This window comes from Somniosus microcephalus, chromosome 10 (assembly GCF_052327205.1).
Source record: "Somniosus microcephalus isolate GS21.2 chromosome 10, FLI_Smic_1.0, whole genome shotgun sequence".
Lineage (NCBI taxonomy): Eukaryota > Metazoa > Chordata > Chondrichthyes > Squaliformes > Somniosidae > Somniosus > Somniosus microcephalus.
In genome coordinates this window covers 162,110,450-162,182,538 of record NC_140996.1, presented here as the reverse complement: position 1 = coordinate 162,182,538, position 72,089 = coordinate 162,110,450, and the positions used below count along the sequence as shown (strand labels likewise).

The 72,089-nt window shown below is 46.4% G+C and overlaps 1 pseudogene; it reads right to left on the bottom strand.

The window, feature by feature from the left end:
* Window positions 1-29,802: 29,802 nt before the first annotated feature.
* On the bottom strand, window positions 29,803-62,793 carry LOC147111804 (SAFB-like transcription modulator; annotated as a pseudogene).
* Window positions 62,794-72,089: the final 9,296 nt, after the last annotated feature.

Genomic DNA, 72,089 nt, shown 5'->3' with positions numbered 1-72,089 from the left:
CACGGACAAAAATTTACCTTGTTGACTGACCATCAACCCCTCATCTCCATATTCAACCCTAAAAAAGGTGTTCCCATTATGACAGCACAAAGGCTACAGAGGTGGTCCCTTTTTCTAGGGGCACACCAATACAACATAGAATACAAAGGGTCAAAACAGCATAGGAATGCTGACGGTTTATCGCGCCTACCGTTGCCAACGATAGAAGAGGCACCTACAGTAGACCCAGTAGAGATATTCCACTCTACCATAGTGGAATGTCTACCAGTGACAAATTCTGCCATTGAAAGGGAGACAAGAAATGACCCGACTCTCTCACGGGTCTACGATTTAACAGTGAAGGGATGGCCAGCACATGGCGAACCACTGTTGCCAGCATTCTCGCAAAGAAGAGAACAGCTGTCAGTGTGTCGAGGAACCTTGATGTGTGGATCCAGAGTGGTGATTCCACCCAAACTCCAGGATAAAGTGCTAAAGGAGCTTCACGAGGGGCATCTGGGTGGAGTGAAAATGAAGAACCTAGCTAGGGCGTTTGTATGGTGGCCAGGTATCGATGGAGACATCGAAGACATGACCAAGAGCTGCCTAGGATGCCAGAAGGTCCAAAACGCTCCACCACAGGCCCCTCTACATCCATGGGAGTGGCCCTCATCTCCCTGGCAAAGGGTGCACATCGACTTTGCTGGTCCATTTATGGACTCAATGTTCTTAATCGCGGTTGATGCACACTCCAAGTGGCCGGAGGTAATAAAGATGTCCTCCACCACCACGGAAAAAACCATCACAGTATTAAGGACCATATTTGCCAGGAATGGGCTGCCGGAACAGATATGCTCTGATAATGGACCGCAATTTGTGTCCGAAGAATTCAGAAAGTTCTTAAAAAACAATGGGGTAAAGCACTACACGTCCGCCCCATACCATCCCGCCACCAATGGATTGGCTGAAAGGTTTGTCCAGACCTTCAAGAAGGCCATAAAGGCCATGGGTAATGAAGACATAAAACTTCAGCACAAGGTGGATAACTTCTTATTCGCATACAGGAATGCAACACATATGGTTACCAACCAAACTCCCGCCATGATGTTCTTCAATAGAAACCTAAGATGCCGGCTGGATTTGGTCAAGCCCAACATCAGAAGGGACGTGGAGAACTGGCAGTTTCAAGGCAAGAATGAAAGGCCAACTAGGGCCTTCCAGATAGGCCAACAGGTTTTGGCCCGGGACTACCGTTCCGAGAAATGGCAGCCTGGAACTATCTGCACACGACTAGGACCACTGATGTATACCGTGGACATCGGAGAAAGCATAATAAGGCGCCATGCTGACCAAATCATAAAGTCATCCGAAAAGGGATAACCTACACCACCACTCTATACATCTAACGATGAAGTAGAGATACCCATATCTACCTCCGATCCGGTGATACTGGAACCCGATGAACCCGACACTGGCCTTCAAGCCGAATCAGCCTTGCCAGAAGAACCTACTACACCACCAGAAACTATTACACCCCCGAGGCGTTATCCGGACCGAGTCAGGAAGCCTCCTGAGAGACTAACTTATAATTAATTAATTACAGCAATGTATATTATTTTGCATATAACATGTAATTAATAATTACTTAAAATATGATGTACTGGTTAGCTAAAAGGGGAGGAATTGTGGTGTATGTGCCTTTAAGAGCCCCAGGTGTGCGTAATGCCGGTAATTGCCACTTGGGCTATATAAGCCTGTGTATTGTGTATATCCTTTAGAACCTCCCCCAGACTTTGCTTAGTAAATACCTATGAACCAACTCCTGTCTTCAGTATCTTTATCTACACACGGACACTACAGCCTGAAACTAGCATTAGGCCATTGCATATAAAAACCTAACGCCTGTTTCATGCCCCTTAGTGAAATTCAATTGTGACAGACTAGCGCACAGCAACCAACCCAGCGGTCCTCAAAGGGACCACTGGAGGCTGACACCCAAATGCTAAGTTTGATGTTTTTTGCTTACCTTATTATGGAGTTCGGAGGAGCAGGCATGCTCCTCCCAGCTACACATTGAAACCGCGGGCCATTGATGGCCACCGCTCACCCCCTCTCCCAATTGTCTCCCCCCACCCCCACCCCCCGGACTCTCCTGCGGCCCTCACCGCCAACTGACATGGTATATCTTGCTGCTTCCCCATGGCTGGTGAGCTGCCTCTGGGGCCACAAATTGCGACTGCTGCTTGCCGGTACTATCCTAATGAGGCCGGCGCATAAATTTGCCGTGGTTCTGCCGCCATCCTCATTAGGCACGTGCATCAGAATCATGCGTTAATTCAGATTTCTAGGTCTATGTATGTTCTCTCCACAGATTCTGCCTCATCCGCTGAGTATTTTTAGCATTTTCAGCTTTTGTTTCTGATTTCCAGCATAAGCAGCATTATGCTTTTGTTCACATTGTTGGAAGGATGGCTTGGATGGGGCTGTTGTGGTGTTATCTTTTGGTTAGTCCCAGAATAACTTTTCCTTATTCCATGGTGTGACAAGCCACATAAATGTTGTGAGAACATCTTATTCTGGCAATTAAGAGAAAGTTGGTAAAAGAAGAAATGGGAGAACAGAGCACTACTTGAATTAGCACAAAGGAACTCCACCTGTATCATACGGGAGTTTGTACTTAGAACTCTTGTGGAATTTCAGTGGTAATGCCTCAACGGTCTCTTGCCATAATGTCAGATGAGAAACCAGGGGAACCCGCACCCCGCCACCCCCACCCAGCCAAGGAAATGAGGTATACCTGGTTACATCAAATCACTACTGCGTGTCAGTTGGGACCCGATGTTTCAGTGATGGCTGGTACACCGACACAGTGTAAGCATACTGGCCTTCAAAAGGGCACATATGGACCTCACTGGTGGGGTCCAAAGTCTGTCAAGGGGCCTGGATTACTACCTGGATCAGCCCAATCGCTCAGCGGTTGATCAGAGCCGTGGCCAGGGCTGGGGTCGGGGTCGGGGGTTGCATGGATAAATCCAATTTGTCCCCCACCATGGGTGGATGGCAACCAGTTTCATAAGAACATAAGAAATAGGAGCTGGAGTAGATTATTTGGCCCTTTGAGCCTGCTCCGCCATTCATAGCACATGGGGCATGCAGGTGCCAAAAAAGTGCCCCAAATGGCACTTCACCCATTGGTTCTATGCAAATAAGGTGCCCTCTCACTGGCCCTACAAACTCCAGTGGGATTGATGTCTATGGAATTTTGGGGCCATTAACTTCTTAAATAATCACTTTGCCAAGTATCCATTGCTGTCACTACTCTAGGGACAATGAAGGGATGGGACAAGCTGCAAAAAGAGCAGTTTAAAGTAAGGGAGGAAGTAGTGCCTATCAACTGGGACAGGGTACTGTAGCAACAATAGCATAAGCAAGAGGTAGAAATTAGTCTAATTTCAGGAGGATATCACAATAAACACAGAAAAAGTAACCAATGATTTGGTGGCACCAGGCTGTTGAGTAAGAGTGCATATAACTTTTTACAAAACTCTTGCTAAAATTGTGAGTTAGGGCCAAATTAGTCCTGGATTTTTCTGTGTCTACTTTCCTGGTTTCAAAAAAACCAAAGCACACAATCACAAGGTAGATAGAGGAGGGAGGTCATTCAGCTCATCTAAGCTCATCTATCCAGACAAAAGACCAAGGTCAGAATTTTCCGGGGTGGTTGTGGGCGCAATCGGAGATGGGTCAGGTGGGAAAGTTGTTACTTTTGGGAGCGGGTCGGGAACCCACTGTCATCCTGCTCCCATGTGCCTTTCCCCCAGACGCGTTTGTCATCGTGGACCCAACCTGACCGACAGAGGTGGGCAACCCAATTTAAATTATTAGTAGCTAGTTGTCAGACCCTTAAGAGTGGTTTTAACCTTACCTTTTAAATTTAACTGGATGGCCACGGGAAACACGCTGCTCGGGAACAATGTCTGTCAACCTGAGGCAGGAGTTCAGTGGCCATTGCTCCAGCTGATTACTTAAGGGAAAGTCATTTTCAGCAGCGGGATGGCGCCAGCAGTGGGGTCGTGACATGGCCACCGCCCGCACCGGACCCACCCAGGTAGGCTAAATTTCAGCCCTACAGTCCCCCCAAAATATCATCTAACTGACCTGTAAATGAGTCTAAGGTTTTTACCTCTACTCTAACAGGGAGACCATTCCAGGTATTAATCATGCTTTGGGTGAAGAAGTTTTTACTGGTGTGTGCCCTAAGCTTTTCTTTCAATAATTTGAACCTATGTTCCCTTGTTCTAGTATTCTAACATATCTTGAGATAGTACTCCAGATTAACATCATCTACGTCATCTAATATCATATACTTTTATAAGGTTCCATCTTAATTACTTAAAGTTAAAGAGCCCAGATTCTCCAGTTTTTTCTAATGTCAATTATTTGACACCAAGGATCAGCCTCATGGCTCTTCTCTGCATTGCCTTTGAGGCTTGAATATTTCCCTATGTCTTGGTGCCCAAACCTAACACAGTACTCAAGATGTGGTCTATGTGAGGGCACCATACAGTTTTAAAATGCAGGTACAGCAAGCAATTAGGAAAGTAAATGGTATGTTAGCTTTTATTGCAAGGGGGTTGGAATATAAGAGTAAGGAAGTCTTGCTGAAATTATATGGGACTTTGGTGAGACCACACCTGGAGTACTGTGCACAGTTTGAGTCTCCTTATCTGAGGAAGGATATACTTGCCTTAGAGGGGTTGCAATGAAGGTTCACTTGATTGGCTCCTGAGATGAGAGGGTTGTCTTATGAAAAAAAGATAGATTTTCATTCACACTATAGCCCTTTCATGACCTTAGGACGTCCCAAAGCGCTTTGCAGCCAATTAAGTAATTTTGAAGTGGAGTCACTGTTGTAATGTAGGAAATGTGGCAGCCAATTTGCGGACAGCAAGGTCTCACAAACAGCAATGTGATATGACCAGATAATCTGTTTTAGTGGTGTTGGTTGAGGGGTAAATACCTAGTGAAGGATTCTGCAATTGGTCTCCGCATCCTTGGCTATTGAAGGAAAAATGTCAGTCATAAGGGCTAAATCAGAAATTCTGGATTTGGGAAGCCATACTTGCAGAGAATACCAATTGGAGAATGGGGGCTACAGTGCATATGTGAAGGTGTGAAAACATCAGGAGTAGGTTCAGCTATGATGCCCCCATTCACTGTCTAGGCTCACAAATGTAGAGCAGCCACTTAAGTGAGGTACTGAGGTGCACCTGAGTTTAAATCAGCTCCTTTGGGAGAACAGGGCTGAAAAGAAAATTAGAAAGCAAAATTTCATATTGACAATACAGGTGTTTGCATCTTTATAGAACAGTGGAAGGCAACAAGTAAGTTAAAACCTTGGTCTCCTGAGCTAGAGATGTCAAAATATCCACCATCAGAAATATTGTTGACTCCAGATGAATCACAGGGGAATTTGTTGCTTAGGTTTTTCTGCAAAGTTAATTTGTGTCATAAAGGACACAGTTTGTCAGTTGAGAAGATTATACAGTTAGAGAAAAAATTGGTTTCTGATTAGTTCCTTTTTGAAATTTCCCCTACCCTTGTGTTTCTGAATGGACAATAATATCTCCTAGGGTTTCCATTTCTAAAAGGGTGCTGTGCATCAGTTGGATAATTACTAAACTCTGCCTGTGTGTGCAAAAAGGAAAAGTCTCTGAAAGATAAAAGCAAAAAGTCCAACAGATTGTGACATTTGCCTCAAGATGCGACACGCAACTTGAATATTAATATTAATGCAGCGACATTAAATAAACTGCTAGTGACATATCAGGATGAGGCGGAGCTTTGAAAATTTCACTACTATGAAATATGCATTGATGCTCAGTTGTTGAAGTCAGGCATTCAGTATATTTAGCATTATGTTATATGCAAAAAAGCTTCTGTGCATAATTTATAGTGGCAACTAGAAGGAACATGTAGCTAATGGATAGTCCATAAGGACAAAGATCTATCACTGTGTTTTAAAAATAGATTATTGGATATCTTCAGAAGCATTATTAATTTATTGATTTTTTTTCCCATTTGTACTTTTGAGTCCTTGTTTTACCTGCCCTTAAGTTGCTGAGTGTTCTAGAGGACTGAATATATTGAAACATTGTACAGTCCTCTCTTTATTCTCCATCTTATTTGACCTTTAGTCCAAGATCCCATCTGTACACATTACTAACACTGTCTATAAGATACATGAGATGTGAAATAAGCCATTTCTCCATTGTAAGGTGACAGCACTATGCAAAATAAAAGAGCAAACATCTTAACACCAATCAACGTATTTTAAACTAGTGAAAGGAAAAATTAGGATTGATGTCAGGAGGTTCATCTTCACATAAAGAGTGATTAACACCTGGAAGGTGTCCAGACAGGATGTTGGGAAGAAAAAGTTGGAATGATATGTTAGGGAAACTGGAGGAACTTGCTGGATGGACAAGCAAAAGTGGGCTGAATAGGTTTCCTCATCCGTACCTATCTTGTGATCTTATGATGTTTGTTTATTTTCAGCATTGATATTAATTTATTTTTGAACATAAAAAGTCCCTCAAATTAGTTAGTCAAAAAAGCTGGCCCAGATTTTTTATCTGTTGTATTAAATAATGCCCGAGATCTGAACTACATTATTTATGTTGGCGTTCAACTCTTTTCCATCTGTGTAGTCATGAATGACCATTTATAGTAACTGCACTTCATTGTGGAGCATGTGCCAACTCCATAGGTATATTCAGCAGAGCTCCTAGTGGCAGCTGTCTGAAGCCTAGTGGTAATATCTCCAATACATGCTCAGACTGCTGCTATAGACACAGAGCCAAATTCAGAAGTCTTGGGACCTGGGCACCAAGAACATTCAGGGCCCCTCTGCACCCTGTACACAACCTGCCCCTTCCCTGATCCATTGGAACCAACCCAAACGGAAAAGGTTGGGAGGTTGCTGGTCAGTGGACTCGCAGACACTGACATGCAGCCTCTTGTTCCAATGGGATCGGGGAGCAGGGAGGCTAAGCTCCTTGGGCTGCCTATTGGGCATGGCTCATCGCCCCTGGTGGGGACCATGAGCACAGGTCCGCAGGCCTATGCATCAATGCACACTTAGTTAGAGGCTTTTTTTTCAGTTTAAACACCCTGAGCGATCAGATTGAGATAACTTTGAGGCAGGGATTACTGATCTCATTTCTGCCCACAGGTCTGCTCCCACACTGATTAGTGTAGTGTATGTACCTTTTAAGGGGAGAACTACTTTTTACAGCTCCTGTATACTGTTGTACCGGCAGTGACCACACCTGTATATAACCCTGAGTAGGGATCTGTACTGTTAGTTTTTAGAGTAACCCTCATACAGTAAACACCTGTTGATTGTTCTCTGCAGTCTCTGTCTATTTATTGAAGGACACCATACATCAAGATTCATGGATTTAACATTGGCGACGAGTCGATTCGAACCTACCTGCAACTCTGCAGAAGAAGGCCGATTCCAGGGGCACGGGCGTCGACCATCCGGCGGAGACTCCAGCGAGACGGGCTGGCAGCAGGTACGGCGTAGACCTTTCCCGGACGGCGGCGGCTGGAGCCGACCGACGGCACAGGGGAAGGCCGAGCAGCATCGGCGGGGTAAGAGAGAGGGTAAATCGCACAGGGTGCAGCCGGGGTTGAAGGCGAGCGGCGTCGATGGAAAAAAAAAAGAGAGAGGGTAGAGCGCACGGGGCGCAGCCGGGGTTCAGGACCGAGCGGCGTCAACGAGAGAGGCGCGCAGGAAAACGCACAGAGCGCGGCCGGTGTTCAAGGGCTGAGCAGCGTCCGCGGGGGAAGAAAGGAAAGCGCGGGAGACGCCATTTGAGCCGCAGTGGAGAAGAAGGGAGAGCGCGGGAGACGCCATTTTTGGAGCTGCAGCGGAGAAGAAGGGAGAGCGCGGGAGATGCCATTTTTAGCCAGTCTAACCACACCCAGGGATGCCGAAGAGTGGCAGTGTCACAGCTTTCGACAATGAAGTCGAAGATTGAGCGACATATGTACAACGCATAGAAGTGTACTGCAAGGCGAATGAAGTGCCAGATGCCAGGAAAGCACTGGTATTGTTGAATTCCATGGGTGCAAAAACGTATGGATTACTGCGAAACCTAGTAACCCCAGAGAAGCCAGTGGAAAAGGATTTTGAAAGCATAGTGGCAATCCTACAGGACCACTTAAAACCCACACCGCTGCTGATAGCAGAAAGATTTAAGTTTCACAAAAGGAAACAGCATAAAGACGAAAGTAATGCTGAGTATTTAACGGAACTGCACAAGCTATCGCAACACTGCCAGTTTGGAACAGGACTAACAGATACTTTAAGGGACAAGTTTGTGTGTGGGCTTCAAAGTGAAGGAACCCAGAAACGGCTTCTATCAGAAAAGGATCTTACGCTGGACAAGGCTTTCAGCATGGCAGTATCACACAAAGCAGCCGCACGGGGCGCTGCAGAGATACAACGGAGACTGCAAGAATATGGCACAAATGAAATGTCATATGGAGCAGTGAAGTGTTATCGCTGCGGCAGAACAACACACGACCATAAGGTTTGTTGGTTTAAGGACCAAGTGTGCAGACAGTGTGGAAAAGTAGGACACATAGCAAGAGTCTGCAGGTCGGGAAAGAAAACCAGCAGCAAGAAATCTCCACAGGAGAAGTACAAAAAGGTACATAAGGTGACGGAGAGTAGTTCAGACGAACAGAAAAGTGATACAGACTCCGGAAGCAAGGAGCTGGGTTGTCTGAAACTACATAATGTAATCAAAATGGAGGATCACCAAACTATCTGGGTCACGCTCAAGATAGATGGAGTCCAAGTGAAAATGGAATTGGACACAGGATCAGCCCTAACAGTCATAAACTGAAGGGACTACAAGCGGCTATACTCACATATACCCTTGAGAGATACAGAGATTGTCTTGAAGACATACACGGGGCAAAAAGTCTAACCCAAAGGAAAAATAAGGGTGATCGTTATATATAACGGCAAGGAAACACCAAAAATGGACCTATATGTATTGCCCGATGGAGGACCACCACTACTAGGACGTGAATGGATCCGGAAGATACAGCTAGATTGGCATTCCATACAAGCACTGACTGTAGATGCCAAAAAGGATGACGACGTCACACCTGGACGACTGTCAAAAATGCTAACTGACGCACAAGAAGTGTTCCAGGAGGGACTCGGAACACTAAAAGGCATAACAGCGACGATCAAAATAGAGGAAAATGCAAGCCCAAAGTTTTTTAAGGCCAGACCGGTGCCTTATGCGATCCGCCCAGCCGTCGAAGCAGAGCTGGAAGGTTTGGAACATTCTGGAGTACTGTCCAAAGTGGACTGGAGCGAGTGGGCTACACCCATCGTTCCTGTAATGAAGAGGTCGTTGAGTAATACGCCTGGGGAACCAAAGAAGCTTCGCATCTGTGGGGACTTTAAGGTGACAGTGAACCCAGTCCTTCACACGGTACAATATCCGCTTCCGCGGATTGAAGATATTTTCGCCTCGCTATCTGGAGGAAAATGCTTCACTAAGATTGATCTGGCCCAGGCATACCTGCAAATGGAGGTAGAAGAAGCCTCGAAACAGTACCTCACGATCAACACTCATAAAGGTCTCTACCAATACAACCGGCTGGTGTTCGGGGTAGCATCAGCTCCGGCTATTTGGCAAAGGGCAATGGATCAAGTCCTGCAAGGGATTCCAGGGACCCAGTGTTATTTGGACGACATCCTGGTCACGGGCAAAAATGACGGTGATCACCTCGCCAACCTGGAGCAGGTGCTCACTAGATTGAAGGAATATGGGCTCTGAGCTAATCGCCACAAATGCGAGTTTTTCCAGAAGCAGATCTCGTATTGTGGCCACGTTATTGATGAAGAGGGGTTACATAAGTCCCCTGAAAAGATTGAGGCAGTAGTCAAGGCTCCAGCACCGGAAAATGTGTCACAACTGAGGTCATTCCTCGGGTTGGTGAACTACTACCATAAGTTCTTGCCGAATTTGTCTACAGTACTACACCCACTGAACACCCTACTGCAAACGGGGGTACCATGGAAGTGGAATGACGAATGTAAATGAGCTTTCCAGAAGTGCAAAGAATTGATTACATCAAAAGAGGTGTTGGCTCATTTCAACCCAGCACTACCAATTTGGTTGGCGTGTGCTTCATCACCCTATGGTATTGGAGCGGTGCTGTCGCACAAATTCCCGGACGGCTCGGAGAGGCCAGTAGCCTTTGCGTCTCGGTCACTAACCTCAGCCGAGCGTAACTACGCCCAGATTGATAGGGAGGCCCTCAGCCTAGTGTGGGGAGTGAAAAAGTTCAACCACTATCTGCACGGGCAGAAGTTCACCTTGCTGACTGACCACCAACCACTTGTCTCCATCTTTAATCCAAAGAAGGGCGTTCTGGTGATGACTGCGCAACAGCTACAAAGATGGTCCTTTTTGCTAGGGGCGAACCAATATGAAATAGAGTATAAGGGTACGAAACAGCATGAAAACGCTGATGGGTTATCACGCCTGCCATTGCCTACTGCGGAGGAAGCACCAGCAGTGGACCCTGTCGAAATATTTTATTCGACTATAATTGAACGCTTGCCAGTAACTAACGCGGATATAGAGAAGGAGACCCGAAATGACCCGACACTGTCTCGGGTATATGATTTGATGGTGAAGGGATGGCCAGCACATGGCGACTCACTGTTGCCAGCATTCTCATCCAGAAGAGAACAGCTGTCAGTATGCCAGGGGACCTTGATGTGTGGATCCCGAGTGGTAATTCCACCCAAGTTAAGGGAGAGAGTGCTCAATGAGCTTCACGAAGGCCATCTGGGAGGGGTGAAAATGAAAAGCCTTGTTGGGCTTATGTGTGGTGGCCGGGGATCGATCAGCAAATCGAGGACCTGACAAAGAGCTGCTCAGGATGCCAGAAGGTCCAAAATGCACCACCACATGCCCCTCTACACCCATGGGAGTGGCCCTCCTCTCCATGGCAACGGGTGCATATTGATTTTGCTGGTCCATTCATGGACTCAATGTTTTTAATAGCCGTGGATGCGCACTCGAAATGGCCTGAGGTGATCAAAATGTCCTCCACCACCACGGAGAAAATGATTGCAGTCCTACGGACCATATTTGCCAGGAACGGCTTGCCAGAGCAGATTTGCTCTGATAACGGACCACAGTTTGTGTCCGAAGTGTTTCGGAAATTTATGAAAAGGAATGGGGTAAGGCATTACACATCCGCCCCGTATCATCCAGCCACAAATGGATTGGCTGAGAGGTTCGTACAAACCTTTAAACAGGCAGTAAAGGCCATGTGCGATGACAACATTCCACTGCAGCATAAGGTGGACAATTTCCTGTTAGCCTACAGAAATGCGACACATGCAGTCACCAACCAGACCCCGGACGTGATGTTCTTTAACCGAAGGTTGAGATCTCGTCTGGATTTGCTCTGACCAAATGTACGAAGAGATGTTGAGAATAAACAATTCCAGCATATCAATGAGAAGCCGACAAGGAGCTTCAATGTAGGGCAACCAGTCTTGGTCTGCGACTACCGAACAGAGAAATGGCAACCAGGAACTATATGCACACGGCAGGGGCCACTAATGTACACAGTGGATGTTGGGGAGAACATTGTGAGACGCCATGTCGACCAGATCCTAGAGTCACAGGAACGAGTCAACCCCATGTCTCGCGTACCTGGTAATGAACCCGACATACAGGTAGCATCTACCCCAGAAACAGCAGCATCGGAAGCTGATGAACCAACTGACGACAGGGGGCCAGAATCGCCTCCGCACCAAGAGCAAGACACTCAGGAAAGGCGCTATCCAGAAAGGATCAGGAAGCCGCCCCAAAGACTGAATTTATAAATGGACTATTTTCAGTTGATGTTGCATGTTAAAAGTGTTAATTGTTAAATGAATGTTATGGTACTGTTAATCTAAAAGGGGAGGAATTGTAGTGTATGTACCTATAAGGGGAGAACTACTTTTTATAGCTCCTGTATACTGTAGTACCGGCAGTGACCACACCTGTGTACGGATCTGTACTGTTAGTTTTTAGAGTAACCCTCATACAGTAAACACCTGTTGATTGTTCTCTGCAGTCTCTGTCTATTTATTGAAGGACACCATACATCAAGATTCACGGATTTAACAATTATAGAACATGGTGAGTGTCCAACAGCAGGGACATACCTGCAGGGACTAGGCTTAAATGAGCTACTCTTACTCAGGCCAATGCCACATCTGGTCCCACCAGCTATCCTGGTCAACTGATAGAGATATACCAGAAAATCAGCAGAACTAGGCAGCCACTACAGGAATGGAAATGCCGGAGCCAGCTGCAAGGACATTTCATGACACAATGGCCCGGATTTTGCAGTCAGCGGCGAAGTGATGGCACTCGCCACTGACCTCGAAGAAAGCTGCCCACAATGACTTAGTGATCTCTGTGGCATGGATTTCACCTTTCCTGACATTAATTTGATTCTGGTGCCAAATCTAGGGGATTTCCAGCGTCCAGCAATAGCGATGTCATCAAGCTGGCTAAGCAGCCAATTACATTGAAGAATTCTCACAGGCAGCAAACCAGGAAGTAAAGTGTACTGATTTTCCTTCATCTTTTAATCATTTTACAGAGAGCAAAATAAAGATTGGGACATACACATAGGATTAAGGTAGAAGCTGAAATATCATAAACAAGCTTAAAAAAATTATTATATTAAAAACCATGGAATTTTTTATCATAATGGAAAAATTTCACATTCCACAAATATAAAATTAGTTTTTCAGGGCCAGAACGGTTGTTATGACTCAGTATGCATTAAAAACCCAGTTAATCCTCATTCAACAAGGCTTAACGTTTCGGGGTTTTTTAACTGCGATATTCCAGCATAAAAGGGGAAGTTTTTGTCAGTTCAGTGATTTCAATTGATTGCCAGCTCCAGGGAGTTCAACAGTGCAGCCTGTGGAGGAGCCTGGAATGATTAACAGCAACTTCTGGATTTCCAGGTTTAACTGCGCATGAGCGGTCGCCAGAAGTTGCTGTCAGCTTCACAGTTGTAATGATGGCGAACGCTGACAGTTTTGCCGTCATTACAACCACAAATTCCAGAGCAATATAAAAAGGAAGAGAACCACCTCAGTCGCAAGAGGCATGCATTGAAACTCAGCCATGGGGGAGTACCTACAAGGACCATTAGTTTAGGTTCTAAGGCACACAACACATACACTGTCACAAAGTGGGAGCAGTGGGTCAAAAAACATGACCCACATGCAATAATCACTTAGAGTTGTACTTTATTATGTCAAGCAAGTTTTCTTGGGATGGCAGATGAAAGAGCATAGTGCATTCTTGGTAAGAATAATGGGAAATTCCACATGTGCTAATGTGCACCCAATTGAAATATATTTTCATATTAAAAGGAAGGTCTCACTTCTTTTGGTAAAAACTTCTGAGGCTTGCCTTAAGATTGCATAGAATGGACAGAGGTCTTCTGATTCTCAGTGCTCATTCCAATCCACATTACCACCAATGGTGATTGGAGAATTTACCCTCCGAGAGGTATTGGCAATTGTGAATAGTTTTGTATGCTGGGACCTGTATTGATGCTGGCCAAATGTATTTCATATAGGACCCTTAACAGGCCACAGCAGACAGAGCCCTTTAATCCACATAATCCTTACATGGATTCAAATCCCAGCCCACATAGGCAATGGAGCTAACCCACTGTGTCATCTGGTCTTGTATAATCACGATTATCGGCTGGGGACGGCTGTGGCTTTGAAGCAGTGCTTTCCTCTTGTAATGATCCTTAGAAATAATGCTGCTTTTTATGTTTGCATTACAACCAATTTAGTTCTGTTATTTGATTTCCATACTTTAGATAGACCGTTGTGTTTGTCCCAGAATTCTATTGCAAACATCAAAAGACCATAACTTGATTATGATTAGTGGTTAGCGCCATTGACTGGTCATTATTTCTAGATATGAAAAATGACCCTGAGTTATGCCATAGAGACTGAAAAAACTGTAAATGCTGTAGATGTGAAATAAAAATAGCAACTGCTGGGAAAATGCAGCAGGTCCATCATTGTCTGAAATGAGAAAAGACAGGTTAATGTTTCAGGTGTAGCCCTCAAGCAAAAACCAGAGACTGGGAGGTAAGTGAGATGTTTATGCTTCTGAATAAGGGGAAACAAGAGGAGAATAATAGGTAAAAGTCAAGAGTCAGCTATGCTAACTGCTATCACAAAGAAGCAATTCATGAGTTTAATGTCTGTGAATAGGTTTTTTTTAAACTAGAAAGAAATAGAAGTGCTGGATGGTATACAAAGATCTCCAGCAAGCAGTCAAAAGGCATTAGGAAGTCAAAAAGAGAGTACAACTTGCTCCACAGTGGAAGGGAATGAAGTGAAAGGTAAATGAGAGAAACAAGCAGGAAAACGAAGGATACAAGTAAGTTGTGAAGTCGTTAAAGCCAATATTTAGAATACAGGGCTGCAGAGTGCTTAGGAGAAAGCTGAGATACCACAACAACTCGCATTTATATAGCACCTTTAACATAGTAAAATGTCCCAACACGCTTCACAGGAGTGATATCAGACAAAATTTGGGCCGATAAAATACAAAATACTGGGCCAATCAATGACCCGGGCAGAAATTGGTTGTAACACAAACCTGCAAAATCTTTATGGACCAGGAGGAGCTGAAGTGCTCCCCCAGGGCCTACAAGGCATCCCTGGGCTGCCCCAGCCCTGGCCTTGCCTCTCCCTCTCTGTGTTGGCCACGGCTGCCAAAGCCCTCACCCAGTGATAACTTTATGCCGAGGACTGTTCCCTTGGGTCCCTGATGTCCTAAGGTTCCCGAACCGATTTCCAAGCCAGAGATTGTTGGAGCAATTGGACTGTCTGCCTTGGAGCTTTCATCACATGTCAACTAGTCTGATGGATCCTACTACCTGCATGTGTGGGGTCCTAAAGTGTGGCATCAAAATTCTGCAGTTCACCATGGAGCAGGTGGTCACTTCAGAGTCCCTTGTAGCTGAGGACTCACCCTCACCCTGCATGACTGACCCTGTGACACCAATACTGGCATCTCTCAGGGATGCTCATACAGTAGTTGTGCAGGCCCTGGGCTTGATTATCTCCTCTGCTTTTTACAGGCTAGGAGATCGTATTGGCGGGGGCTTCAGCCAGCTCAATAATCTCCTTAAATCTGCTCTCCTGCAGATCAGAGGGCATATTGATACATAGATACATAGAAGATAGGAGCAGGAGTAGGCCATTCGGCCCTTCGTGCCTGCTCCGCCATTCGATGAGATCATGGCTGATCCTTTAATTCAGTATCCCGTCCCCGCCTTCTCTCCGCAAAGCCCAGTGGCACGGACAGGCATAGAATGGACATTGATGATGTGGCTGTCTCTCTGGATTGCAACACCGCTGCATCCTTATGCTCCCCTCCAAATATTGTCTGCACTGATACCAGAAAGTGTATTAGGCCACACTGCCATAGCAACTGCCGAGGTAGAGGAGCCTATAGCCGAGACCTCCCAGGCCTGTGTTTATGGAGGTCTATGGCCACCCCATTTCAGGAGCCAGATGAATGAGACATAGCAGCCTGCCATCACTCATGCATCAGACACTGGGGGAAGGGGCACCTTGAAGATGCACCAGGGTAAGTGCTCAAAAACTGCAGTCGGGCACTGGGGCAAACTACGAGGTGGAAAAATGAGAAAGGTAGCTCTTTAGGGTAATAAAATAAGTTGCCACTTCATTTACATTGTGTGCAGAAGATGTTCCTGTAATGGTTTTGTGTTTTGTAAATTGAGAGAGGAATGATTTTTTTGGTAATTGTGCAGTGGGTGTTACTTGTGAGGTAGAGGGTGCATATCTGCAGGGTCTTGGGGGGTTGTTTGACAGGATCATTAATGCAGGAATCATGGGATTCATCAATTGAAGGATCCATTAAGCAATTACCGTCAATTACCGTCCCATCAGTCTACTCTCAATCATCAGGAAAGTGATGGAAGGTGTCGGCGACAGTGCTATTAAGCGGCACTTACTCAGCAATAACCTGCTAACCTACGCCCAGTTTGGGTTCCGCCAGGACCACTCAGCTCCTGAACTCATTACAGCCTTGGTCCAAACATGGACAAAAGAGCTGAACTCAAGAGGTGAGGTGAGAGTGACTGCCCTTGACATCAAGGCAGCATTTGATCGAGTGTGGCATCAAGGAGCCCTAGCAAAACTGAAGTCAATGGGAATCAAGGGGAAAACTCTCCATTGGTTGGAATCATACCTAGCACAAAGGAAGTTGGCTGTGGTTGTTGGAGGTCATTCATCTCAATCACATGACATCACTGCAGGAGTTCCTCAGGGCAGTGTCCTAGGCCCAACCGTCTTCAGCTGTTTCATCAATGACCTTCCCTCCATCATAAGGTCAGAAGTGGGGATGTTCGCTGATGATTGCACACTGTTCAGCACCATTTGAGACTCGTCAGATAGTGACGCAGTCCGTGTCCATATGCAGCAAGACCTGGACAACATTCAGACTTGGGCTGACAAGTGGCAAGTAACATTCGCACCACACAAGTGCCAGGCAATGACCATCTCCAACAAGCGAGACTCTAACCATCTCCCCTTGACATTCAATGGCATTACCATCGCTGAATCCCCCACTATCAACATCCTGGGGGTTACCATTGATCAGAAACTGAACTGGACCAGCCATATAAATACTGTGGCTACAAGAGCAGGTCAGAGGCTGGGAATTCTGCGGCGAGTGTCTCACCTCCTGACTCCCCAAAGCCTTTCCACCATCTACAAGGCACAAGTCAGGAGTGTGATGGAATACTCTCCACTTGCCTGGATGAGTGCAGCTCCAACAACACTCATGAAACTCGACACCATTCAGGATAAAGCAGCCCGCTTGATTGGCACTCCATCCACCACCTTCAACATTCACTCCCTCCACCACCGGCGCACTGTGGCTGCAGTGTGTACCATCTACAAGATGCACTGCAGCAACTCGCCAAAGCTCCTTCAACAGCACCTTCCAAACCCGCGACCTCTACCACTTAGAAGGACAAGGGCAGCAGACGCATGGGAACATCACCACCTACAAGTTCCCCTCCAAGCCACACACCATCCTGACTTGGACCTGTATCGCCGTTCCTTCACTGTCGCTGGGCCAAAATCCTGGAGCTCCCTTCCTAACAGCATTGTGGGTGTACCTACACCATATGGACTGCAGCGGTTCAAGAAGGCGGCTCACCACCATCTTCTCAAGGGCAATTAGGGATGGGCACTAAATGCAGGCCTAGCCAGCGACGCCCACATCCCATCAATGAATAAAAAAATTTTTTTTTTAAACTGTTGACATAGTGCTCTGGCACTGGAAAATGTTGACACCCTTACAGCATCCTCCATGTTGAGGTGGCAATCCTCCTCATTGACAACTCAGTGGGTATTCCCTGATGCATTGAAAAATTGTGAAGCATTCAAACCACGATAATGCATGAGACTTTGTTTGGGCTTTATTGTCCAAGCATCCGAATTATTGTTTCAAGATTCTAATCTCTTGTGGAAGCATGAATCTGATTGTACCTGTGTTTGTGGATTTTGCACAGGTGTCAGAAGCCAGGTCTGCAGTAGGTACTGTTTTACTGTCTGAAGTGAGATAAAGGCATCAAGGCAGCTGTTGGGAAAGTGGGCCATGACCTGCAGGGCCAGTTGCAGATGGTCACAGACTAGTTGCATACTAATAGACGTGAAGGCTACAGCATTGTGGGCAGGAGCATGCAGGGTTACATGTGCGCAATCTATGGTGCCTTCATTTGGGTATTCTGCAATCTCTATGAACTCTAGGGTCCTATCCTGCTGCTTCTGGATGTCTCCGTGGAGAAAGTGAAGAAGGCAAACAATCTATCAGTCACCTGTTTGTTACTTGCACAGACTGCAGATTGGCTCTCATTACCAGTGTCTTTTGTGGCAGCTGGGAAGGAACTAGAGACAAAAATGCTTAGGGCTCCAGTGGCCTTTACTGCAACAGGCAGCACCATGCTTGCCTTGGCTGTTGGCTGCAGCTGTTTTTCAAGCAAGTGACACAAGTCTGTCATTGCCGTGGCCTTCTCATGCTTGTTCTTCAGTTATGTGCAGGAATGTTCTGCTTCACCTGCACACTTGGTATGGAGAGTAATATAGTTGGATTCCCAGAGGTACCTCCATGGAGCAAAGGGCTCGGCTATTTAATGCAATGTCTCCCCTACAAAACGTTACACCAGGGCACCTCTAATGATCAGCACATCAGCTGCAGTGACAAAAAGTATATTAGACCAATACTTGGTATCAGCAGTTTGTCATTTAAAAGCAGTGTCAGACTTCAGCTAAAACCATGGATTATAGGAAAGAACAGGAACTAGCGTAATGGTGTTGTTATTGTTCTTGAAAAATCATATTGATGTCACTTTGGCTGCATTTATTATTAATGAAGCTCCTGCCTGTTTGAGATGAGAGCTTGATCACAGATCACAGATCCGGCCAATTGATTTTCACCCAATTTCACGGCCCCAAAATCAGGGGATAAGGGACATGAAATTGACCCTCTGGTAATTTAAAGGACTTTTTTTATTAATTGGATGTGGACGCACCAGCAAACCCATCATTTATTGCCCTCGAGAAGTTGGTGGTGAGCCGCTGTCTTGAATACAACTGAGTGGCTTGCTGGGCCATTTCAGAGGGCAGTTAAGAGTCAACCACATTGCTGTGGGTCTGGAGTCACCTTTCGGCCGGAACAGGTAAGGATGGGAGATTTCCTTCCAAGGATGCCAGATGGGTTTTTACAACAATCCAGTAGTTTCATGATCACCATTACTGAAACTAGCTTTTTATTCCAGATTTTATTTAGTTGAATTTAAACTCCCCAGCTGCCATGGTGGAATTTGAGCTCATGTGTCTGGATCGTTAGACCAGGCCTCTGGACATACAAGTCCAGTGACATAACCACAGTGCTACCATACCTGCTTTGATGTACATGTTTTTATTGTATTTTGTAATACACCTGGTCATTGTTATGTCCATGAATACTTTCCAAAAATGTAAAATTAATATTTAAAGGATGAAGTTGCATTTTAACAACAAAGAAATATTTATGTCATTGGATAAAACCAAACACAAGATTACGTAGTATACAACAGGTACACTCAATCTCCAACTAGGGGAACATTCTGACCCTGTTTTTGTTGCAAAGTTTCAATGTAAAGATAGACCTAGAAAAATAAAAATGAAAGCATTTTATTGAGGAACAATAAACTAGGTTATCACTCACTACAGCCTAGGCCATATGCCATGCTACAGATCACTGTGCTGGAAGTAATTTTGATAATATTCATAATTAGGCCTATTTCAGCAGGCTGCACTCTGAAAGTAGTCAGGCGAGATAATTTGAATCAAATGTATACTACACTTGCATACACAATATATCTTGCAACTGGCAGGCCTACTACTGTGTTACAGAAGATGCACAATGCTGAACCTGCTACCAGTAGAGATACTGATGATCTGAAACAGTCTCTTAGGACTGAAAACATCATATTCTCTTAAAACTCTGAAACATCTTTAAACTTAGAGTGAGATAGAAAGAAAGAGAGAGAAAGAGAAAAGACAACTACTTACTTCATAAGAACATAGGATTGCACAGGATCACAAATTCTTCACGATCCATTTGGCCAGTCTCTCAAATTCCACATTATAATCTATCTCCTTTGCCATAAAACTAACTGACCTCCTCTTGAATTCGCTGACAGTATTTGCCTCAGAGTCAGGAAAGGAAAGAGAGAATGGGGCAGATTTTCTGGCACCTGTGCCTGGTACTATTGGATTGCCTTGGTGCATGGTATAGAGGAAATGACTGCATGCTCGTAAGGGAGCCCGTTAGGGTATGTGTACCTCCCTGATTTCTCTCCATCTGGTACACCCAAGACCAAGGGCAGGAACAGGAAAATCCGCCCACTAAAAAAACTCAATATATTAAACTAATAATTTTCTTCAAAATCTGTACTGAAAGTTACCAATAAAACTCTACCAGAACAGCCCTGGTCCATATGGTTTCCTCCATTGCTACATCTCCACCACCATGACTACGGTGGGGGCAGGGTAAGAGCAGGAGAACACATTAGCTCTTCAGACATGGGGGTAATTTTAACTTTAGGCGATAGTTTAAAACTCACGCTATTGGCTCAGCCACCCGTTAAACACCTCTCCCGATTTTCGTTTCTATCGACTTCAATAGAAACAAAAATAACGAGGTGTGTTTAACGTGTGGCCGAGCCAATATTGCACATTTTACGCTATTGCCCAAATTAAAATGAACCTCCTTGGCTCTATTAAGAAAAAGGCCTCTAATGGGTTTCTGTACCTCACTGTTGACTGAAAAATGTTTTTCAGATTACTTACCTTATGGGATATTTAACAAAATTTTGGGGGAAAGCAATTAACAAATCTGACAACCATTTTGAAAATCTCATTTCTCAAAGGCTTATAATTTATGCTCTTTTCTAATAACTTAATAGATATTTCCAACTTTCACTTTTTTGTTTCAGTATTTTGAAAAGTCAACATTCACTTTTATGCACTGGGCAAATAGTCATTTCCACTCCTCCATTTTTCTATGTCCCTATGCATCAGTAATTAAAAATGTTAAAGCAATGAATAAATCTCAGGATAAGGGGTCGGCCATTTAAGACTGAGATGAGGAGAAATTTCTTCACTCAGAGGGTTGTGAATCTTTGGAATTCTCTGCCCCAGAGGGCTGTGGATGCTCAGTCGTTGAGTATATTCAAGACAGTGATCGACAGATTTTTGAACACAAAGGAATCAAGGGATGTGGCGATAGGGCAGGAAAGTGGAGTTGATGTAAAAGTTCAGTCCTGATCTTATTGCATGGCGGAGTAGGCTCAATGGGCTGTATGGCCTATTCATGCCCCTATTTGTTATGTTCTTAAAGCAGCTTGAAATGGAAATGGCATCAATTCAGTGTGTTAACAATATGGTCAATTTGCCTGATCCACAGCAGAGTTATACAACTTTGGTTTGGCAACATGCCAACCTTGGTTACAATTTAAAAGGAAAGAGTACCATATATATTAAGTAACATTCCACAAGGTGAAATATAAATGCACTACAAGTTATGCAGTGTTGTGGTCATTGAAAAATAAAATGTAATGAGAAATCATAATCGCAAATAAACACCACTAATTACTCTGCAGAACACATTGGTCTGGATTTTCTGGGGCCTATGACCATGTATGCGGTGCGTATGTGACCATAAGTGCCCAGCGGGTTCCGGGTTTCCGCGAGCGATGCACGTACGCAAAAACCCGGAACTTGTGATCTGTCAAGTTTCAGCTTGACAGATCCACTGCATTCCCGGGAAATGGACATTTGTTGGTGGAGATTTGAACTATTTGCCCAACTACTGCCCAGCGAAAGCCCGTGAAACTCTTACGCCTGGTAAAAGCAGGCATAGAGCCTTCTTTTACCAGCGTAAGGGTTTAAATAAATATTAAAATATTTTTAAAAAAATTATTTAAACATGAAGCAACTTTAAAATTAGTTATAGATTATGTTTAGCCTCTTTAAAATGTTTAAATTTATTTTTCAAAAAATTAAATCATTGTTTAAAATTTTTAATTTAATTGTATTTTAATTAATTTTGAATATGTAATAATTTATTTTTATTTAACTGGTGTGTAATTGTGTTTTTTTGGGGATTCCTATTCATGCTTATGGGGATTCCGTACATAAGGAGTCAGCAGCCCCGGAGAAGGCAGAGGATAAAGAGCGCGGGAAGCCGACGACAGCGGGCCTGAAAGGAGTCGGCAGCCCCGGAGAAGGCGGAGGATAATTCAGAGCAGCTGAAGGCAGTTAAGTAGGGAAACTAGGCCTATAAAAACAGGCTTTGCAGTGCGATCTGCTCTGAGTGCAGTTTGCACAGAGTGCTGAGAGTTGGGTGAGTGAGGGAGTTAGGTGGGTGAGGAGTGGAAGGAAGAGCACCCTTGCTTCGCCTTTGCTTTCCCTAAATTTTCACTCTGTAGGATTTGGTTCTTACTTTACACCCAAGAAAGAGACAAGAGCGGGAGCAGTCAAACAACAAAAAGAACTGCAAAACCGCTAAAGAGACATCACAGCCAGGGAAGGAGCTGATTGGTAAGTAGGACCTGGTGAGTATTTCTACAGTCCAGTCGTTAAAGTAAAAGTAAGATCTCTAGTTTAGAGTGAGTAGTGTTTAAAGTTAAGTAAGGTCCCTAGTGTATTTAATATTCTTTAATTTAGAGGAAGTAAAGGGAGTAAATTAAGGGTAGGACATGGCAGGGCAGCTCAGCAGCGTGGAGTGCTCCTCCTGTGCTATGTGGGAAGTCAGGGACACTTTTGGGGTTCAGGGCGAACACATGTGCAGGAAGTGTCTCCAGCTGCAGCTACTCAAAATCCGCGTTTCGGAGCTGCAGCTGCGGCTGGAGTCTTCGTGGATAGTGTAATATATATACCTTTAAGGGGGGAACTACTTTTTACAGCTCATGTATACTGTAGTACCGGCAGTGACCACACCTGTATATAGCACTGAGTAGTAATCTGTACAGTTCAGTTCCAGAGTGAGCCACGTTGAGTAAACACCTGTTGTACCGTTCTCCTGCAGTCTGTGTCTTACTACTGACGGACACAACATTGGCGATGAGGAAAATTCGATCCTACCTGCAACTCTGCATCACCTCCCAGGGATTCGTTCCTGGAGACCAGTAGATTGGAGGTCAAGGCCAGAGACACGGGCGTCGACCACGGGCAACCGCCCAGTCATCCAGCAGAGACTCGAGAATTGCGGGGGAGGCTGTTGAGAGCCAGGCTTGGCTTTCCAGTCGCGGTGGTCCAGCGAAATGGGCTGGCAACAGGTAGTGCGCAGACCCTTCCCGGACAGCGGCGGGCTAGAGCCCGACCGAGTGGCACAGCAAAGGGCCGAGCAGCGTCGACGGGAGAGAGAGAGAGAGGGCAGAGCGCACAGGGCGCAGCCGGTGTTCAGGGGCCAAGCAGCGTTGAGGAGAGGGAGAGAGACGCGCAGAAACCCGCGAGGCGCCGCCATTGCCACGAGAGCGGTGTTGGCAGCAGCGGGGGAGGAAGGGAAGCGCGGGAGACACCATTTTAAGCCATTTTAAACCACACCCAAAATGCCAAAGAGTGGCAGTATCACCGCATTTGACAATGAAGTCGAAGATTGGACTACATATGTCGAACGAATAGAGGTATACTGCAAGGCAAATGAGGTGTCAGATGACAAGAAAGCGCCGGTATTGTTAAATTTAATGGGTGCAAAGACGTATGGCTTATTCCGAAATCTAGTAACCCCAGCGAAGCCAGTGGAAAAGAGTTTTGGAGACATAGTGACGATACTACAGGAACATTTAAACCCCACACCGCTGCTGATAGCAGAAAGATTCAAGTTTCACAAACGGAACCAGCATAAGGATGAAAGCAATGCTGAATATTTAACAGAACTGCGCAAACTATCGAAACACTGCCAGTTTGGAACGGGACTGGCAGATACCTTAAGGGACAAGTTTGTGTGTGGGCTTCAAAGTGAAGGAACCCAGAAACGGCTTTTATCTGAAAAGGACCTTACGCTGGACAAGGCTTTCAGCATTGCGGTATCATATGAAGCAGCAGCACGGGGCGCTGCAGAGATACAACAGAGACCGCAAGAATATGGCACAAACGAAATGTCATACAGAACAGAGAAGTGCTATCGCTGCGGCAGAACAACACATGACCACAATGATTGCTGGTTCAAAGACAAAGTGTGCAGACAGTGTGGAAAAGTAGGACACATAGCACGAGTCTGCAGGTCGGGAAAGAAAACCAGCAATAAGAAATCTCCAAAAGAAAAGTACAAGAAGGTACATAAGGTGACGGAGAATAGTTCAGATGAACAAAAGAGTGACACCGACTCCGAAAACAGGGAGCTGAGTTGTCTGAAACTACATAATGTGATCAAAACGGAGGATCACCGAACCATTTAGGTCTCTCTCAAGATAGCAGGAGTCCAGGTAAAAATGGAATTGGAAACAGGATCAGCCCTAACAGTCATAAACCGACGGGACTACGAGTGGCTATTCTCACACATACCCTTGAGAGGCACAAAAATTATTTTGAAGACGTACACGGGGCAAAAAGTCTACCCCAAAGGAAAAATAAGGGTGACCGTTATATATAACTGTAAGGAAACACCAAAACTAGACCTGTATGTATTGCAAGATGGAGGACCACCATTACTGGGACGTGAATGGATCCGGAAAATACAGCTGGATTGGCATTCCATACAAGCACTGACTATGGCTGCCAAAAAGGATGACGACGTCACACCTGGGCGACTGTCAAAGATCCTAACCAACGCGCAAGAAGTGTTCCAGCAAGGACTCGGAACACTAAAAGGCATGACAGCAACAATTAAAATCGAAGAAAAGGCAAGCCCCAAATTTTTTAAGGCCAGACCGGTACCTTATGCGATCCGCCCAGCTGTCGAAGCAGAGCTGGAGAGTTTGGAACGTTCAGGAGTACTGTCCAAGGTAGACTGGAGCAAGTGGGCTACACCCATCGTCCCTGTGATGAAAAGTCGTTGAGCAGCACGCCTGGGGAACCAAGGAAGGTTCGCATCTGTGGGGACTTTAAAGTAACAGTGAACCCAGTCCTTCACACCGTGCAATATCCACTTCCACGGATTGAAGATATCTTCGCCTCGCTATCTGGAGGGAAACGCTTCACTAAGATTGATCTGGCCCAGGCGTATCTGCAAATGGAGGTAGAAGAAGCATCAAAAAAAATACCTCACAATCAACACCCATAAAGGTCTCTACCAATACAACCGGCTGGTATTCGGGGTAGCATCAGCTCCGGCTATTTGGCAAAGGGCAATGGAACAAGTCCTGCAAGGGATCCCAGGGACCCAGTGTTATTTGGACGACATCCTGGTCATGGGCGAAAATGACAGTGATCACCTCGCCAACCTGGAGCAGGTGCTCACTAGATTGAAGGAATATGGGCTCCGAGCTAACCGCCCCAAATGCGAGTTTTTTAAAAAACAGATCTCGTATTGTGGCCACGTTATCGATAAAGAGGGGTTACATAAGTCCCCAGAAAAGATTGAGGCAGCAGTCAAGGCTGCAGCACCGGAAAACGTGTCACAACTGAGGTCGTTCCTCGGGCTGGTAAACTACTACCATAAGTTCTTGCCAAATTTGACTTCAATACTACACCCACTGAACACCCTACTGCAAACTGGGGTGCCATGGAAGTGGAGTGACGAATGTAGACGAGCTTTCCAGAAGAGCCAAACACTAATCACATCGAAAGAGATATTGGCCCATTTCAACCCAGCACTGCCAATTCGGTTGGCGTGTGATGCGTCACCCTACGGCATTGGAGCGGTGCTGTCGCACAAATTCTCGGACGGCTCAGAGAGGCCAATAGCCTTTGCGTCACGATCACTAACCTCAGCCGAGCGCAACTACGCCCAGATTGGCAGGGAGGCCCTCAGCCTAGTATGGGGAGTAAAAAAATTCAACCACTATCTGCATGGGCAGAAGTTCACCTTGCTGACTGACCACCAACCACTTGTCTCCATCTTTAATCCTAAGAAGTGCGTTCCAGTGATGACTGCACAGTGGTTACAAAGATGGTCCCTGTTTCTAGGGGCGAATCAATATGAAATAGAATATAAAGGCACGAAACAGCATGGGAACGCTGATGGGCTATCACGCCTGCCACTGCCTACTGTGGAGGAAGCACCAGCAGTGGACCCTATCGAGATATTTTATTCGTCAATAATTGAACGATTGCCAGTAACAAACGCGGATACAGAGAAGGAGACCCGCAATGATCCGACGCTGTCTCGGGTATATGAATTGACGGTGAGGGGATGGCCAACACATGGCGACTCACTGTTGCCAGCATTCTCATCCAGAAGAGAACAGCTGTCAGTATGCCAGGGGACAGTGATGTGTGGATCCAGAGTGGTGATTCCACCCAAGTTAAGGGAGAGAGTGCTAAATGAGCTACATGAAGGTCATCTGGGGGGAGTGAAAATGAAAAGCCTTGCTAGGGCTTATGTGTGGTGGCCGGGAATCGATCAACAAATCTAAGACCTAACTAAGAGCGGCTTAGGATGCCAGAAGGTCCAAACTGCACCACCACATGCCCCTCTACACCCATGGGAGTGGCCCTCCTCTCCATGGCAACGGGTGCATATTGATTTTGCTGGTCCATTCATGGACTCAATGTTCTTAATAGCAGTGGATGCTCATTCAAAGTGGCCTGAGGTGATAAAAATGTCTTCAACCACTACAGAGAAAACAATTGCAGTCCTACGGACCATATTTGCCAGAAACGGTTTGCCAGAGCAGATTTGCTCTGATAATGGACCACAGTTTGTGTCCGACGAGTTCCAAAAATTTATGAGAAGTAATGTGGTAAGGCACTACACATCCGCCCCGTATCATCCAGCCACAAATGGATTGGCTGAGAGGTTCGTACAAACCTTTAAGAAGGCGATAAAGGCCATGTGCAATGATGAAATTCCACTACAGCATAAGATGGACAATTTCTTATTAGCCTACCGAAATGCGACACATGCAGTTACCAACCAGACCCCGGCCATGATGTTCTTTAACCGAAGGTTGAGATCTCGTCTGGACTTGCTCAGACCAAATGTGCGAAGAAATGTTGAGGACAAACAATTCCAGCACATCAATGAGAAACCGACAAGGAGCTTCAATGTAGGGCAACCAGTCTTGGCCCGTGACTATTGAACAGAGAAATGGCAACCCGGAACGATATGTACAAGGCAGGGGCCATTAATGTACACAGTGGATGTCGGGGAGAACATTGTGAGACGCCACGTCGATCAGATCTTAGCATCACTGGAACGCGTCAACCCCATGTCTCGAGTACCTGGGGATGAACCCGACACACCGGTAGCATGTACTTCAGACCCAGTAGCAGTGGAACCCGATGAACTACCCAATGAAAAGGGGTCAGAATCGCCTCTGCACCAAGAACAAGAACCTCCGGAAAGGCGCTATCCCGAAAGGGTCAGGAAGCCGCCCCAAAGACTGAATCTATAAATGGACTTTTGTTGTTTAATGTACATGTTGAAATGTTAATTGTTATTTGAATATTAGGGGTACTACTAACCTAAAAGGGGAGGAATTGTAGTGTATGTGCCTTTAAGTCAGAACTACTTTTACAGCTCCTGTATACTGTAGTACCGGCAGTGACCACACCTGTATATAAGCTTTGCACATGCCTCTGTACCCCCAGTCTTGAGACTACCCTCCTCCAGTAAAGACCTGTTTATTGTTAATGTACAGCATCCGTGTGATTATTTAATAACAGCATAGCCACTGAACCACGGATCCAACAAATAGGAAAAGAGTACTTTCTCTGGTCAGAGTGCCAGAAAACTTTTATTCTGGGTATGGAAGTTATTGCCCATCCCTAAGCACAGGTACGTTAGTGTAATGGTTATGTTACTAGACTAATAATCCAGAGTGTGTGAGGCAGTTTGAGAATTTGAATTCAGTTCAAAAAAAGCTAAAAATATCTGGAGTCAGTAAAAGTGGCCATGAAGCTGTCAGATTGTCATAAAACCCCAACTGGTTCACTAATATCCTTACATGGTCTGGCCTTAGGGTTGACAACTGTAGTGGATATATTCCTGGAAGTTTGATCATGTCATGATTGAGCACATGATAATTGATCATGTAATCAATCACATGATGGGGGGTCACGTGACGATCAGTCAATAAAAATTGGGTGCCCTGTAGTTTGAGTGTCTTTGCACCCACAGAACCTTACCCAGCAAGAGTTAATGTCCGCAAGAGGGGAGGAAAAGAGAATAGGGAAAAAAATGCTGATCCTATAATCATGAACAGAATGAAATATTTAACTTATTTCAAACTGCACATCTGTGGCACTATCTGACAGGATTCTTGGACTACTGATTTTAAAAAAATATATAAGTTTGTATCTTTAGTGTTGATCATTTATACTGAAAGTCAACAATAGTATCAACAACAACAACTTGTATTTATACAGCGCCTTTAACGTAGTGAAACATCTCCAGGTGCTTCACAGGAGCGTTATCAAACAAAATTTGACACCGAGCCACATAAGGAGATATTACGACAGACCAAAAGCTTGGTCAAAGAAGTTGGTTTTAAGGAGCATTTTAAAGGAGGAAAGAGAGGCGGAGAGGTTTAGGGAAGGAATTCCAGAGCTTAGGCCCTAGGCAACTGAAAGCACGGCCGCCAATGTCAGAGTGATTAAAATCAGGGATGCTCAAGAGGCCAGAAATGGCAGAGCGCAGATATCTCGGGGGTCTCTAGGGTTGGAGGAGATTACAGAGATAGGAAGGGGCAAGGCCATGGAGGGATTTGAAAACAAGGATGAGAATTTTAAAATTGACATGTTACTTAACTGGGAGCCAATGTAGGTCAGCGAGCACAGGGGTGATGGGTGACCGGGACTTGGTGCGAGTTAGGATACGAGCAGCCGAGTTTTGGATGATTTCAAGTTTATGGAGGGTAGAATGTGGAAGGCCAGCCAGGAGTGCATTGGAATAATCAATTCTAGAGGTAACAAAAGCATGGATGAGGGTTTCAGCAGCAGATAAGCTGAGGAAAAGGCAGAGACGGGCGATATTAGGGAGATGGAAATAGGCGGTTTTAGTGATGGCATGGCTATGATGCGGAAGCTCATCTCAGGATCAAATATAACACCAAGGTTGCGAACAGTCTGGTTCAGCCTCAGACAGTAGCCAGGGAGAAGGATGGAGTTGGTGGCTAGGGAGCAGAGTTTGTGGCATGGGCCGAAGACAATGGCTTTGATCTTCCCAATATTTAACTGGAGGAAATTTCTGCTCATCCAGTACTGGATGTCGGACAAACAATCTGACAGTTTAAAGACCGCGGAGGGGTCAAGAGAGGTGGAGGTGAATTTAATACGAAGTTAGAACAGCGTAAATACAGGCAATTGTCAAAATTAATTAGTTCCACAATAACATTTCATTAGTGGTTCTGGCACTAATGAAAGAAATGCAGCAACTCGATAATCCCATGCATCAGACTGTGTCCCTAGCTGTCTGAAATTCCTTTTGTATTTGATGTGCCAAATAACTGCCTGAATCCAAGAGGTTAAAGCTTAAACCTAAAGGCTTTTATTAAGTAAGAACATGGCATTGAGTTAACACAAGGCAGCCATCATTCATCACCGACCCAGCCCTTATGAGTAAGACTCACACCAATCCGGAGGATCCAGAGGGGCGGGGCTAGGGAGGAGCATTAGTGATTACATCTGTAGAACATTCCAGACATTAGCAAGTACAACAACAACAGACAATACAAATGCCAGAACACAGAGTTATTTCATCACAGTATTGGATTGAGAGTGTGTTATTTGTGGTGGTATAAATATAAATATAAGTCATTTGATGCATTGATTTGCTTTGAACATTTCTGAAACTGATTATTTCTGCTGATTGGATCCTGTTGTGAAGTGTTCTCTGATGTGCTATTTTTCTCCATTCAATGCGGACCAGCAAATGTAATTTATTTCCCCTTACATATTCTATCTCTTGGTCTGGGGACAAATGCAGCGACAACCTGCAAAGCTTGATTACCCACCTGCAGTGGTGGCTATTCACAGAGTCATGATTTCCCTTTGACTGAAGGTGGGCAGCGTGCACACGTGATCGAGCCAGCACAAGCCAGGCACCTTCGCTTCACAAAGGCACAGCTGCTGCTGTGACTGGCGTGGACCCGCCCGTTCATTTCAAATAAAGATAGCACAGAGCAGGGTTTCATGGCATATGCAGGGACACCACAAGCAGGGACAAAGCAGCCTGAAAAAGAAAGTCCAAATCCCGAAGTGCAAACTCTACTTCCCAATGATCTTTCTCCCAGGTTGTTCGCAGCAGTATTCGGAAGATAAATCCTCAATTCCTGGAGACTCCCAGGCAATCTGGGAGGGTTGGGAACTGTATCTGGCCTATATGTGACTCCAGTCCTAGACCAAAGTGGTTGACTCTTGCCTGCCCTCTGAAGTGGTCACACAAGCCATAAAACTGCTTTCATGAAGAAGGCCCACCGCCACCCTCTCAGGGCAACTAGAGATGGGCAACAAATGCCGCCTTGCCAGAGACGCCGAGATACTGAGAATGAAAAAGCCCAGAGTTCTTGAAGCATGAAATGCTTTGCCACAGGGAATGGTTGAGGTAGAAACCATTGCATCAGGAAGATATGAGGAAAGGCTGGGGCCTTGGAATTAGTTTTGGATTGCTCTAGCAAACAGCCAGTGCAGATATGATGGCCGAATGCCCTCCTTCTGTTTTGTAAACTTCTATGGTTCTAAAATTCGACCTTATTTTTGTTGCAATTGATGTTTGTAACTGTGACACTTTTCTGTTGAATTTGTGATAATTTCCAGCCCTTGAATCAAAAATATCCAAACATTTTTGTCACATCTTCAAAGTGTTTCTTTGCAGTACTGTTGCATCTTTTTCCTGCATGCTATTTTCAGAAATTATTTCCAGAGAAAAAGAACATTTTCAACAGTTGCTTTAGTGTTTCACTGTAGGGACTTCAACAAATTTATTAAAATTATTAAAGCTGCTGCAAAACGCAGAATACCTCGGGGGCTGAGAAAGACATATATTCCTTGTTGGATGGAAGAAAGCAAGACTCTCTACCAGGTGTATTCATTGAACAAGAACCCAGCCAGAGCCACCACAATGCTGGGGTCCTTGAACCCGGTGAGACGTGAAAGGTGGAGGAGCCTTGTGGAGAAGACTAACTTCACTCACTTCAACAGGAAAGCATGGGCTCCGTCAACTTGGCGGGGCAAACCCCGCCTATAAACACAGGATGACCATCAGAGCGGACACCATTGCATCCAACTTGATACAAATATCAAAGGCTCCGGTGGACAAAGAATTTTGACACCAGGTGAAGAGGCAACTTTTGACAAACTTGATGCCGCCATCAAGATTGACAACTATGTCTGATCCATTCACCTTGGACGAACTTGTTAAGTCCGTGACTGATTGAGACACGGACCAGCAGGAGTGAAAACAAACAAGTCTTTACTGGTGGAAGTCAATAGTGAAAGCTCTCTAGCGCCTTTTATACAGGGGTGGTCACTGCCGGTACTGCAGTCTGAGACCAGTTATTCTCTTAAAGGTACATACACAACAATTCCTCCCCTTTTAGATAAACAGTACATAACATTCATTTAACAACTAAATGATAACTAATTACAATCACAATTACGGTTGCTAGATACATTGGTTAAGTTTAAGCAATTATAAGTTCAGTCTTTGAGGAGGCTTCCTGATTCTGTCTGGATAACGCCTCTTTGGGGTATCAGGTTCTTCAGGCAAAGTTGAGTCGAGATCAATGTCGTTGTTTGGTTCATCTGCTTCCAATATCACCGATTCTGCGGTAGCTGCAATTGGTACGTCGATTTCATTGCCAGGTGTATCAGATCGTGGTGTGGAGTTGACGTTTTCCAGTGACTCTAGAATCTGGTCAGCATGGCGTCTTACAATGCTCTCCCCAACGTCCACGGTATACATGAGAGGTCCTTGTCGTGTACAAATCATTCCTGGCTGCCATTTCTCAGTGCGGTAGTCCCGGGCCAAAACTGGTTGACCTATCTTAAAACTCCTGGTCAGCCTTTCATTCATATTCTGAAACTGCCTGTTCTCCACATCTCTTCAGACGTTTGGCTTAACCAAATCCAAGCGGCATCGTAGTCTTCGATTGAAGAACATCATGGCTGGAGTTTGGTTGGTAACCGCATGTGTCGCATTCCGGTAGGCAAACAAGAAGTTGTCCACCTTGTGTTGTAGGGGTATATCTTCATTACACATTGCCTTGATAGCCTTCTTGAATGTTTGGACAAACCTCTCGGCCAATCCATTAGTGGCTGGATGATATGGGGCAGATGTGTAATGCTTAACGCCAATGTTCTTTAAGAACCTCCGGAACTCTTCAGACACAAACTGTGGTCCATTGTCAGAGCAAATCTGTTCAGGTAGCCCATTCCTGGCGAATATGGTTCGCAAAACTGTGATAGCTTTTTCCGTGGTGGTTGAGAACATTTTTATTACCTCTGGCCACTTTGAATGTGCATCCACCGCAATTAAAAACATCGAGTCCATGAAGGAACCAGCAAAATCAATGTGCACCCGTTGCCATGGAGATGAAGGCCACGCCCATGGATGCAGAGGAGCTTGTGGTGGGGCATTTTGGACCTTCTGGCATCCTGCACAGCTCTTGGTCATCTCTTCAATTTCTCTATCGATTCCCGGCCACCGCACAAACGCTCTGGCTAAGTTCTTCATTTTTACCCCACCCAGATGACCCTCATGAAGCTCATTGAGTACTCTATCCGTCAACTTAGGTGGAATTACTACTCTGGATCCACACATCAAGGTTTCTCTGCACACTGACAGCTGTTCTCTTCTCGGCGAGAATGCTGGCAGCAGTGGTTCGCCATGTGCTGGCCATCCCTTCAGCATTAAATCATAGACCCAGGATAGTGTCGGGTCATTCCGTGTTTCCTTTTCTATGTTTGCATTCGTCACAGGGAGACATTCGACTATGGTCGAGTGGAATAACTCCATTGGATCCACTGCAAGGTCTTCTTCTTCCACCGTCGGCAACGGTAGGCGTGACAATCCATCAGCATTTCCATGCTGTTTAGTTCCTTTGTACTCGATGTCATATTGGTGTGCCCCTAGGAAAAGGGACCATCTCTGCAGCCGTTGTGCCGTCATTATCGGTACGCCCTTCTGAGGGTTGAAAATGGAGACAAGAGGTTGATGATCGGTTAGTAGAGTAAATTTTTGAACGTGCAGCTAGTGATTGAACTTCTTCACCCCCCACACTAGGCTGAGGGCCTCTCTGTCAATCTGGGCGTAGTTACGCTCGGCAGAAGTTAACGAGCGTGACGCAAAAGCTATCGGCCTCTCTAAACCATCAAGGAATTTATGTGACAGTACCGCCCCAATGCCATAGGGAGACGCATCACACGCCAGCCTGATTGGCAGTGCTGGGTTGTAGTGAGCCAATACTTCCCTTGAAGTGATTAAGTCCTTACTCTTCTGAAAAGCACGCTTACAATCATCATTCCATTTCCATGCTACCCCCGTTCGTAGCAGGGCGTTCAGTGGGTGCAGAATTGTCGACAAATTCGGCAATAACTTATGATAGTAATTCACCAATCCGAGGAATGACCTCAGTTGCGACACATTTACAGGCGCTGGGGCCTTAACAACCGCTTCAATTTTGTCAGGGGACTTATGTAACCCCTCTTCATCAATCACGTGGCCACAATACGATATCTGTTTCTTAAAAAATTCGCACTTGGGGTGGTTGGCTCGCAGCCCACGTTCCCGTAGTCTAGTGAGCACCTGTTCTAGGTTGTTAAGGTGTTCACTGTCATCTTCACCTGTTACAAGGATGTCGTCCAAGTAACACTGAGTCCCCGGAATCCCTTGCAGGACTTGTTCCATCGCTCTTTGCCATATCGCCGGAGCCGATGCTACTCCGAATACCAATCGATGATACTGGTAAAGACCTTTGTGAGTGTTTATCGTGAGATACTTCCTAGAGGACTCTTCAACCTCCATCTGCAAATATGCTTGTGCTAGGTCAATTTTTGTAAAACGCTTCCCTCCAGACAGTGAGGCGAAGGTGTCTTCTATCCTTGGAAGAGGATATTGTACTGTGTGAAGGACAGGGTTCACCGTCACCTTGAAATTCCCACAGATGCGAATCTTCCTTGGCTCTCCGGACTTATTGCTTAACGTTTTCTTCATGACAGGGACGATGGGTGTCGCCCACTCGCTCCAGTCGACCTTAGACAACACGCCCGCCTTCTCCAGATTCTCCAGCTCTGCCTCGACAGCTGGGCGAATTGCATATGGTACCGGTCTTGCTTTGAAAAACTTGGGAACTGCATTCTCTTCTTTTTTTATCGAGGCGGTTACGCCTTTAAGCGTGCCCAGTTCTTGTTGAAATACCTCTTTGGCGTTAGCTAAGATTGTTGACAATCGTCCAGGAGTGACGTCTTCATCTTTTTTACCGTCCACCGTCATTGCATGAATGGAATGCCAATCTAAGTTTATCTTCCTGATCCATTCCCGTCCCAATAACGGTGGTCCACCATTTGGCAGTATGTAGAGATACAATTTCCGTATTTTCTTGCCATTGTATTCGACAGGCACCCTTATTTTTCCTCTGGGGTATACTTTTTGCCCCGTATACGTCGTCAAGATGATGGATGTCTCTCTCAAGTGTATGTGTGAAAATAGCCGCTCGTAGTCTCGTCGATTCATGACGGTTAGCGCTGATCCTGTATCCAATTCCATTTTAACTTGGGACCCTGCTATCGTGAGGGTGACCCAAATGGTTCGGTGATCCTCTTTTGCGATTACATTGTGAAGTTTGAGACAGCTTAGTCTCCTGTTTCCGGATTCACTATCGCTCATCTGGTCTTCGGAACTACTGTCCGTCATCTTTTGTACTTTCTTGTACGGTTCTTTAGTAGCCTTTTTGTTGTCGCTGGTCTTCTTCCCAGACCTGCAAACTCGTGCAATGTGTCCAATCTTCCCGCATTGTCTGCATATTTTGTCTTTGGACCAGCAGTCCTTCTGGTCATGGTTAGTTCTGCCGCAGCGATAACATTTTGCAAATCCCCGTGTCATTTCGTGGGTGCTGTATTCCTGTGGTTTTTGTTGAATTTCTGCAGCTCCCCTGGCTGCTGCTTCATACGATACTGCCACGCTGAAAGCCTTATCTAGCGTCAGCTCTTTTTCTGAGAGTAACTTCTTCTGTGTTCCTTCACTCAGGAGTCCACAGGCAAATTTGTCCCGTAGGGTATCTGCCAGTCCTGCTCCGAACTGGCAGTGCTTTGATAGCTTGCGTAGTTCCGTAAGATACTCAGCATTGCTCTCATCTTTGTGCTGAGTTCTCCTGTGGAATTTAAATCTTTCTGCTATCAACAGCGGTGCAGGGTTTAAGTGTTCCTGTAGGACAGCAACAATTTTGTTAAAACTCTTCGCCTTCGGTTTGGCTGGAGTAATCAGGTCCCGCAATAGGCCGTACGTTCTAGCGCCCATTAAGTTTAGCAACATCGATGCCTTTTTCCCCTCCGCTATTTCGTTTGCCTCGAAATATACCTCAACTCTTTCCACATACGTGGTCCAGTCCTCTAATGTATTATCAAAAGCAGTGATACCGCCAGTCTTCGGCATCTTGCAAATCTAAAATGGCGCCTCCCGCGCTTTGCCTTCTTCCCCGATTTAACAAAATGGCTCCTCCCATGCTTTGCCTTCTTCCCCGCTGTTGTTAGCGCTGCTTTCCACGGTTTCTTGCGTGTTAAATATTGATTCTTTTTCTTTTATTATTTTCCCGTCGTGGAGCGGACCCTCTGGGACACTTCCCTCCCTCTTATGTCCGAACACTGCCCGGCTTCGAAGCACCGGCCGCGCCCTGTGTGCTCCACCCTCTCTCTCTCTCTTTGCTTCCCGACTCGCTGCCCGGCCCCGTTGAAAAGCCACCCGATTGAGCTTCAGCCCGCCGCAGCCCAGGAAGGATCAGAGCACTAGCTGCCACCAGCCCGATTAGCTGGGAAACCACAGACCGAGGAACCCAGCCTGGCTCTGGACAGTCTCTCCTGCAAGTTTTCAAACCGATGATTGACGGTCGACGCCCGTTTCCCGAGTTTCTTTGGACTCTATTTTTTTTTTCTTTCTTCTGGCTCCGACCTTCAACAACGTCGTCTGAGGTGCTGCCGAGTTGCAGGTAAGTTCGTTTCTTACTCGTCGCCAGTGTTAAGTCCGTGAATGATTGAGACACGGACCAGCAGGAGTGAAAACAAACAAGTCTTTACTGGTGGAAGTCAATAGTGAAACGAACAAACAGAGGCTCTCTAGCGCCTTTTATACAGGGGTGGTCACTGCCGGTACTGCAGTCTGAGACCAGTTATTCTCTTAAAGGTACATACACAACAGAACTAAACGCAGCCCTGTCGACAACCACATCTGGAAAAGCTGCTGGTCCAGATGGTGTTTACCCAGAATTCCTAAAAGCACTGGGACCCAAAGCGAAGAGATGGTTGACCTCCTTCTTCTCCGAGGTACTGGCAACCAGTAAAATTCCACCTACTTGGAGAGAGACTAAAATAATTGCCCTCCTGAAGCAGGGGAAGAATGCTTGTGAAGCCTCCAGCTACCATCCAATCTCTTTACTTTGCACTTGTTAAAAAGTGCTGGAGAGGCTACTACGCCACAGACTAGCACCCATCATCGAACCAACTATTCCTAAGGATCAAGTGGGCTTCCGGAGCGGCCGTAACTGCTGCAACCAAGTGGTAGCTTTAACAACGCACATCAAAGCAGGCTTCCAGAGCCAGCTCAAGAACACCATAGCACTCGTGGACCTGTCAGTGGCATATGACACAGTATGGAAGCATGGACTGCTTTGCAAGCTCTCCACCATTTTACCCTGCAGAACAACGATCCATCTTCTCAACTCCATGCTTAGCAACCAACGTTTCTGTGTGTACTCTGGCATCCAGAAGAGCAGGTATAGGACATTGAACAATGGACTCCCACAGGGTTCTGTCCTGGCACCTGTTAAATCCGTGAATCTTGATGTATGGTGTCCTTCAAAAACTAGACAGAGACTGCAGAGGAACAATCAACAGGTGTTTACTGGATGCAGGTTACTCTAAAACTAAAGTACAGATCCCTACTCAGGGTTTATATACAGGTGTGGTCACTGCCGGTACTACAGTATACAGGAGCTGTAAAAAGTAGTTCTCCCCTTAAAGGTACATACACTACAATTCCTCCCCTTTTAGATTACCAGTACCATGACATTCATTTAACAATTAACACTTTTAACATGCAACATTAACTGCAAATAGTCCATTTATAAATTCAGTCTTTGGGGCGGCTTCCTGATCCTTTCTGGATAGCGCCTTTCCTGAGTGTCTTGCTCTTGGTGTGGAGGCGATTCTGGCCCCCTGTCGTCGGTTGGTTCATCAGCTCCCGATGCTACTGTTTCTGGGGTAGATGCTACCTGTATGTCAGGTTCATCACCAGGTACGTGAGACCTGGGGTTGACTCGTTCCTGTGACGCTAGGATCTGGTCGACATGGCGTCTCACAATGTTCTCCCCAACATCCACTGTGTACATTAGTGGCCCCTGCCATGTGCATATCGTTCCTGGTTGCCATTTCTCTGTTCGGTAGTCGCGAGCCAAGACCGGTTGCCCTACATTGAAGCTCCTTGTCGGCTTCTCATTGATGTGCTGGAATTGCTTATTCTCAACATCTCTTCGTACATTTGGTCTGAGCAAATCCAGACGAGATCTCAGCCTTCGGTTAAAGAACATCATGGCCGGGGTCTGGTTGGTGACTGCATGTGTCGCATTTCTGTAGGCTAACAGGAAATTGTCCACCTTATGCTGCAGTGGAATGTCATCATCGCACATGGCCCTTACTGCTTTTTTAAAGGTTTGTACGAACCCCTCAGCCAATCCATTGGTGGCTGGATGATACGGGGCGGAGGTGTAATGCCTTACCCCATTCCTTTTCATAAATCTTCGAAACTCTTCGGGCACAAACTGTGGTCCGTTATCAGAGCAAATCTGCTCTGGCAAGCCGTTCCTGGCAAAGATGGTCCGTAGGACTGCAATAGTTTTCTCCGTGGTGGTGGAGGACATTTTGATCACCTCAGGCCATTTCGAGTGCGCATCCACAGCTATTAAAAACATTGAGTCCATGAATAGACCAGCAAAATCAATATGCACCCGTTGCCATGGAGATGAGGGCCACTCCCATGGGTGTAGAGGGGCATGTGGTGGTGCATTTTGGACCTTCTGGCATCCTGAGCAGCTCTTTGTCAGGTCCTCGATTTGCTGATCGATCCCCGGCCACCACACATAAGCTCTAGCAAGGCTTTTCATTTTCACCCCTCCCAGAATGCCTTCATGAAGCTCATTGAGCACTCTCTCCCTTAACTTGGGTGGAATTACCACTCGGGATCCACACACCAAGGTCCCCTGGCATACTGACAGCTGTTCTCTTCTGGATAAGAATGCTGGCAACAGTGAGTCGCCATGTGTTGGCCATCCCTTCACCGTCAAATCATATACCCGAGACAGTGTCGGGTAATTTCGGGTCTCCTTCTCTATACCAGCGTTAGTTACTGGCAAGCATTCAATTATAGTCGAATGAAATATTTCGACAGGATCCACTGCTGGTGCTTCCTCCGCAGTAGGCAGTGTCAGGCGTGATAGCCTATTTGCGTTTCCATGCTATTTCGTGCCCTTATACTCGATATCATATTGGTGCGCCCCTAGAAAAAGGGACCATCTTTGTAGCCGTTGCGCAGTCATCACCGGAACGCCCTTCTTTGGATTAAAGATGGAGACAAGTGGTTGGTGGTCAGTCAGCAAGGTGAACTTCTGCCCGTGCAGATAGTGATTGAACTTTTTTACTCCCCTCACTAGGCTGAGGGCTTCCCCATCAATCTGGGCGTAGTTACGCTCGGCTGAGGTTAGTGACCAATAGGCAAAGGCTACTGGCCTCTCCGAGCCGTCCGGGAATTTGTGCGACACACCTCTCCAATGCCATAGGGTGATGTATCATACGCCAACTGAATTGGTAGTGCTGGGTTGAAATGAGCCAACACCTCTTTTGATGTGATCAATTCTTTGCACTTCTGGAAAGCTCGTTTACATTCGTCATTCCACTTCCATGGTACCCCCGTTTGCAGTAGGGTGTTCAGTGGGTGTAGTACTGTAGACAAATTCAGCAAGAACTTATGGTAGTAGTTCACCAACCCGAGGAATGACCTCAGTTGTGACACATTTTCCGGTGCTGGAGCCTTGACTACTGCCTCAATCTTTTCAGGGGACTTATGTAACCCCTCTTCATCAATAACGTGGCCACAATACGAGATCTGCTTCTGGAAAAACTCGCAGTTGTGGCGATTAGCTCGGAGCCCATAATCCTTCAATCTAGTGAGCACCTGCTCCAGGTTGGCGAGGTGATCACTGTCATTTTCGCCCGTGACCAGGATGTCATCCAAATAACACTGGGTCCCTGGAATCCCTTGCAGGACTTGATCCATTGCCCTTTGCCAAATAGCCGGAGCTGATGCTACCCCGAACACCAGCCGGTTGTATTGGTAGAGACCTTTATGAGTGTTGATCGTGAAGTACTGTTTCGAGGCTTCTTCTACCTCCATTTGCAGGTACGCCTGGGCCAGATCAATCTTAGTGAAGCGTTTCCCTCCAGATAGCGAGGCGAAAATATCTTCAATCCGTGGAAGCGGATATTGTACAGTGTGAAGGAGTGGGTTCACTGTCACCTTAAAGTCCCCACAGATGCGAACCTTCTTTGGTTCCCCAGGCGTATTACTCAACGACCTCTTCATTACAGGAACGATGGGTGTAGCCCACTCGCTCCAGTCCACTGTGGACAGTACTCCAGGATGTTCCAAACCTTCCAGCTCTGCTTTGACGGCTGGGCGGATCGCATAAGGTACCGGTCCGGCCTTAAAAAACTTTGGGCTTGCATTTTCCTCTATTTTGATCATTGCTGTTATGCCTTTTAGTGTTCCGATTCCCTCCTGGAACACTTGTGCATCAGTTAGCATTTTTGACAGTCGTCCTGGTGTGACGTCGTCATCCTTTTTGGCATCTACAGTCAGTGCTTATATGGAATGCCAATCCAGCTGTATCTTCCGGATCAATCACACCCTAGTAGTGGTGGTCCTCCATCTGGCAATACATATATGTAAATTTTTGGTGTTTCCTTGCCGTTGTATATCATGTTCACCCTTATTTTTTCTTTGGGGTAGACTTTTTGCCCCGTGTACGTCTTCAAGACAATCTCTGTATCTCTCAAGGGATTACATTATGTAGTTTCAGACAACCCAGCTCCTTGATTCCGGAGTCTGTATCACTTTTCTGTTCATCTGAACTACTCTCCGTCACCTTATGTACCTTTTTGTACTTCTCCTGTGGAGATTTCTTGCTGCTGGTTTTCTGTCCCGACCTGCAGACACTTGCTATGTGTCCTACTTTTCCACACAGTCTGCACACTTGGTCCTGAACCAACAATCCTTATGGTCGTGTGTTGTTCTGCCGCAGCGATAACACTTCATTGCTCCATATGACACTTCATTTGTGCCGTATTCTTGCGATCTCCGTTGTATCACTGCAGCGCCCCGTGCGGCTGCTTCGTGTGATACTGCCATGCTGAAAGCCTTGTCCAGCGCAAGACCTTTTCTGATCGAAGCCGTTTCTGGGTTCCTTCACTTTGAAGCCCACACACAAACTTGTCCCTTAAAGTAACTGCTAGTCCCGTTCCAAACTGGCAGTGTTTCGATAGTTTGCGCAGTTCCGTTAAATTCTCAGCATTACTTTTGTCTTTATGCTGGTTGCTTTTGTGAAACTTAAATCTTTCTGCTATCAGCAGCGGTGTGGGGTTTAAGTGGTCCTGTAGGATTGCCACTATGCTTTCAAAATCCTTTTCCACTGGCTTCTCTGGGGTTATTAGGTTTCGCAGTAAGCCGGGCGTTTTTGCACCCATGGAATTCAACAATACCAGTGCTTTCCTGGCATCTGGCACTTCATTCGCCTTGCATTACACTTCTACACGTTCTATATATGTTGCCCAATCTTCGACTTCATTGTCGAACGCTGTGACACTGCTACTCTTCTGCATCCCTGGGTGTGGTTAGACTGGCTAAAAATGGCATCTCCCGCGCTCTCCCTTCTTCTCCGCTGGCTCAAAATGGCATCTCCCGCGCTTCTTTCTTCCCCCGCGGACGCTGCTCAGCCCTTGAAACCCCGGCCGCGCTCTGCACGTTTTCCCTTCTCTCGTTGATGCCGCTCGGTCTTCAACCCCGGCTGCGCCCTGTGCGCTTTACCCTCTCTCTTTCCCCGTCGACGCTGATCAGCCTTTTTCTGTGCCGTCGGTCGGCTCCAGCCGCCGCCGTCCGGGAAGGGTCTGCGCCGTACCTGCTGCCAGCCCGCTGCGCTGGATTGTCTCGACTGGGGAACCAAGCCCAGCTATCCACAGCCTCCTCTGCGATGTTCAAGTCCTCTCCGGATGGTCGACGCCCACACTAGTGGAATCGGCCTTCTTCTACAGAGTTGCAGGTAGGTTCGAATCGACTCGTCGCCACTGTTAAATCCGTGAATGTTGATGTATGCTGTCCTTCAATAAATCGACAGAGACTGCAGAGGAACAATCAACAGGTGTTTACTGGATGCAGGTTACTCTAAAACTAAAGTACAGATCCCTACTCAGGGTTTATATACAGGTGTGGTCACTGCCGGTACTACAGTATACAGGAGCTGTAAAAAGTAGTTCTCCCCTTAAAGGTACATACACTACAGCACCCAAATTATTCAACATTTATACCAGTGACCTGCCCGAAACAGAGTCTCGCAAGTTCACATGCGCTGACGACATTACCTTTGCCACGCAAAACATGAATCTGTCCATCACCGGGAAGACCCTGACCAGTGATTTATAGAGGATGGAGGTCTACTCCCGCCGATGGCGACTTTGGCCAAACCTGCAAAAGACCACTACTTCAACATTCCACCTCAACACCCATCAAGCAAACTCAGCTTTGAAAGTCTGCTTTTGCAGCACAGAGGTAAACCATGCCAAAATTCCCTCCTATTTAGGAGCCACGCTTGATCGCACCCTGTCATATAGACATCCCCAGAACCTTGGGAAGAAAATAAAGAGTAGGGTCAACTTGATCCAGAAACTCCCCGGATCCACATGGGGAGCAGACGGTCAAACCCTCCGTATGGCAGCACTTGCCCTGGTGTACTCTACAACGGAGTACTGCTCTCCAGCATGGCTATCAAGTCCGCATGTCAAATCCTTTAATGTCCAGCTGATTTCTACTATCACCGGTACGCTTTTAACGACACCAACACCTTGGCTGCCCATGGTTGCAAACATCGCACCACCACACCTACACCACGAATATGCAGTCTCCAGAGAATACAACCGCTACACCAGCAAAGACATGCCAATCCAGGCCGACTTGAATAACCTATCGCCCACCTGTCTCAAATCTAGAAGGCCATTTTGGACTGTCGCCGATGCCCTTCAGCGATCACCCCTCAGCCTTGATGACCGATGGCAAAATGCTTGGAAGAGCTGTAACATACGAAATTGATTCCTTATAGAGGACCCCACAGTATAACCTAAAGGATCAAACCTTCCTCGCAAACCGTGGACAACCAGCAACCACCTCAGAACCAGTCATGGTAGATGCTGTCACCTTCTCCATAGATGGAAGATTAAAGCATCCCCATCATGTGACTATGGAGCTCCTGATCAGACCCTGGAGCACATCAGTGAGCACTGCCCTCAGAGGAAATTCACAGGCAGCCTACAAGATATCCACACTGTTCCACCGGAAGCTTTGGCCTGGATACCCAGCTTAGATATTGACATTTGATTTGCTTTGCTACTACCATACGAAAGAAGAAGACTGTAGGGACTGCTGATTAGGTCACTGAAGGAGCCAAAAACCTGCCCAGCTCAGTCTTAACAAATTTCTGAGAGAAGTCCTGAAACAGGCACTAGGTCCCTCATTAACATAGGCAAGGTCCCAGCGCCTGTTCTAGGCTGACGACAGGGACACCTGAATATTGCCCGACCCAATTTGGCATTGGACATATTTCAAGCCCCCTTGGCACTTTACGAGAGACATGAACAGAAAATTGATGCTTTTGCCCTCATTCTGCACCAGAAAAATTGACGCAGTAGAGAGCCATTTCTTCCACAGTAAATCATTTCTGCATCTTCTCCATGGCCTTGATATCCATCCTAAAGTAAGGGCACCCAAAATGGACACAATGAGGTAGATTTTCGTCTTCACCGCATAGACAGTAACCTGGCAAAGCGAATCGTCAGCCCATTATACAACCTGTGGAAAATTGAGTACGTTCTATAACGAAATCTCCTCTATCAAATAACCACCCTTTCCTTCTCTTTCTTCTCCAAAGTCCTTGAACGTGTTGTTGCCTCCCAAATCCATGCCCATCTTTCCCACAACTCCAAGTTTGAATCCCTCCAATCAGGTTTCTGCCCATGCCACAGTACTGAAACAGCTCTCATCAAAGTCACAAGTGACATCCTTTGTGACTGTGACAAAGGTAAACTATCCCTCCTCGTCCTTCTCGACTTGTCTGTAGCCTTTGACACGGTTGACCACTCCATCCTTCTCCAACGCCACTCCACCGTCATCCAGCTGGGTGGGACTACACTCATCTGGCTCCAATGTTAACTATCGAATCGTAGCCAGAGAATCACCTGCAATGGCTTCTCGTCCCTCTCCCGCATCGTTACCTCTGGTGTCCCCGAAGGATCTATCCTTGGCCCCCTCCTATTTCTCATCTACATGCTGCCCCTTGGCGACATCATCCGAAAACACAGCATCAGTTTCCACATGTACACTGATGATACCCAGCTCTACCTCACCACCACTTCTCTTGACCCCTCTACGGTCTCTAATTGTGAGACTGCTTGTCCACCATTCAGTTCTAGATGAGAAAACATTTTCTCCAATTAAATATTGGGAAGACCGAAGCCATTGTTTTTGGTCCCGGCTACAAACTCAATTCCCTAGCCATTGACTCCATCCCTCTCCCTAACATCTGTCTGAGGCTGAACCACACTGTTCACAACCCTGGTGCCATATTTGACCCTGAAATGAGCTTCCGACCACATATCCGCGGCATAACTAAGACCGCCTACTTCCACGTCCGTAACATCGCCCGTGTCTGCCCTGCCTCAGCTCATCCGCTGTTGAAACCCTCATCCATACCTTTTTTACCTCTAGACTTGACTATTCCAACGCATTCCCGGCTGGCCTCCCACGTAAACTTTAGGTCATCCAAAACTCGGCTGCCCATGTCCTAACTCGCACCAAGTCCTGTTCACCCATCACCCCTGTGCTTGCTGACCTAAATTGGCACCTGGTTAAGCAACGCCTCAATTTCAAAATTCTCATCCTTGTTTTCAAATCCCTCCATGACCTCACCCCTCCCTATCTCTGTAATCTTCGCCAACCCCACAACCCCCCGGGATATCTGCGCTCCTCTAATTCTGGCCTCTTGAGCGTCCCTGATTATAATCACTCAACCATTGGTGGTCTTCTGTTGCCTAGGCCCGAAGCTCTGGAATTCCCTCCCTAAACCTCTCCGCCTCTCTACCTCTCTCTCCTCCTTTAAGACGTTCCTTAAAACCTATCTCTTTGACCAAACTTTTGGTCATCTGCCCTAATTTCTCCTTATGTGGCTCAGTGTCAAATTTTTGTCTTATAATACTCCTGTGAAGCGCCTTGGAATGTTTTACTACGTTAAAGGTGCTATATAAATACAAGTTATTATTGTTGTTATTGTGAAGACAAAAATTTATCCAATATTGTAATTCTGGTCTAACAAATTATTTTTACATTATCCCTTTGCTTTGTACTGAGTTGTACCTATTTATAATAAACATTGGGCTAGAAATGCATGGCCTTAGTACCACTCCGCAGTGCCATTAAATGGTGCTAAAATGGCGGCCACTGTTCTTTCACTAGCTGCTGGGGGGTTCTGTGGCAGCGGGTGTTTTCATGCTTACCTTTGCGCTGCCAGTAACTGGCAGCGTCATGCTGGACAAAATGGCAGCGATGTGACATATATCGGCGTGCAACGCCGACTTTATGTCACAAGCGCGAACTTTGACCCTAGCGCTGGATTCAGTGCTGGGTCCTAAGCACGCCAGTTTAACCTGGCGTGTAAGCAGACTGACAGTGGCGATGTCTGCACCTCTTAAAGGGACACACACATCGTTCAGGTAAGTTTGGATTTGATGGTTACGGACTGTTTTTTAAATTTTATTTAAGTAGTGGCTTGCTGCAATAGATGTGAAAAGCTTTTTTAAGTGTGATGGCAATGCTGCTGGATGCTTGCAAGGGCTTGGTTGGTAAATGAAGGCCTTTGAGAAGACAGAACATGCTGCAAGTACTCAGCAGGTCACGCGAATCCGTGGAGAGAAAAGCAGAGTTCATGTGTCAGGTCGAGATGCTGCCTAACCAGCTGAGTATTTCCAGCATTTTATGCTGTCATTTCACATTTACAGCATCCGCTCACAAAAAATGGAAGAGGAAGACACAGAAGAGGAGGAAGCAGAAAAGGAGGAAGCCACAGAGGGGGAAGCAGAAGGGGAGAATTCAGATGGAAGGATACAACTTAGACAGCCCCTTTGTAACCAGGAGATCTGGGATGGAATCATCTGCCTGCGGTCCCAGTGACCACAACCCCAAATCCCCTTTCAACATTAGTTCCACACCTTACCTTCCATCTGTTACTGACCATCACAGCGTTCTCTTGGACAGGATGCTGAAATAAAAGCCACCACAAAGCAAACTTTCCAATCCACCTATATACATCTATCCAGCCAATATGACATCAAGAAATCAACTCATCCCCCTTATGCATTCTCTTAGTGATGGTCTTGTGTGTGCCTTTGCCTATCCTACTGATATCATGCAGTGCTATATCAGTGGCTGCAGCATGGCTGGTGGAAGGCTTTCAGTGGGGGACACTGTAGATGGTCTTGCTGGTTAACCTTGAGGAGCTGGTGACTGGGAGTGTCAAATCAATCTTCTTCTTCTTGTTCTTCTTCACTCTCCTCTCTCCTCTACAGGCACAAGAGTGGAGTTGTGCTGAGGGCAGGGCGGGAAAGCAAGAGGTGCATACCAGAAGGAGGATAACATATGAGGATACCAGCATCTTGTATCCTTTCAGCCCCGCTGCTGGCCAGGGGCTCAGCCATGCCCTTGCCAAGAATGGCCTGCACTGTATCCTCCAAGGAGGTGAGGTGAGGCTAGAAATGGGAGATGTGCCTCGTGATTAGTGCAGGTTGTTGGTAGGTAATTGGGGGGTTGTGCATTGAGCAGTGTGTGAGGCTAGTGGTGCAGTTGGTCAGAGATAGCTTTTGAAGATGCATTCACTGACCTTGACCAGTGGTCTGAGGTCCTGAAGCTTCTTTGGGCACTGGAGCCAGGTGGTGGGGGTGAAACTGCTGGCAGTGACGGCCTCTGTGATCTGGTCCCACATCCTTCTTTCTGGAGGGCCTCCTGGCCCCTGTGTGTAGAGGACCTCTCTTGCAGTGTTGGCCCCCTGCATAAAGCTGGAGTGCTGCGTGTGAGACCCTGGGTGCCCCTTTCCTGGATTGCTGAGCCATTTGTATTAGTGCTGAGGCATTTTTCCCGATTTTTGAGGTTAGGAAGGGAATTCAGCTTTAAGAGCTGAATATTCGCATTTGGGACTTCTTTTTAATGTTAAATATTTTTTTAAGGCAGAAAGGGCTGAAAAACAGCATTGTGTCACTTCATTTTAATTGTATTGCTTCAGTGTGCATGGCCCCTTTAATTCTGGAAGTGTATCCAGCTGCAGCTACTGACAGACCGCATTGCGGCGCTGGAGCTGCGAATGGATACATACTGGAGCATTCACAACGCTGAGCACATCGTGGATAACATGTTTAGGGAGTTGGTCACACCGCAGGTAAAGGCTGCACAGGCAGGAAGGGAATGGGTGACAACCAGGCAGAATAGTAGGCGCAGGCAGGTAGTGCAGGGGTCCCCTGTGGCCATTCCCCTTTCAAACAGATATACCACTTTGGATATTGTTGAGGGGGATGGATTATCGGGGGAAGGCAGCAGCAGCCAACTTCCTGGCACCATGGGTGGTCCTGTTGCACAGAACGGGAGGAAAAAAAGCGGGAGAGCTATAGTGATAGGGGATTCTCTTGTAAAGGGAATAGATAGGCATTTCTGCAGCCGCAAACGAGACTCCAGGATGGTATGTTGCCTCTCTGGTGCAAGGGTCAAGGATGTCTTGGAGCGGCTGCAGGGCATTCTGGAGGGGGAGGGTGAACAGCCAGTTGTCATGGTGCATATAGGTACCAACGATATAGGGAAAAAATGGGACGCGGTCCTAAAAGCTGAATATAGGGAGTTAGGAGGTAAATTAAAAAATAGGACCTCAAAGGTAGTAATCTCAGGATTGCTACCAGTGCCACGTGTTAGTCAGAGTAGAAATAGAACGATATTTCAGATGAATACGTGGCTAGAAGAATGGTGCAAGGGGGAGGGATTCAAATTCCTGGGGCATTGGAACCGGTTCTGGGGGAGGTGGGACCAGTACAAACTGGACGGTTTGCACCTGGGCAGGACCGGAACCAATGTTCTAGAGGGAGTGTTTGCTAGTGCTGTTGGGGAGGGTTTAAACTAAATTGGCAGGGGGTTGGGAACCTGTGGAGGGAGACAAAGGAAAGAGAAGCAAGGATAGAAACAAAAGACAGGAAGGAGAAAAGCAAAAGTGGAAGTCAGAGAAATCTAGGGTGTAAATCAAACAGGGCCACAGTAAATAAGAATTCTAAAAGGACTAAGAGTGTTAAAAAATCAAGCCTGAAGGCTTTGTGTCTTAATGCGAGGAGCATTCGTAATAAGGTGGATGAATTAGCTGAGCAAATAGATGTAAATGGATGTGATATAATTGGGATTACGGAGACATGGCTCCAGCATGACCAAGTCTGGGAATTCAACATCCAGGGGTATTCAATATTCAGGAAGGACAGGAAAAAAGGAAAAGGAGGTGGGGTAGCATTGCTGGTTAAAGAGGAGATTAACACAATAGTAAGGAAGGATAATAGCTCTGATGATGTGGAATCTGTATGGGCAAAGCTGAGAAATACCAAGTGGCAGAAAACGTTCGTGGGAGTTGTATACAGACCCCCAAACAATAATGCTGAGGTTAGGGATGGCGTTAAATGGGAAATTAGAGATGCATGCAATAAAGGCACTGCAGTAATCATGGGTGATTTTAACTTACATATAGATTGGGCTAACCAAATTAGTAACAATAATGTGGAGGAGGAATTCCTAGAGTGTATACGGTTTCCTGGACCAATATGTCGAGGAACCAACTAGAGATCAGGCCATCTTAGACTGGGTATTATGTAATGAAAAAGGTTTATTTAGCAATCTTGTTGTGCGAGGCCCCTTGGGGAGGAGCGATCATAATAAGATAGAATTCTTCATTAACATGGAGAGTGAAGCAGTTGAATCAGTGACTAGGGTCCTGAATTTAAATAAAAGAAACTATGATGGTATGAGGCACGAGTTGGCTAGGATGAATTGGGGAACGTCACTTAAAGGGTTGACGGTGGGTAGGCAATGACAAACATTTAAAGATCGCATGGATGAACTACAGAATTTGTTCATCCCTGTAAGGCATAAAAATAAAACAAAAAAGGTGACTCAACTGTGGCTAACAAGGGAAATTAGGGATAGCATAAGATCCAAGGAGAGGACATATAATTTGGCCAGAAAAAGCAGCAAACCTGAGGATTGGGAGCAGTTTAGGATTCAGCAAAGAAGGACAAAGGGATTAATTAAGAGGGGGAAATAAATTATGAGAGTAAGCTTGCAGGGAACATAAAAACTGACTATAAAAGCTTCTATAGGTATGTGAAGAGAAAATGATTGGTGAAGTCAAGCGTAGGTTCCTTGCAGTCAGAATCAGGGGAATTTATAATGGGGAACAAAGAAATGACTGACCAATTAAATACATACTTTGGTTCTGTCTTCACAAAGGAGGACACAAATAACCTCCCAGAGATGTCGGGGAACATAGGGTCTAATGAGAGGGAGGAATTGAATGAAATCAGTATTTGTAGGAAAATGGTGTTAGGGAAATTGACGGGATTGAAGGCCGATAAATCCCCAGGGTCTGATAATCTATATCCTAGGGTAGTTAGGGAAGTGGCCCTAGAAATAGTAGATGCATTGCTGGTCATCTTCCAAAATTCTATAGACTCTGGAACAGTTCCCATTGATTGGAGGATAGCTAATGTAACCCCACTATTTAAAAAAGGCGGTAGAGAGAAAACAGGGAATTATAGATTGGTAAGTCTGACATCAGTAGTGGGGAAAATGCTAGAGTCCATTATAAAAATGTAATAGCAGAGCACTTGGAAAACAGTGACAGGATCGGACAAAGTCAACATGGATTTACAAAAGGTAAATCATGCTTGACTAATCGACTGGAATTTTTTGAGGATATAACTGGTAGAATAGATAAGGGAGAACCAGTGGATGTGGTGTATTTGGACTTGCAGAAGGCTTTTGATAAGGTCCCGCATAAGAGACTAGCATGCAAAGTTAAAGCACATGGGATTGGGGGTAAGGTACTGTCTTGGATAGAAAACTGGTTGGCAGACAGGAAGCAAAGAGTTGGAATAAACGGGTCTTTTTCCGAGTGGCAGGCAGTGACTAATGGGGTTCCGCAAGGATCGGTGCTAGGACCCCAGCTATTTATTACAATATATATAAATGATCTAGACGGGGGAACTAGATGTAATATCTCCAAGTTTGCAGACAACACAAAGCTGAGTGGGCGTGTGTGCTGTGAGGAGGATGCAGAGAAACTCCAGTATGATTTGGACAAGTTGGGTGATTCGGCAGACCCATGGCAAATGCAGTATAATGTGGATAAATGCGAGGTTATCCACTTCAGTGGCAAAAACAGGAAGACAGATTATTATCTGAACGGCAATAGATTGGGAAAAGGGGAAGTGCAATGAGACCTGGGTGTCCTTGTGCACCAGTCGCTGAAGGTAAGCATGCAGGTGCAGCAGGCGGTTAAGAAGGCAAATGGTATGTTGGCCTTCATAGTGAGAGAATTCGAGTGCAGGAGCAAGGATGTCTTGCTGCATTTGTACAGGGTCTTGGTGAGACCACACCTTGAGTATTGTGTGCAGTTTTGTTCACCTTATCTGAGGAAGGATGTTCTTGCCATAGAGAGAGTGCAGCGAAGATTCACCAGACTGATACCTGGGATGGCAGGAATGACGTATGAGGAGAGATTGGGTCGATTAGGCTTATATTCACTAGAGTTTAGAAGAATGAGAGGGGATCTCATTGAAACTTATGAAATTCTAATAGGACTAGACAGACTAGATGCAGGAAGGATGTTCCCGATGGCAGGGGAGTCCAGAACCAGGGGTCACAGTCGAAGGATAAGGGGTAAGCCATTTAGGACTCAGATGAGGAGGAATTTTTTCACCCAGAGAGTGGTGAACCTGTGGAATTCTCTACCACAGAAGGCAGTTGAGGCCAATTCATTAAATATATTCAAGAAGGAGTTAGATATATTTCTTAAGGCTAAAGGTACTGAATTTGGATGATCAGCCATGATCTCATTAAATGGCGGAACAGGCTCGAGGGCCCGAATGGCCTACTCCTGCTCCTATCTTCTATGTTTCTATGTTTCTCAGACCTCTTTATTGCCCACAGTTCCTTGTGAGCTCCACCGCCTCACTTCCAGAGACTGTGGGAAGGTGCAACACCGCACCTGGACACAAACTTCGCCTCAGATGTCTCCAGCAACACCACCAGGACAGCTTTGCTGCGCCAACAATCTCCACCATCCCAGACGAATCTTGCCCCGTTAGCGTTGCGGCCATTTTCAGCGGCTGTTAATTCCAGTTGCTGGCAACTTTACTGGTTAACACGAATTTGTCCCCCCATGATTCCATAGCCACTTAATTTTTCTGCAGCTTTATCAATTTGTTCTCCAACTTTTGAAGTTGTGTGTATCTGAATCTGAAGTCTCTCTGCTCCTTAATCTTCTTCCCAAAATATATCACTCCACAGGGCATAAATTCAACATTGTTGCGCCCATTTTGTGGGCATAAAACAGCACAATGATAACCAATTTAGCAGGGGAGAAGCCTGTACCCGATCTACAAATGTGTTCAGACTATTGCTGTTGAGGGCACCTGAAATGAGCACAAGCCTCATTTCAATATTGAAATGAGGCTCCTGCACTCTTTTTCCAACCCGAATTCATAAATTTATGTACACTAGTTGGAGCTTGCAACTAATATTCCTGAGCCTTGAGGGAACTAATCACCGATCCTTAAAGGGGCCGCAAAGACCAATCAGACAAAGACCCAAAAACTTTCAGCAATGTAATTTTTTGTGGAGTAAGAAAAAGCAGGAGTGCTCCACCAAACGACTGTGGGCCACTGCTGGACTGACCTCGACCCCTCCCGATCGCTCCCCTCCCCCTCAGACTTACCTGTGGGCCTCAGCGACAGCCGAAATTGGTTAGACCCGACCCTTCGGAGGTCGCCGAGATTCTGATGATGAGGCCTGAGGACGTACTGAGGATGGTCATCGGGCCTCTCCATTCTGGCCTGCTGTCACTGCACAATGCTGGAATCACGTCCATTTCAGGCACTAATGAATTTAGGTCCCCATATATCTTGCATTAAATTTCATCTGACATCTATCTGCCCAATCTTACAATCCTCTTCAAAGCTATTTTTGTTTGATCTGCAAATTTTGTTGTGCCCCTTATACCCAAGTCTCAATCATTTATATATGTCAAATATTTTGAAATATGTCATTTTTTGGGGTCTTTTTAAGTCAGAAACCTTATTTTGAGCTCCTAGTTTGGATGACATTTTTTTCCCAAAAGTTAATTTGGAACGATTTGATTTGTTCTTGTGATATCCGAGTGGTAAGGTCAGAAACTGAGAGAAGCGAGATATTAGGAACAAACCCAGCTGTTTATTTACACGGTGTAGCAGAGAAACATATCTCTTACAAGCTGGAGGCAAGGCACGCAATTCTTATTGCACGAGCACAAGATGGAAGATCAACCTCTGAGTCATACCCATAATGCAATGCCACATTACCATATTAACTGGTGTACCAGGACCTTGAATACATGAACCATTACCTTAAATACTGGTGAATGTGAACCCTTAATATTTGGCTCCATCTGGTGGATAACTTAAACATTACATCCCAGATTACTATATCCCTCCCCTCTTAAGTTGAACATTAATTTCTTAACAACATTCTTAAAAAGTCCCATACGGAAACTCCTTTAACGATAGTCCATACTGAACAAATCTAGCAGGTCGTTATCAATCTCTCTGGCGGCTTGTGAGTCCTTGGTGAACGTCTTACAGTCAAGTCCCTGCTTGGTTGTGGTAGAGCCACCTGCTGCTCCTGAGCAGTACTCAGAGTATCTGACTCTGCTACGATGGTTTCCTCTTTACGAAGGGGTCCAGGTGGAACTGGCTCTGTTCGTGGTGGTGGTACCACCGATGCATTTGGATAACTGGGGGCCAACTTGTCCTCCGACATCTCCTCTGGAACCTCCATTTTGATTTCCCTTTGTCTGGTCAGTATCTGATCTACATGTCTGCGTACTACCTGACCAGTTCCCACCATGACCGTATATGATACTGGACCGGTCATTGAGTCTATGACGCCAGGAATCCATTTTGGACCATAACTGAAATTCCTGGTAAGGACCGCATCTCCTTCTCCAAAACTGCGGCTCTTTGTCCTTCTCATCCTTTTTATTTTCTGGTTTCTTTGTGGAGCTTGACCCATTCTTGCTTTCTTTTCTCTCTCCAGATTTTTCGGTTTTCTTATCCTCTTTTTTGGAAGAAGCTTGGGTCTTGCTACTTGTTTTTCCACTAGTCGAACTCTTTTTTTCACTGCTAATTCTGCTTGAACTCGTCTTCCCGGTTCCATCTTTTGTTGTGGATTCTTTTTTAAACGGATCATTTTTAACTTTTTCAACAGAAATCTGCTGTCCATGTAGCTCAATGCGATGAAGGTGGGAAATACATCTGGACACTTCTGTACTTGAAGACATGGTCACAAATCCATAACATCGAGCACCAGGACTGCGTGTATTGGTTACTACTTTCGCACTCAATACCTTGCCATATTTACTAAACAGATTCTTTAGATCAGCTGCTTTAGTATTCGAGGACAAGCCACTAATCCACAGGTTCTTGGTTGAACTGCTAGTGCTGCCACTGCTACTCCCAGTACTATTAACACCCCCTTTTTCATCTTTAGTAGAAGTCTTATCTTTCGAATCCGTACTTGAACTCTTTGCTTGACTGGATGCCCCAGAAGATGAGAGGCCTTTCTTTGAAGAATCTTTCTCTTTCTCTCCAGCTTCAGCTTTTCTGGACCCTTCCCTGGTCTCCTTCTTCGTTGGCTCTGCTTTTATCCCCTCCTCTTTTCTTCCTTCCTTATGATTTTTCTCCTTCTTTCCCTCATTTTTGACTTCTCCCTTCACATCCTCCTGGGACTGGGACTCCTTTTCAGCTCTGACTTTATTCTCACATTCTGGAGTTTTCAGGATTTTAGCTGTTTCCAAGAGATCGTCGCCATCGCAGTCCAACGTGATGGCATCTTCTGCTTGGATTGTGACTGAAATATTATCATCATCCACTTCTTTCATAGATGCATTGGGTTCAATTTCATCTTGAACTGTTTGTTGAGCTTCAGCAAGGCCTTGCTCTGAAGGTAGAGATTTAGACACTTCACGAGAATCGTCATCTATATCATCTACATCTTTTTCATTTTCATCCACTTCTTCCTCTTCAGGCAAAAGGACATCCACGTCTTCAAGAACAAACTCTTCAATTTCTTCCTCTGCCTGGTCTTCTGGTTCCCCTCATCCAGAGTTTTAGCACCAGGTTCAGCTGCACTCGCAGACAACTAATATGTGATATCCGAGTGGTAAGGTCAGAAACTGAGAGAAGCGAGATATTAGGAACAAACCCAACTGTTTATTTACACGGTGTAGCAGAGAAACATGTCTCTTACAAGCTGGAGGCAAGGCACACAATTCTTATTGCACGAGCACAAGATGGAGGATCAACCTCTGAGTCATACCCATAATGCAATGCCACATTACCGCATTAACTGGTGTACCAGGACCTTGAATACATGACCCATTACCTTAAATACTGGTGAATGTGAACCCTTAATACTTGGCTCCAACTGGTGGATGACTTAAACATTACATCCCAGATTACTATAGTTCTTGTTCTGTTCTCTTTTGTTGACAGACTTTACAAACTGGCAAGTGTTGATTTGTTCTTGTGTGAAATGCTTAGTATTACCTAATTGGAATTTTCATTCTGAACATTGATTGGAAATTTGTAAAGCACCTAAACTGTGACTTGTTGCTGCTTTATGAATATTATACATTTGAAGGCAGCAAATGAAAATGTGACAGAAATTTGCATTGGATAATGTATAATGCCTGAAGTGTGCAAATACATAAAGGCTTGGATGTTGCGGTCAGTGGTGAACGAACGGCGGCAGCCGCTCATTACACTTACACTTCCCCACAGGCTCTCGATGGGCTATTACACTGGAACTTGCTGTGATTAGAAAGCCATTTTGGCGCAGCGCCCTCTACAGGGGTTCTGGCACCTGTGCGAACAGGGAAAGCAACAGTGTATCTCCTTAACCAATCAAATTGAAGAATCTTTACGGAGGAACGCAGCGTCTGAACCAGGAAGAGTAAGCTAGAATATTTAATTCAATGCCAAATCATGAAAAGAAAGTGAAATAAAGAGTGTGCGAGAAAGATGGGATTAAAAGAGAGAGATAAAAGAGACAAAGAAAAAGTTTAAAACAATTATTTACATTTTTAATTTTTTTTAATCACCAACAATAATTAAAATCTGATGGACTGGGACTCCACATTTTTAAAAGTTAATTTTCAGTGCCAGTTGTTTGACAGAAATTAAGATATATCACGGCGTTAAAAATGTACTTACACTGGAATGGACAAGCCCTAACTTTTCCTGCTGAGTTTAGTGGGTATCCATCACACAAGTACTACAACTTCACACCTTCTCATGTCATTCAATGCCAAGATACGGTTATAACAAAGCTTCTGGAGGAGCCGGGTAACTCAGACAGCAACTTCCTGATTTCCGCGTTTACTTGCGCATGTACGGTCGCTAGAAGTTTCTGTCCGATTTACACTTTGATGACGGTGAGCCCTGATGGCCTCACCATTATTCTTACTGCAAAATCTGGGCCACTTTAGTTGTTACTCCTGTTCCCAAGTTATATGCTTATGTATTAACAAGTGTTCATGTATTTAAAGTAAAATAATATGCTCCATTCTTTCTTTGAAAATAATCAAAATTGCTCTTCCTCATTACTTAACTTGATAGCAACATCTGTTAAATATTATCATGAATTCATTTTTATTATTTTAAAAGACTAAGCATTAATTAACCAGAAAATAATTGTGTCTATGAGATGTATAGAGCAGTTATGAAGTCTGTCAGCCCTGTCAGAACCTTTTGAATCCCCAGATTCACACATTTTCTTCCCTGTCTCAACTTACTAGAAAAATTACATCTCTGGCACTTTTTGTTCCCACAGGTATAAATATGGAGGGCAAACTGTCTCATCAACACTCTTGGACTTAAACATAGGTGAGATTCACAGTAACAGTGGTGGAATTAATTACAATATAATATGACAGACTCTGAGCCTCTGGGATTCAGTCCTTTTATAAGTCTGAAAGATGTAGAACATTAAATGAAGTCAAATAAATTCACCAGTTAAGTGAAGCCCATCCAGTTAGCACAGGCTTTCTGTTTCCCAGAAGGCACCCCAGTTCACTAAGAACACCACAACCTCTACCTTAATTCCCCATATTCTTGTCATCACTGCCAAATATGGCTGGACAATGACAAGTATTATCGCACTTACTTCTTCAAAAGCCAAATCCTTCTGCAATTCAAGGATTATCTTAGGGGGAAAGAACAATCCATAACTGCCTCTTCAAACCTGTTTTCCTCTACCCTTACACTTTCACTTCTAAAACCAAGTGTGAAGAGCTTATGGATTTATTTGTCTCAAAGGTTGAGACCATCAGTGCAATTGCCTCACGTGCCACTTCCTTCTCTGGTCAAAGTTCCTTTGGAAATTCATCCCATTATGCCGTGAAAAGGATCATTGCACTCACATCAGTTGAGATCTAGGCCGGAATTTTCCCATTGCTGAATGTGTGGGTTTGGGGGCGGGTCGGCAGTTATAAGCACGGAAATTGACAGCTGTCATCCTGCCGACTTTCGCATTTAACTTGGGCGCATTTTGAGGCGCATCACGGACCTGCTTGGGAGAGGCGGGCGACCTCATTGAGGTACTTAACTGTTCATTGAGAGACCCTTAACTGTCTTTATAACCTCAGGTTTTGGCTTTAACTTGTAGCGCACGCACCTTGGGAACCTCGCATGTGAAGGGGAGGTGGAAGCTCAGTGTGATGTGCCATCAATAACTCAAAGACAAGAGCCTAGAAATTGAGTGCCCTTAGCGCCGATTTTGCGGCGCTAGAGGGCCTAGCGCTGCATTTGGCGTCGGCGCCGAAATTGCCTGGGGCCCTTACGCCGCGGTAGACCGGTAGCGCTGCGCCGGCACCGATGACGTCATCGGTGTGCGCAGCGTCCCGGTTGCCATGCCGACGGGCCCCAGCGCCGAAATTCAGTTGCGGCCGCCTCGCCCGTGACAGCCGCAACTAAGACTCTGGCAACAGAGTCTTACGAGTCTTTGCGCCGGCGCATTAAAGGCCCCGCGGCGGCCGGCCGCTTTCCCGTCGGCCGCCTGGCCGCAGCTCCCTCCCCGGACTTCCCCCCCACCCCCCCGGAACAGAAGCAAGCCCGGCACTTGTCCGAGGTGCCGGGCTCATTTTTTAAAAGATTTTCGCGGGCCGCGATCGGGTGCAGGCAGCTCCTCCTTAAGGGAAGGAGGAGGCCTGCACTTCCCGAGCCTGCCGCACCGCATCGGGTGCCGCAGCGCCGGAATTGCGGCGCGAAACGGCAGTTAGCGCCGATTTACCGCCGCAAAGACCCTTCAGTAGCGCCGGCAGCCGTTTGGGCGCGGCCCTGCTGAATTTTTGGCGCGCGCAGGGGGACTTAGCGCCGGCACTAACTTCCGGCGCTAAAGCCCTGGCTAAGCCAAAACTCAATTTCTAGGCCAAGGAGTTTAAAGGATTCAACTGAAGGCTTTTAATCACTAAGAACATTGCAGGTCTTTCCACATCGGGTTCGTCTGATAGAATGACTCATACAGCTCTTGAGACCTTTATATGACAAAAGACAGGGGCGTAGCCAATACACACAATAGGAAAAAGGGGGCGGTACACACAATACAAAGCAGGTAAAACACAGGGGCTGATGAAGGCATATATTTCATCACATTCACCCCTTCTACAGATTTAGTCTGTCCGGGGGTGTGATAGTCCTTCCTGAACATCGCAACAGTACCTCGGGTTCCGACCGGGAGTCCGTGGTGCCCTCCTGGGCATACCCATGTGTTGGGGGTGTTGCAGGTACTTCTGGGGGTGGTGAGCCTGGGGATGGTGGAGGTTCTTCTGGGGGTGGTGGTGATGGGTCGTCGTCGCTTCCTGCCGAGGCGAGGTCCTTTATGGACACGGTGTCCTCACGCCCGTCGGCGTGCTTGACGTATGCGTACTGTGGGTTTGCGTGGAGTAGGTGTACTGCCTCCACGAGGGGATCCATTTTGTGGCCCCTCACATGCTTCCGTAATAGGACTGTCCCTGGGGTGGAGAGCCACGAGGGTAGGGACACTCCTGAGGTTGATTTGCGGGGAAAAACAAACATCTTCTCGTGAGGAGTGGCGTTAGTAGCAGTACACAGTAGCGACCTTATCGAGTGGAGTACATCTGGGAGGACCTCTTGCCAGCGGGAGGTGGGGAGGCCTTTAGACCTTAGTGCTAAGGTGACCGCCTTCCACACTGTCGCATTCTCCCTCTCCACTTGCCCATTACCCCAGGGGTTATAACTAGTGGTCCGACTCGTGGCTATCCCCTTCGACAGCAGGTATTGGCGCAGTTCGTCGCTCATGAACGACGCCCTCCTGTCAGTGTGGATGTAGTTAGGCATGCTGAACGTGCAAAACAGGTTGCCGAGGCACTTGATGACTGTGGCACTGGTCATGTCTGGGCAGGGGTAGGCGAATGGGAAGCGGGAGTACTCGTCCACAATGTTGAGAAAGTACACATTGCGGTCGGTGGAGGGGAGTGGTCCCTTGAAATCTAAGCTCAGGCGCTCGAATGGCCATGTAGCTTTGATCAGGTGGGCTCGGTCGGGCCTGAAAAAACGGGGCTTGCATTCCGCACAGGTGCGGCAGTCCCTGGTCATCGACCGGACCTCCTCGATGGAATAGGGGAGGCTACGGGATTTTATAAAGTGAAATAGCCGGGTGATCCCCGGGTGGCAGAGGCCATTGTGGAGGCCCTGTAGCCTGTCCCCCTGGATGCTGGCACACATCCCTCGTGATAGGGCGTCAGGGGATTCGTTGAGGGTCCCTGGCCTATATATTATGTCGTACTCAAACGTGGAGAGTTCGCTCCGCCACCTGAGAATTTTGTCGTTCTTGATCTTCCCCCTCTGTTCGTTGTTAAACATGAAGGCTACCGACCGCTGGTCGGTAAGCAGGGTGAAGCGTTTGCCGGCTAGGTAGTGCCTCCAGTGCCGCACTGCCTCCACTATGGCCTGGGCCTCCTTCTCTACCGAGGAGTGCCTGATCTCGGGCCCTTGGAGGGTGCTTGAGAAAAAGGCTACGGGCCGCCCATCCTGGTTGAGGGTGGCTGCTAAAGCGAAGTCGGACGCATCGCTTTCGACCTGGAAAGGGATGTTTTCGTCCACTGCCTGCAGCGCGGCCTTCTCAATGTCATGTTTAATGCTGTTGAAGGCGGCGTGGGCCTTGGCCGTGAGCGGGAAGGACGTTGATTTCAGGAGGGGACGGGCCTTGTTGGAATAATTGGGGACCCATTGGGCGTAATAGGAGAAGAACCCCAGGCACCTTTTCAGGGCCTTGGGAGTGTTTGGTAGGGGTAGCTCCCGTAGGGGGCGCAATCGGTTGGGGTCCGGACCGATTTCCCCGTTTTCCACCACGCAGCCCGGGATATAGAGGCGCGTGGTGCTAAAGACACACTTATCCTCGTTGTAGGTGAGATTGAGTCTGAGGGCGGTTTTCAGAAATCTCGCGAGGTTCGAGTCGTGGTCTTGCTGGTCGTGGCCGCAGATGGTGACGTTGTCTAGGTATGGGTAGGTGGCTGTTAACTGGTTCTCATCGACCATGCGGTCCATCTCCCGCTGGAAGACCGAGACCCCATTCGTTACCCCAAAGGGGACTCTGAGGAAGTGGTAGAGGCGTCCGTTCGCCTCGAAGGTGGTGTATGGACGGTCCTCCGGCCTAATGGGGAGCTGGTGGTATGCCGATTTTAGGTCGATGGTGGAAAACACCCGGTATTGCGCAATTTGGTTAACCATATCCGCTATGCGGGGCAGAGGGTAGGCGCCTAGCTGGGTGTATAGATTAACCGTCTGGCTATAATCTATCACCATCCGCTTCTTTTCGCTACCCTTAACTACTACTACCTGGGCGCGCCACGGGCTGGTACTGCATTCGATGATACCCTCCCGCTTGAGTCTTTCTACTTCCGACGCAATGAACCGTCTATCCTCCCAGCTGTACCGCCTACTCTTGGTCGCTATGGGTCGACAGTTGGGTGCGAGGTTGGTGAACAGAGAGGGCGGCTTGACCTTCAGGGTAGCCAGACCGCACACTGTGAGGGACGGCTGGGACCCACCGTAGGTAAGCGTGATACTTTGGTGGTGGCACTGGAAGTCCAGACCCAAGATCATGCTCACAGAGAGGTCTGGCATTATCAATAGTTTAAAATCTCTGTAATCAGTGCCTTTTACCGACAACATAACCGCGCAGAAACCTGTCATTTTTGAGGTATGAGTCTTATCAGCCATGGTGATTTTGCCCTGTTTGGGGACTATCGTTAGTGAAAGTCGTTTTACCAGGCTAGGATGAATAAAGCTTTCGGTGCTCCCGCAGTCAATCAAGCATTTAACCTTGTTCCCGTTTACCTCCATGTCCATCATCGATCTAGACAACGGATGCGGCCTGGATTGATCCACTGTGATCGAGGCCACCAGTGGGTCCTGGAGGTCCGTGTAGCCGGGGCAAGATGGTGGACTCCATGAGGGTGGACAAGATGGCGTCCAAGGTGGCTGCCCCCATGGCGCGCACGCGGCGGTGGCGGAGTTGGAGGCGGGGTTCCCTCTGCAGACTTTGCTGAAATGTCCTTTCTTCCCGCATTTAAAACAGGTGGTGCCCTTCGCTGGGCACAGATGCCTGGAGTGTTTGTCCTGGCCGCAGAAGTAGCATTTCGGGCCCCGATGCATCGCGGCAGTAGTGGGGCTCCTGGGTGGGAGCTGGGGCTCCGATGGTGCTGGGCTGGCCTGAGACCTGGGAGGTGAAGATGGCTTCCAAGATGGCGGCCCCCACGGCACGCACGAGGCGGAGTGGGCCGCGTGGCCTGAGGAACAGGATTCGGAGTTCCTCTGGGCCATATCCAGCGATCGCGCTATGCCCATAGCCTGTTTTAAGTCCAGTCCCTCCTTTTCAAACAGTTTCTGCCGAATGTAATTTGAACTGAGGCCCGCAATAAAGGAGTCTTGGATCAGCTCCTCCGTGTACACGATGGCAGACACGGCCTTACAGTTACAGTCTCTGCCCAGTACTTTTAGGCTTAGCATGAAGTCCTCTAGTGACTCACCATGCCGCTGCATGCGGGTAGTCAGAAGATGCCTGGCGTACACCTCGTTTATTGGCCGCACGTAGTGGGCCTTCAGAATGGTGCAGGCATCCCCGTAGCTGGTGGCATCTTGGATGAGAGGGGAGACCCGATGGCTCACCCAGTTTCGCAGGATTCCCAGTTTCACGTCTCCGGTGGCGGTTGCGGCTGCTATGGCGGTGGATAAGTTTGCGATGAAAAATTCGAAGCATTGGAACCAGTGTCCGAACTGTGTGGCTGCGTCTGAGGCATGGGGGTCCAGATCCAAGCGCTCTGGTTTCAGGAGTCGATCCATCTTGGTGTTTTAGTGATTAAAATTGATGTGCCATCAATAACTCAAAGACAAGGGCCTAGAAATTCACTAGCCTTAGCGCCGCTTTTGAGGCGCTAGAGGGACTAGCGCCAGAGTTATGGCCAGTTTAAAAATTCCCTGGGGCCCTAAATCGGCGTTGCACCGGTAGCGCTGCGCCGGCACCGATGATGTCATCGGTGTGCGCAGCGTCCCGGTTGCCGTGGTAACCCGCCCGAACTCCGAAATTGAGTTGCGGCCGCCTCGCCCGTGGCAGCCGCAAGCAACGTTCTGGCAGAGGTGCCTTACTCCAGTTTGCGCCGGCGCATTAAAGGCCCCGCGGCGGCCGGCCACTTTCCCGCCGGCCGCCTGCCCGCAGCTCCCTCCCCGGACTTCTCCCCCCCCCCCCCCGGAACAGATGCAAGCCCGGCACATGTCCAAGGTGCCGGGCTCATTTTTAAGCTGATTTGCGCGGGCCGCGGCCGGGTGCAGGCAGCTCCTCCTTAACGGGAGGAGGAGGCCTGCACGTCCCCAGCCTGCCGCACCGCATCGGGTGCCGCAGCGCCGGAATTGCGGCGCGAAACGGCAGTTAGCGCCGATGTACCGCCGCAAAGACCCTTCAGTAGCGCCGGCAGCCGTTTGGGCGCGGCGCCACTGAATTTTTGGCGCGCGCAGGGGGCTTAGCGCCGGCACTAACTTCCGGCGCTAAAGCCCTGGCTAAGCCAAAACCCAATTTCTAGGCCAAGGAGCTTAAAGGATTCAACTGAAGGCTTTTAATCACTAAGAACATTGCAAGTCTTTCCACATCGGGTTCGTCTGATAGAATGACTCATACAGCTCTTGAGACCTTTATATGACAAAAGGCAGGGGCGTAGCCAATACACACAATAGGAAAAAGGGGGCGGTACACACAATACAAAGCAGGTAAAACACAGGGGCTGATGAAGGCATATATTTCATCACACAGTGGCCATTGTGTGAGTCAATTAAGTGACAGCTGGAAAAAACACAGAAAAACTCTCACCTTACACCTGCTTCCTGGCCTAATGGAAAGGCTCTTGCTGACACCATTTTGTGCAGAGATTTAGCTGTCAGGAGTTTGCAGATCATTTCTGCAGCCGCAGAAGCCACTCTTACCACATTGCAAGTAACAATCAGAACATTGAGGGATTGGGCCTCTGATCTCCACTTTACCTGCCATCTATCAGGTCAGCATGGGTGCCACTTATGCTGTCTCACCTTAGACCTCAGAATTGGACCAAGATGAGCCTCAGCATCAACAACACCAGCCATACCAGCAGCAGCAGCAACAACACCAGCAACAACAGCCAACACAACAGCAACCTTCTCCTCAATGACCTGGTGCTTCACAGGAGAGAGGGGGTCAGCACAGGGCTGCAGCGCACCGGAGCCGATACCCCAGCACAGGGTATACAGTTTCCTGGACATGACTGAGCAGCAGTGCTTCAGGAGGCTCAGGCTACTGCGCCAGGTTATCGCAGACATTTGTAGCTTGCTGGAACAAGACCTGCTGCCCAAAGGATATGGTGGACACGCCTTACCAGTAGCTGTCAAAGGCACCACTCCCCTCAAACTCTTCACCTCAGGCTCCTTCCAGGGATTTGCAGCAGACATTTGCAGGATCTCGCGGATGCATCACCCAGATTACCGATGCCATGTTTGACAAGTCAGCCAATTACTGATGAAGCCAATGTTACTGAGTGGTCTTTGCAGCTCTGGGCTGACTTCCCACAGGTGCAGGCCATCATCGACTGCACACAGGTGGTCATTAAGGTACCCCCAGATCACGCAGGAGTGTTTGTGAACCGTAAGGGCTTCCACTCCCTCAATGTACAGCTCGTCTGTAACCATAAAAAGATCATCATGCATGTGTGCACCAGCTTCCCTGGAAGCTGTCATGACTCTTACATGCTGCGCCAGTCCACCCTCCCTCAGCTCTTCGCCTTTTCAAACAGACTTACCGGCTGGATGCTTGGAGACAAGGGCTATCCACTGAAGACATGGCTGATGACACCCTTGAGGAGGCCAAGCAATGAGGCCGATGAGTGTTATAATGACAGCCACATGTCCACCAGTTGTGTCAGAGAGCAAGCAATCGGCATGATGAAGATGCGCTTCAGATGCCTTGAGACATCTGGAGGGCCCTTCAGTACACACCAGACAGGGTCTTCAGAATCGTCGTTGCCTGCTGCGCACTGCACAACATAGCACAGCAGTGAGGATTGGAGCTGCAGGAGGAGCAAGGCGCAGAGCACACAGCCTCTTCAGAGGAGGAGGAACAGGTGCTATACGAGGTGGAGGAGGAACCTAAGGTGGAGATGGCACCAGCAGCGGCGCACATTGCTGCCCGGGAGGTCCGCGATGGCCTCATAATGGCCAGATTTAGTTAACTTATACCAGTGCACCCATAGAGCTCCCAGATGCTGTACTAACTTCCCCCCCTCAACAACACCACAAAGCAGTCATACAATGACCAAACCATTCCTGTCACCCAACCCCCTATTGCTCATGATTAATTAATATCTCACTATTCATTCCAAGTGACAAAGTCATTTCCCAGGTAGCAGGCAAAAATAGACAAGACTGGAAAATGGTGCAAGGAAATAAAATAAATTTATGTGTGTCATAAATATAACTGAAACTTATCAGTAACATTTTTTCATACACCCATATGCATACCCTTGTGCATCTAGGATTGTGTCATTTTAGTTTACGCGTGCTTTTATGAGGTGCAACTCCTGTGGCTTCAGCAGAGGTAGAGGCAGGCTGCTCACTTCCCTGCTGCAACTGATAGCCAAGTTCCGCACCCATGAGGACGGCCTCAACCGGGATCTTGGGTTCATGTCACGCTACATGTAACCCCACCTGATGTAGGGTCATCCAGACTCAAGTCATCGTTGGCTTGTTCTCTCCACACAGATGCGGCCGGACCTGCTGTGATTTCCAGCAAAAAAAATGTTTTTTGTCTTTTTTTTTGTTTTTCATACAGACCCCAGCATCTGCAACATTTGACCCCTTGTGACCCCACCTCATTGTTCTTTGATGTAATGTTTTCCTGACTGACCTGTTTGGACACCATTTACACCTTTGATTGCTGCCGAGGTGTGATAAATGGCAGTTAGAAAGATTACCTGTAAACATCTGACATTATTCTCTGACTATATAAGTTGTGTTTTTATGCATCTCTCCACTTCACCTGATGAAGGAGCAGTGCTCCGAAAGCTTGTGATTTCAAATAAAGCTGTTGGACTATAACTTGGTGTTGTGTGATTTCTTACATTTGCAACTGCTTAGACACTTTTGGCGGCCGTCCTCTGGGTTTGGAGCCTATGATGGCCCCGCCAAAGACTGCTCCTCCTGCAACTGTGCAGGGGCAGACTCGGCAATTGGGATCCGAGGCAGCATGTGGGGTCTGACTGAGGAGTAGGCAATGGGGGAAAAGTGGGAATGCTTTGTGAAGAGCCCCCACTTCCATGTCCCCTCTCACCATCATCCCTCTCATGGGCCACCTGCACTTCCCTGCTAGCAAGGAGCTGGACAGCACCTTGCTGCACATCAGTGGGGCAATGAAGACCCATGTCTACGTTAGTATCCTTCATCGAGATGAGGTCAATGAGTGATCTGCAATCTGTTGTTCACAGCAAGCATGTTCTCGTTGGACTGGCGCATTTACTGCTCCATGCAGGTGGCCATCCTTTCCATGGAACAGCACATCATCACCATCGCCGGTGAGATGCTGGTGCTCATGTTGGAGATGGACTCCTCCATTCTCTGTACCGTCACACACATTGCAGCTGCAAAAGCTGCCAGAGCCTCATGCAATTGTTGCTGCCCCTCCAAGATCAAACTCTTTCTTGATGGCCCCCGAGGTTCAGCAGCTGCATGCAGCTCAGCAGAGCTTGCAGCATCCTGCGACCTCCAGCGAGGATTCTGCACAGCTGTCCCTGTCAATACCATCTGCTCTTGCTCACTTGTGACTTGTGACAGACCAGGTGACAACACTAATCTATCTCTGACAGGACCCACCGAGGTGTATGTATCTGCACTGGTGCTGGGTGCGCATGGGTCTGCTGGCGGTGCACCCTCAGAGACTGGAGCTTCCCCTGAGGAGTCGTCTTCCTCCTCCGGCTGGACAGTGGTGGGTGGGGGGGGGGGGCACTTGATGGACCTGTAGGAGAGTAAAGAGATGAATTTGAAGTGTTATGATAAGAATGGGTAAAGTTACCATTATGCACATGATGACATTTCACTGGTTGCTGACATCAGTCACCATATGATTGACTGTTGTATGCCATGTGGCTGTATGAGATTTAATTCTGTCACCAGGTTGCTGGGAGGTCCCCCTCTCCATCTCCCACTGCCAGCAGCTCTGCAGCTCCAGAGATTGAGGGCATCCTCCTCTGCTGGAGTCAAATTTGTGAATACTGGAGGGCCACCTCCAGTTCTCTGCCCCTCCCTGTTGTAGCGGGCTCTCTTCTCCTGCAAGGAGGGAAAGAAGAGAACTTTGAGTGAGAGTGATGGAATGAGTGCAAGGAATGGATGGGTTACATCTGTAGAGGGTGACTATGAGGGAGTGGCGTGACATTGCCAAATTACCTCCTTCTGTGGTGTTACTTGCTATGATTGCATTAGGATGAGGGTGGGTGCCAGTTGTGGTTCATCAGATGGGGATGTGAGTATGTACATAGAGAGGGATGGGTGCATCTGCAAGGTAGGTTGGTGTGAGGAGTGATGTGCAGGAGTAAGCTTGGGAAGGCAGAGTGATAGGGTTGGGCTGACACGCACATCAAGATGTAGGCGAGTGTGGCATTGCACTCACCTTTCCTGACCTCATGAAATCATTGAATCTTTCGCGGCACTGGATCCAGGTCCTCCTGACCATATCTCTGCTGCTGACCTCCTCTGCGATTTCTAGCCATGCCCTCTTAGTGTCTTTGGCTGGTCTTTTTTGTCCAACTGCAGGGAAGAGGACCTCGCTGCGTGCTCTTACTTTCTGGACTAGCACTTCCAGGGAGGCATCTGGGAATCTTGGCACTGCCCTCTGTCTTTGTGTCTCCATGACCCACAGAATTCTCAAACTTAATTCAGCAATTTTTAGCTCTTGAAAGCACCTTGAACACTCCTGCAGCAACCTTCAAATGAGATTTGTGCAAGGCTGCTTTAAATTCCGCGCTGAAAACGAGCCATCGGTGACGTCATCAGAACCACTCCATTTAATTATGCTGGGAAATCCACATGACTCTTTCAATTGGTGCCATTGAGTTAAACGCGCAGTGCAGAACGCACTGTTGAAATCTTCGGGATCTTCGCAGCCTGCATGCACCCGACCCAACTCCAAGATAAAGATTCCGGCCTAGTGTGAGTTCCTTTGAGGCCTTATAAAGGTCCCAAACATTTCCTGGAATAAGATCATTGATACTGGAGCGTCAGCCGTGGTGGCTCAGTCGTAGCAATCTCACCTCTGAGTTAGAAGGTTGTAGGTTCAAGACCAACTCCAGAGACCTGAGCACACAATCCATGTTGACACTTCAGTGCTGCACTGTTGGAGGTGTCATCTTTCAAATGAGACATTAAATCAGGGCCCCATCTTCCCTTTCAAGTAGGATTAAAGGATCCTGTGGCATTATTCAAAGAAGAGCAGGGGAGTACTCCCAGTGTCCTGGTCAATATTTATCCCTCAATCAACATCACTAAAACAGGTTGTTTGGTAATTTATCACTTTGTGGTGTGAAAATTATCAGTGGTGTTTCCCTACATTCCAACAGTGACTACATTTCAAAGGTATTTCATTGGCTGTGAAGCGCTTTGGTACATCCTGATGCTGTGAAAAGTGCTATATAAAAGTAATTTATTTCATTCTTTCTTTCTTTCTTCGCATGCCTTGAGACATTTTTCTATGTTGAAGGTAGCATATAAAAGCAAGTTGTTGTTCTGCCAGCGCATTTCACACTTCATCTAGAGCCATCTTTTGTCTCTTTACCTGTCCTATTACCATCTCATCTCGTCTTGAATATCTCATAATGTCTCTTCACCTCTCAGACCTTCCCTTTTGTTCTTTCATCCCCTCCCCCATTTCCCAGCCCCCAAACTGGCCTTTTAATCTGTTTCATTTCCTGCTTTTTTCTCAGTTCTGAAGAAGGGTTTCGACCTGAAACGTTAACTCTGTTTCTCTCTCCACGGATGTTGCCTGGCCTGCTGAGTTTTTCCAGCGTTTTCTGTTGTTATTTCAGATTTCCAGCATCCGCAGTATTTTGCTATCGTATAAAAGCAAGTTGTTGTTATTGGTGTTATAGCCAATTGGAACACATTAATTACATTGAATAATCAGCAGGGTTGTTTGGCTATCAAAGCGATCACAATGAGTACTTCATGTTTGCAGGAATGTCATTTATATAAAATCAACAAGGCGAAGCAGTGGGATTAATGAACAATCTTCTGAGTAATATCAGACAGGATACTTAACAACTCCAGAGTGCGTGTGAGCTACGTAGATTGCGGCAGGAGTGGATTATTTAAAGTATTAAAGCACTCAAAAGTCATCTTTAATTTCCACTTCTTGTGTTCGTGCAGAAGAATTGTAAGATTGGTTTATAACCCATGGGACTATCTGTAACTTTAATGTAACATAGCTATTTAGGCAGATTGCAGTATTAGGATGTAAATTTCCAGTGAGTTAAGTGGTGTGAGGGGTTTATTTAAGTGGTGAGTGAAAGTGCAGGTTAGGAGTGATTCAGTGATTCCTGCACAGTAAATAAATGCTACCTGAGGTGTTGGTTGCTACAGAAGCCATAAAAGTGGGCAACCATCTGAATTCTGTCATATGCCACAATTGTTTTTCTTTTCGTATTTATCACTTAGTAAGTACCTAGTAACCTCCTGAACTCTAAATGATACATTATTGTAATTAATGTTGTTTATTATATTTCTTTATAATAATATTGAACTATTTAGAGAAAGCTGAAACTTATTACCCAGCAACTGAGAGAAGTACGGTGGTAATGTTCTTGTGATGCTTGTTACTGTGGGAACTATTAAATGAGAAATAACCTAATTAACTCTAATTTTAACGTTATTACAGTTGATATTGTTTTTATTGATGCTCCACGGTCAAATGTTAAAGATAGCTGAAGGGGATTCCAACCACTGTTACTGAATATCAGAGTTAGTGCAGGACAGGTTGATGTAATAGATGATTTGATTACATTTGAATAATGAATTATCTGGGACCCATGACTGGGATATTCATTTATGAGGAGATATAGATCAACTCGCTGTGAAACCATTGTTATATTCCAGTGATTTTTATGTTTGTCAGTTGATTACCTTTGGAAATTCTGACTGGGTAAGACCTGCTTAATGTAATTTATTCAAGATTATACAGCTGCTCTTAATACCCATGAACATCACACCATTGCAAAACAGATCTGTTCTTTGAGAAGTTTTTTTTTAACATAAATTGTAGTAACAAGGACATCTGAAGGAGTTAACTGCATAATTTTTGTGTATTACGATATTTATCCTTTATTGTGACTACGCTACAATTACATTGGGGTCGATTTTTAACTCTGGGCACATTGCGGGTGTAATGACATCAGCAAATAGTGATGATATTTGTCTGTGTTTGATTACTTATGCCTTACAGCATATTTGTCTGTGTTTTTGATTACTTGTGCCTGACCAGCAGAGGTCATGTGAGAGACAAGCAGTCCCGAGGAGTTTTACTTTCAGTTTCATTCTAGATGCATCACAGCATAGTGTGTTCTGTAAAAAGCTGTAGAAAGTCTTGAACAAGACTTTAGATTAAACAACATTCTCTTTCAGAAATGAGTCTTTATTGAACCCAAAAAGAAATCAAAACATGATGTCAGAAGTGGCTGAAAGAGAAAAAATCTGAAGTTAGCAACTTGATGGGACAGTGAAAGTAATTGTGGCAAGTAAGCGAAATCAGCTCTCCACATATTAGCAAGCCAGAAGAGAACATCGTTGCTTACCATTAGAGAATAGCTAACGAAGTGAAAAAATGGAAGGTTTACTCCCACCGGCGACGCTTCAATTGACAGGTAATGTGGCTGAAAATTGGAGAAGGTTCAAACAACATTTAGAGTTGTATTTAGCGGCAATCGGAGCTGACGAGAAAAGTGATAAACAAAAATCGTCCGTGTTCTTACATGTCGTGGGTGATGCAGCGCTGGAGGTATATAATAATTTCATATTTGCTGTTGATGGAGACAAAATGAAGCTAGATAAAATAATGGAACAATTTGAGGCCTACTGCATACCTAAACGCAACGTGACCTTTGAGAGGCACAAATTTTTCACATGTGTACAGAAAATCGGCGAGACTATTGATCAGTATGTGACTGAACTGAGAAACCGGAGCAAATCGTGTGAATTTGGGGGACTCACAGACTCGCTGATAAAAGACAGACTGGTGTGTGGTATTCCAGATAATGGTCTAAGGGAAAGGCTGCTAAGAGAGCAAGATCTAGACCTGGGAAAAGCCATAGCATTGTGTAGGGCTACAGAGACTGTGAAGTTGCAGGCAAAGGAGCTGTTCAGTGACAGTAGCTGCAACGTGGATGCAGTGAGAAAGAACGGATACAAACCGTTTAACAAAGAGAGCGCCAATGTGAAAAAAGAGACGTGGCCAGCAAATGAAAATGAAAGAGACAATCGGAAGTCATGTAGTCGATGTGGTACACAGCATCCACCAAGAAAGTGTCCAGCATATGGTAAAACATGCAATAGATGCAACAAAAACAACCATTATGCCCGTTGCTGTAAGAACCAAGCGCAACAAAGCAAGGTCCACACAGTAGATGAAAGCGAGATAGAGGAATTCAATGTAGATGTTGTGTCTGAAAACAAAAAAGAAAGAGACTGGATGTTGACACTAAAAGTGAATGACATACACATTCCATTTAAATTGGATACTGGAGCACAAGTTAATGTGATATCAGAGGCCGATTTTAAGAGAATTAGACCCAAACCAAAGTTACATGGAATACAAGTGAAAGTGACCGGATACTCAGGTACTGATATACCAGTGAAAGGAAAATGCATTGTCAAAGTAACACACAAGGACAGAGAGCACACGCTAGCATTAATCGTGGTGCCAAAGGATGTGCAAGCCATACTAGGGTTGAAAGCCTTTGAGAGACTGAACCTGGTAAAGAGAGTCCTCGTTGTGGAAAGCGAAGGAGAGACAGTCTATGATGAACTCATGAAAGAGTACAAAGACCTATTTAAGGGTCTAGGCTGCATTCCAGGAGAACACACGATCAGAGTAGATAAAAGTATGACACCGGTCATACATCCATGCAGAAAAGTTCCGTTTGCTCTTCAAAAGCAACTGAAGGCAGAGTTGGACAGGATGGAAAGCCTGAACGTGATTCAGAAGATAGATGAGCCAACTGAGTGGGTGAGTTCCCTCGTCGTAGTGGACAAAAAGAATGGAAAGCTCAGAATTTGCCTGGATCCAAGAGATCTAAACAGAGCAATAAAGAGAGAGCACTTCAAGCTTCCTACACGTGAGGAAATCATGGCACAGTTTGCAAATGCAAAATATTTCAGCAAGTTAGATGCGTCCTCAGGATTTTGGCAGATGAAGCTGGACGAAGCAAGTTCAAGACTGTGCACGTTCAACACTCCATTTGGCAGATACAGATTCCTAAGGTTACCATTTGGCATTGCCTCAGCTCCTGAAGTGTATCACAAGACTATCCATATGATCTATGAGCACCTGGAGGGAGTTGATACATCAATGGATGACATCATAGTATGGGGAACCACGAGAACTGAGCATGACGAGAGACTGAAAAAAGTGCTGGAAGCAACAAGGAAAACAAACCTGAAGCTGAATAGAGAGAAATGCCAGCTCGGGGTGACAGAACTGACATTCGTGGGAGATATCCTTAGCAGTGAGGGCATCAGACCAGATCCCAGAAAGGTGTCCGCCATTGAGAATATGCCAAGGCCACAATGCAAAAAGGACGTGCAGAGGTTTAATGGAATGATCAACTACATGGGTAAATTCATATCCAACCTCCAGAAAAAATAGCGCCACTGAGAAGACTAACTGAAAAGAACATAGAATGGGAATGGAATCATGAGCATGAGAAGTCATGGAGCGATCTAAAGAAACTGCTCACAGAGGAACCAGTTCTGAGGAATTATGACCCAGCGAGACCCATCAAGATATCATCAGATGCATCACAGAGTGGGCTCGGTGCCGTTCTTCTGCAACAATATGACTACTGGCAACCTATTGCATATGCATCGCACTCAATGACAGACGCGGAGACGCGATATGCTCAAATAGAAAAGGAGCTGCTCAGCATCACATACGCCTGTGAAAGATTTCACCAGTTTGTGGCAGGACAAGCAATCAGTGTAGAGACTGACCATAAGCCCTTGATTGCATTGTTCCAAAAGCCACTGAATAGCTGTCCGCTTAGAATACAAAGAATGATGATCAGGCTGCAACGCTATACACTGAATGTTGCGTACACACCGGGTAAGCTGATGTATACAGCAGACACGTTGTCCAGAGCTGTTGACCCAAGTGAGCCCGCAAACACCACAATGGATGAAAAAGTGAACGCCTACGTGGACATGATCACAAGTGCACTGCCCATAGCAGATGCAAAAATGGAGCTCATAAAGACTGAGACAAACAAAGATGAAACAATGAGACGACTGAGAAAAAGCATCTTGGATGGATGGCCCAACATGAAGCAAGACTGCTCACCTGATATAGCAGAGTACTGGAACTGCAGGGCGGAACTATCAGTGGTCGAAGACATCATCTACAAAGGAAGTAAAATAGTTATCCCAAAGAGTCTGAGAAGAGAGATGCTAAAAAAGATCCATGGAGGACATCTGGGAATCGAAAAGTGTAAGAAAAGAGCACGAGAGGTGATGTACTGGCCACGAATCAACCAAGATGTGACAAATGAGGTGTCAAACTGCACAATATGCCTGAAATATCGAGCAAGCAATCCGGTAGAACCACTAAAGCCACACCCAGCACCAGACAGAC